General features: G+C 36.4%; 12 protein-coding genes across 12 annotated transcripts; 6 read left to right on the top strand and 6 right to left on the bottom strand.

Moving 5' to 3' along the window:
• Positions 1-1717: 1717 nt before the first annotated feature.
• LOC133334235 (cuticle protein 16.5-like) lies at positions 1718-2103 on the bottom strand. The gene is made up of 2 exons (XM_061542526.1): positions 2092-2103; positions 1718-2020 (listed from the first exon to the last, which is right to left on the bottom strand). Exons 1-2 carry the CDS (start codon positions 2101-2103, stop codon positions 1718-1720), a joined length of 315 nt encoding a protein of 104 aa, XP_061398510.1.
• Positions 2104-2761: 658 nt separating this feature from the next.
• On the top strand, positions 2762-3150 carry LOC133334234 (cuticle protein 16.5-like). Its single transcript, XM_061542525.1, has 2 exons — positions 2762-2773; positions 2848-3150. The coding sequence occupies exons 1-2, from the start codon at positions 2762-2764 to the stop codon at positions 3148-3150; spliced, it is 315 nt and encodes a 104-aa protein (XP_061398509.1).
• A 4845-nt stretch (positions 3151-7995) lies between these two features.
• On the bottom strand, positions 7996-8421 carry LOC133334233 (cuticle protein 16.5-like). Its single transcript, XM_061542522.1, has 2 exons — positions 8379-8421; positions 7996-8304 (listed from the first exon to the last, which is right to left on the bottom strand). Exons 1-2 carry the CDS (start codon positions 8388-8390, stop codon positions 7996-7998), a joined length of 321 nt encoding a protein of 106 aa, XP_061398506.1. The 5' UTR covers positions 8391-8421.
• Positions 8422-8939: 518 nt separating this feature from the next.
• On the top strand, positions 8940-9622 carry LOC133334232 (pupal cuticle protein C1B-like). The gene is made up of 2 exons (XM_061542521.1): positions 8940-8957; positions 9296-9622. The coding sequence occupies exons 1-2, from the start codon at positions 8940-8942 to the stop codon at positions 9620-9622; spliced, it is 345 nt and encodes a 114-aa protein (XP_061398505.1).
• Positions 9623-12578: 2956 nt separating this feature from the next.
• LOC133334237 (cuticle protein 16.5-like) lies at positions 12579-13015 on the top strand. The gene is made up of 2 exons (XM_061542528.1): positions 12579-12617; positions 12686-13015. Exons 1-2 carry the CDS (start codon positions 12606-12608, stop codon positions 12992-12994), a joined length of 321 nt encoding a protein of 106 aa, XP_061398512.1. The 5' UTR covers positions 12579-12605; the 3' UTR covers positions 12995-13015.
• A 15118-nt stretch (positions 13016-28133) lies between these two features.
• LOC133334236 (cuticle protein 16.5-like) lies at positions 28134-28610 on the bottom strand. The gene is made up of 2 exons (XM_061542527.1): positions 28532-28610; positions 28134-28463 (listed from the first exon to the last, which is right to left on the bottom strand). The coding sequence occupies exons 1-2, from the start codon at positions 28541-28543 to the stop codon at positions 28155-28157; spliced, it is 321 nt and encodes a 106-aa protein (XP_061398511.1). The 5' UTR covers positions 28544-28610; the 3' UTR covers positions 28134-28154.
• Positions 28611-36832: 8222 nt separating this feature from the next.
• On the top strand, positions 36833-37233 carry LOC133334231 (pupal cuticle protein C1B-like). The gene is made up of 2 exons (XM_061542520.1): positions 36833-36869; positions 36943-37233. Exons 1-2 carry the CDS (start codon positions 36858-36860, stop codon positions 37231-37233), a joined length of 303 nt encoding a protein of 100 aa, XP_061398504.1. The 5' UTR covers positions 36833-36857.
• A 13478-nt stretch (positions 37234-50711) lies between these two features.
• Positions 50712-51132, bottom strand: LOC133334229 (cuticle protein 38-like). Its single transcript, XM_061542519.1, has 2 exons — positions 51121-51132; positions 50712-51056 (listed from the first exon to the last, which is right to left on the bottom strand). Exons 1-2 carry the CDS (start codon positions 51130-51132, stop codon positions 50736-50738), a joined length of 333 nt encoding a protein of 110 aa, XP_061398503.1. The 3' UTR covers positions 50712-50735.
• A 3491-nt stretch (positions 51133-54623) lies between these two features.
• LOC133334225 (pupal cuticle protein C1B-like) lies at positions 54624-55062 on the top strand. Its single transcript, XM_061542515.1, has 2 exons — positions 54624-54659; positions 54731-55062. The coding sequence occupies exons 1-2, from the start codon at positions 54648-54650 to the stop codon at positions 55034-55036; spliced, it is 318 nt and encodes a 105-aa protein (XP_061398499.1). The 5' UTR covers positions 54624-54647; the 3' UTR covers positions 55037-55062.
• A 4261-nt stretch (positions 55063-59323) lies between these two features.
• Positions 59324-67993, top strand: LOC133334226 (cuticle protein 38-like). Its single transcript, XM_061542516.1, has 3 exons — positions 59324-59335; positions 59405-59679; positions 67728-67993. Exons 1-3 carry the CDS (start codon positions 59324-59326, stop codon positions 67975-67977), a joined length of 537 nt encoding a protein of 178 aa, XP_061398500.1. The 3' UTR covers positions 67978-67993.
• On the bottom strand, positions 64446-64921 carry LOC133334227 (cuticle protein 16.5-like). Its single transcript, XM_061542517.1, has 2 exons — positions 64845-64921; positions 64446-64770 (listed from the first exon to the last, which is right to left on the bottom strand). Exons 1-2 carry the CDS (start codon positions 64854-64856, stop codon positions 64462-64464), a joined length of 321 nt encoding a protein of 106 aa, XP_061398501.1. The 5' UTR covers positions 64857-64921; the 3' UTR covers positions 64446-64461.
• A 3161-nt stretch (positions 67994-71154) lies between the features above and the next one.
• Positions 71155-71577, bottom strand: LOC133334228 (cuticle protein 8-like). Its single transcript, XM_061542518.1, has 2 exons — positions 71557-71577; positions 71155-71482 (listed from the first exon to the last, which is right to left on the bottom strand). Exons 1-2 carry the CDS (start codon positions 71566-71568, stop codon positions 71177-71179), a joined length of 318 nt encoding a protein of 105 aa, XP_061398502.1. The 5' UTR covers positions 71569-71577; the 3' UTR covers positions 71155-71176.
• Between the last annotated feature and the right edge of the window lie 512 nt (positions 71578-72089).

Genomic DNA, 72089 nt, shown 5'->3' with positions numbered 1-72089 from the left:
AAGATTGGTTCATAACTGTGGCCTGTATCGTGTTTACAAATTATAATGGACAGACGGATGGACGGACACACATGTCTAGATCGACTCGGCTACTCAAGATATGACGATCGGTATATTTAAGGGGGATCTATGACCAATGTTTAATAAATCCGAAATAATTTTGAAAAAATCAAATAATCCAACTTTTTAGATTATAAAAAAATTAAAAAACGAGTAAGGAAAGTAGTAAAGTCAGACGGGGCCGACTATATGATATCCGTCACCACTTTGGGTATATTCAACAGATGGAATCCTAACAGACGTCGCATTTTTGAAGGACCATCAACATGAAATTAAACATGTCATTCTGCAACCTATACTAAATTTTGGTCAGATATAGAGTTTCTTCTAACAATGGGACAAAATTATGTAAATAAATTTAAAGCAAAATACGAAATCTAAACCGATTTCATCGAAACTTGTCACATGTTTGGTTACACTAATTTCAGTATGTTTTTGCATTCGGCCACATTTTGAGTTCTTCATTTACTTATAAATCCAAATTTCGTGCAAATGGAAGGATATATAGATACTTTAGTGCACCATTTACATAAAATCGGACGAAAATATATATGGGATCTATACTCACATATTTCTAGTCTTCAGTACTCTATGCCAAATTTAGTGCAAATCGAAGGACATATAGGGACTTTGGTGCACTATTTACCTAAAATCGGACTAAAATATATATGGGAGTTATATCTAAATCTGAACCGATATTCACGAAATGTAACACACATTGTTCTAGGCTTAATTCAGAATGCTATGCCAAATTTCGTGAAATTCGAAGGATATATAGGGACTTTGGTGCACTATTTACATTAAATCGGACGAAAGTATATATGGGAGCTATATCTAAATCAGAACCGATTTTCACGAAATATAACACAGATCGTTCTAGATTTAATTCAGTACGCTGTGCCAAATTTCGTGCAAATCGAAAGGTATATAGGGACTTTAGTACACCATTTACCTTACACACATCGGTGCCAAATTTCGTACGAAAATATATATGGGAGCTATATCCAAATTTGAACCGATTTTCACGAAACTTGACGCACATCATTCTAGACCTAATTCACTACGCTATACCAAATTTCGTGCAAATCGACAAATATATAGGGACCGTTTACATTAAATTGGACGAAAATATATATGGGAGCTATATTTAAATCTGAACCAATTTTTCCCAATTTCAATAGGGTTTGTACTTGGGCCAAATAAGTGACCTATGCCAAATTTCATCCAATTCGGATTATAAATGCGACCTGTACTTTGTTTACAATTTAACATCGACAGACAGACGGACGGACGGTCATGCATAAATCGACTCAGAAAGTGATTCTATGCATATTCTCAAAAGGAACCATGTGTCTATTTCGTTTCCTTTTGCCTGTTACAAACATATGCACAAAGACATAATACCCTGTACCACAGAGTGGTGTAGGGTTAAAAACCACGCTATAGATTTAAGAAGAGACTTAAAAGAAACCCATGTGTACAGTGTTTGTTAAAAAATAAACCCTTATACTTTTTGAAAAAGAATATTCTTTAAAAAATTCTAGCAATATCTTTTAATAAACTATATCTGATTCCTATCTTTTCCGTTTGAAAATAAAAAAACGGTTTGTATTTCAATTGTCAATGGAGGTCTTTATTCAAATTCACATTCTCTGATTTACTTCTTCAACAAAAGGGGGGCGGCAAAGGGAGTGGCTACTGGAGCAGCAACAGCGGCGGGTGCTACGGCATAAGTGGCAGGGAAAGCAGCAGAGTGGGCAATGGTGTGGGCATTATAGCTGGAGGCATATGGGGCAACATAGGCGGCGCTACCAACAACGGCGGGGGCAGCATGGTAAGCCAAGGGAGCAGAGTACGCCAAAGGAGCGGAGTAAGCCACTGGGGCGGTATAAGCCAAAGGAGCAACAACACCGGGTTTAGCGGCAGCCAAAGCCAAGAGGGCGAAGAAGCAAACAGCGATCTAGAAATATAAGAATAAAAAATTAAAATATTTGTTTTTTTTTTATCGCCGAAATTGTATGCGTAACTTACGAATTTGAACATTTTGAGGTTGTGTGTTTGTTGTGGTTTCTTTATCGATTGACAATAAGAAATTGATGATAAACCGATGACGAACAATGACTTTTATACTAATTGCAATTATTTGACCACAAACGACTCTAATTCATTTGCTATGCTGGTCAGGTGCGTTAAAGGTTATTGCACTGTGGCAACAGACTACAGACACACAAACATACAAGTACATAGTAAAGTATTTGGTTTATAGGAAACAAATCAAAACCAGTAGCCATAGCAGTTACTATTTTTGGTTAACATTATATAGTGCAATAAAAACAATAAAACGTTTTTTCTAAAGGTTATTAATGTTAATTTGACAATGGTATGAAAATGAACAACATTCCAAATAGGTAAAGTGTTTGTTTTGGGGAAATACTGAAAAAAAAAATCGAATTGAAGGCAACATTTATTCATATTCCCATGGTGTTATTTTGATTTTTTTTTTACAAATCACTTGAATTCAAGAACATCCAAGAACCTTGATTTTATTTTGTTTACTTCAATGAATTCTAAATTCGAAACAAAATCATAACTTTCAAATTCATGTGGAATCATTTTGAAGCAGTTTTCTTATAAAAATCCGAATTTTCTCGCTATATGTTATCAATTTCAAATTGTCCAACAAATCGAAAACTTCTACAAAATGTTCAAATTCGTAAGTTAATTGAAAATCATTCAATATTTTTGGTATGTTGTATTAATTTAAAGATTATTTTATTGTTTTTTTAGATCGCTGTTTGCTTCTTTGCCATTTTGGCTTTGGCTGCCGCTAAACCCGGTGTAGTTGCTCCATTGGCTTATACCGCCCCAGTGGCCTACTCCGCTCCTTTGGCCTACTCTGCTTCCTTGGCTTACCATGCTGCCCCCGCCGTTGTTGGTAGCGCTGCTTATGTTGCTCCCTATGCCTCCAGCTATAATGCCCACACCATTGCCCACTCTGCTGCCTTCCCTGCCACTTATGCCGTAGCTCCCGCCGCTGTTGCTGCTCCAGTAGCCACTCCCTTTGCCGCTCCTCTTTTGTTGAAGAAGTAAATCAGAGAATGTGAATTTGAATAAATGACTTGAAAAAACATCTAAAAGACATTGTTTTATTTTTATACCCTACACAACTATGTTGTCAGGGTATTATAGCTTTGTGCAGCCCCAAGAGTTTGTAACGCCGCGAAATGTTGGTCCTAGACCAACCTTTAAGTATACCGATCGTCATATCTCGACTAGCTGAGTCGATCTGGACATGTGTGTCCGTCCGTCCGTCTGTCCATCTTATTTTGTAAACACGATACAGGCCACAGTTATGGACCAATCTTCACGAAATTTTGTAGGATGGGTTTTGCCCAATGAAGACACCTATCGGTTAATATCTAGGGGATGAAATGGACCAAATACTTAATTTTTATCGTTTTTTCTGGTCGCTCTAGAGGCCGCAATTATGACCCAAACATCGCGAATTTTTACATAGAGAAGGGGTTCGGGCCAAAGAATAAGCATGCCTGCTTTGACTTTTGTGTGAAAAATTATAAAATTTGTATTCTATAGCGTAAAGATTCACACCTGAAGGACGACGGTGACGACCAGATAATTATATTGTGATGAACTGGACCGAAAACATAATTTTTTGTGTTTTTTCGAGTCGATCTATAGGCTCCAATGGGAATAAGAAGATCATAATACAAGGGATGGGAATCTGGACAAGTAATTAGAAGGGCTGTACTGAACATTAGTAATAATTGTCGTCCTCTAGTTGGTCCAGATGGATCAAATATCGCGAAATATTGCCCAAGCTCAGAATATAAATCCACAGAAAGTTAGTTTTTCGTGGAAGTTGTGTAGGGTATCATATGGTCGTCCCCGTCCGACTATACTGCTCCGCTCACTGGTTTTTATTTTAAAATGTGAGCATTTGGAGATCTCCAAATTGACAAACAATTTTGTACGATTTTCATAATTTTATGAAAAATGGAGAAATGTTCTTGAGGAATGTCTGTAAAAATCTACACCTATTCCTAAAATATGACCTTCAAAAATGTTGTTTTTAATAAATCGTGGCCTAAACTGTCACTAGCCTTGAGATATGCTCTTTAAAAATTACATTTTTCTATGTTTTTTTTTCTTAACAAATACAAACACGGTTATTTCCGCCTGGACCGAATATTTTATACCATTCACCATGATGCGGGCATTAAAAAAATAAATTTTACCTTCCAAGAAATCTGAATGCGTATTGCAGCATCATCGTAAAATGCCGAAAATCGATCGGGACAGTTATATGGGGAGGCTATATCAGACGTAAATACAGCGATCTCTATAACGATTTTAAAAAAAACCGACGGATAGAATGAAACATGTGATCATTGACCAGACCCCTTCCCCCTGTGGGTTACGTTATGATAGTGAAATGATGTTCAGCCACCAGTTGTCTAGCACCTGCTTTTACTCGGACTTATTCAGACCATTGTGCTCGTTCTGAGTACCTGCAAAAGGATAAGATATAGAAGAGTGGAAAGTGTAAGAAAAAGGTAATAGAGGATAATGTCAGATATCCGCTAACATTTAGTAGCTAAAAATTATTATTGTTATATTTTGGGCGTAAAATAAAATCTTAAAGCAGCTGCTAGGCCTTGAAATCACTTCCTAAAAATACACATGAAAAAAACCAAACCAAACAGTCACTCTTATCGACCACTCTAACAAAATTCGCATATGTATTTTTCAAATTATTTCGATATTAATGCTAAATACAATATATCAAATAAGTGTTGATACGAAAAACAAGACCAAGCGAATGTTTAACATTGTATATGATTGTTTAAATGACGCAGAGCACGAACGTGTAAGTAAATAAGAAGAAACGAGACATGATAAACCAGTAAGGGAAGTAGTAAAGTCGGACAGCGCCGACTATATGATACCCTTCACCACTATGGGTATATTAAACAGGACTATTATGATTAAATTGGATAAAATAAAATATGTGATATTTATCTAAATGTGAATCGACTTATGTCTGTACTGCTAAAAAACGCAACTACGTTATTCTATGCTCAATTTTGTACGTTGTGCAAAATTGTACGTCAATCTGTCAAACATGAGGAGTTTGATGCACAATTACTTAAAATCGGACGAAATATATATGGAAGCTGTATCCAAATATGAACCGATTTCAACGAAATTTGTCACAGGTTAGGTTATACTAATTTCAGTAGGTTTTGTTCCTATCATCCATATATTGGCCTTGGCGCGTCAATTACTTAAAATCAATCTACAATATAAGGGAGCTATATCTAAATCATTCCAGCATCAATTCAGTACGCTATGCCAAATTTCGTGCAAATCGAAAGATATTTAGCGACTTTTGGAGCACCATTTACATTAAATGAGCTGTGCCAAATTGCATCCAAATCGGATTATGAATGCGGCCTGTACTTTGTTTTCAATTTAACACAAACAGACGGCAGACGGACGGATGGATGGATAAAAATTAAAACGACAAAGAATTTCTGTGCCATAGAAACACGCCACCACCACCAAAAACATTCCATAGTTGTTTTTTCCACTCTCTATGACAAGAATTTATGGTTTAAGAATTTATTATTTAACACTAGATTGCCGAAGGCGGTCCGTTTGGCCGTTTTTCAATTTCAAGTACAAAAGCAATTGTATATATTATGACACAGCTTTTTAAAATTTGGTGATTTTTTGTTCCACATAGAACTACGTTTATTGATCATAGTAGCTGCTTCCCCCCTCTTCCATTCGCCGTATTCACATGTGCTATGCCTATAATCGGTAATTTTGACCTCTTGTGAAATATTAAATAATCAAACTACTTTTATTTACTTTATTGTACAAAGTACATTTCTTATATGACCAGATCAGTACAATAACATCGAAAACCGTTTGCTACTCTAGAAACAAAAACGAACACACATATCGGAGCAAAATTAATTTTATATTTATATAGCAGGACCCGTGGCGCTTCGCTGCCCCTGCTGAAGTTATCAAATTAAAATTTAGATATGATCAATTAGTTAGTTAGAAATTTAGAAAATATTGCAGTCTTATATAGGACTGCAATATTTTCTATTGCTGATTTTCAATATGCTGATTTTTAAAATGCAGTAAAAAGTGGATTTTCCGTTGATCCTATCATGCTCATTTTTGTATGGATGGTGTGTATTTACACCTTCGTTATTCAGGCAAATTTTGAAAACGGCATCTGTAACCGTTCCTAAGATAAACGCATATTACATGTTCAGAAATTTTGAGGTATGTTTACTGTTGATGCTATAACTCCGCATCCACGCGGAATTTTAAAACTTTATATAGCCTATGTTACTTTCAGGGCATACCCCGACATACAGTGTAAATCTCATTAAGATCTGTTCAACGGTTTTGGCGTCTATCGGTAACATACAAACAAACAAATTTTTTCTATTTATACCCTACACAACTATGTTGTCAGGGTATTATAGCTTTGTGCAGCCCCAAAAGTTTGTAACGCCGCGAAATATTGGTCCTAGACCCACCTTTAAGTATACCGATCGTCATATCTCGACTAGCTGAGTCCATCTAGACATGTGTGTCCGTCCGTCTGTCCATTATAATTTGTAAACACGATACAGGCCACAGTTATGGAGCAATCTTCACGAAATTTTGCATGTAGAATGAATTCTTGCCAATGAAGACCCCTATTGTTTTTGGGAAAGATCGGTTGGGCAAGAGGTTGAAAATATCACGAAATATTGCCCAGGCTCGGAAAAAAACATCCGTAAAAAATTTGAGGTCCGTGGTAGTTGTGTAGGGTATCGTATGGTCGGCCCCGTCCGACTATACTGCTCCGCTCACTGGTTTATATATATAGATTTTATATTCACTCTTAGAGTAAGCACTTACTATTTTTCGAACATTTTGTCCGCGCTCTTATTTTTCAAAAAGAGAAACTCGAGAGCCCTCCCACCGAAAACAAATAATAACAACATTTTGTATGATTGTAAATAATGTTAAAAATATTTAAAAATAAGTTTAAGAAATTCTTTACACAATAAAAATTCTTTCAGAATGACCTCATTTTGGCCGATTTTAGGCAATATAGGTATATACAAAATCCCAGTCTTTCTAGTGTTAAATATTTATGAATTGCATTCATAAAATGCAGAAACCCCGACATTCATACAATATACGAATTTTATTTTCTGTGTAGTCATTGAGGACAAAGATGTGTACAGTTATAATTTCTGTATTCGAATTTTACAAATTATGCCATCAGAATTATTTTTCATTCTTGTAAAAAAGAATCTAGAGAATAATTTAAAATAATTTTTCCGTCGATTTTACATTTGATTTTCTTGTTATTGGTCTTTTATTTTTCAGAAATACTATACTGCATCTTCTGAATGCAAGGATGAAGCGATGCGAAATTTTGTTCATATCATATTTAGGATAGTTACATTAAATCTGTGAACAGAACAATATTCTACGATTTTCAAAAAAAAAAAAAAAAAGAGTTAAGAAAATCCAAAATAGACCTTGAAAATATGGTGTTTAAAACACTACGCTTCCTTCTGCAACTAGCCCTTGAAAATTCATTCTGCGACAATCCCTTGAAAATATTCTTAAAAAATATACATATGTATGTCTATATGTGATCTTGGCGTTGATAAATATTGTTTTAGATGTTTAGTCCCTTATAAATTGTCTTTAAAAATCCGGATATAGTCCTTGAAAATTGTTATTTAACAATCCACGCTTGTAGCTGCTACTAGACTTTGAAAAGCTAAAATTTCCCAAATTTTCTCAAAACATTCAAAAATAATAACATTTAAATTTCAGTTTGTCATTTTGTTTGTCACAATTTTATTCAAATCCATTATCTCTGATTTACTTCTTCAACAAAACTGGAGCAGCGGCGAAAGTGGTGGCTACTGGAGCAGCAACTGCGGCGGCAGGGGCAACGGCGTAGGTGGCTGGGAAGGCAGCAGAGTGGGCAATGGTGTGGGCATTGTAGCTGGAGGCATATGGGGCAACATAGGCAGCACTGCCAACAACAGCGGGGGCAGTGTGGTAAGCCAATGGAGCAGAGTAGGCCAAAGGTGTAGAGTAAGCCAAGGGAGCGGTATAAGCCAAAGGAGCAACTACACCGGGTTTAGCGGCAGCAACAGCCAAGAGGGCGAAGAAGCAGACAGCGATCTAGATAATTGGAAAAGAAAATATTCAAATCAATAAAAAACCAAATAAAATCCTGAATATTTGTTTTAACTTACGAATTTGAACATTTTGTTGAGGTTTGGTGGTTGGTTTGTTTGTTTTGATTGACAATTAAAAATTGATACCTCCTAAATCGAAAATTGTGATTTTTATACCAAAACGACGCTACAGAGTTTACAAATGTCAGCTGTGTTTGTTATGCACGGTGGTGCGCACGAAAAACGGTTATACATAATTTACATACACACATACGAGTACAAATATAAATTATGGCTTAACTTCATAGGGTATCAGTAGCCATTAAAGACAGTTTTATTGCTGATGGTGTTGTTGGGGTAGCTAATGGGCAATCGCCGGAATTATAATTTTTGTCTAACGGATGTGATTCATGATTGGTTAGAATTAATTAATAAATATTCATTATATAGTTTCGAAAATTCTAGAAATAAAATATAGGTTGAAGGTGACAATAGGGTGTTGGCAAAGGCAGACAGTCAGACAAAAATTTATATATTGACCAATAGGGATAGAATTAAATCAATATGCGGGCGATTATATGATATCCAAAATACGTTTTTTGTCGCAGTCTAAATATTGACTGTATTTGACATGATGGAATGTCATATAGTCACATTGTGAGTGTGAAGGAATATAACACTATGCTGTATTTCTTTAGATCACACCCACGGCCATCACATATAATGGATATATAACGAATTCAAAGCACCACTATGTTTATCAAATGGTTTAACCCTTCAGCACATGCGTTTTGCATATTAAAGTGGTTTCAGAAGTGTGAAAATAATTTTAACTTTTCGTTATAAAAGTATTGGAATTCTCATCAACTAATATCAATTTTAAATTGTCAATCAAACCAAACAAACCAAACCTCAACAAAATGTTCAAATTCGTAAGTTATTTTGAATTTTCAAGAATTATATTTTAAATATATTAATTTTTATATCATTTTTAGATCGCTGTTTGCTTCTTCGCCCTCTTGGCTGTTGTTGCCGCTAAACCCGGTGTAGTTGCACCTTTGGCTTATACCGCTCCCGTGGCATACTCTACTCCCTTGGCGTACTCTACACCGTTGGCCTACTCTGCTCCTTTGGCTTACCACACTGCCTCTGCCGTCGTCGGTAGTGCTGCCTATGTTGCTCCCTATGCCAGCAGCTACAATGCCCACACCATTGCCCACTCAGCTGCCTTCCCAGCCACCTATGCTGTTGCCCCTGCCGCCGCTGTTGCTGCTCCAGTAGCCACCACTTTCGCTGCTGCTCCAGTTTTGTTGAAAAAGTAAATCAGAGATAATGAATTTGAATAAATTGATGAACCAAGTTAAAGACTGAATACCAAAAAAAATATTGTGTTAATTTGATGACTTGCATGATTTTAGTCGATTGCTCCAAAAATGGAACTTCAACGAATTTTATATCTTTAGCCCAAGTTTCTAATATTTTCGACGATGTAGAGGCCGTAGACGCCATGAGGATCTTTAAAACAAAATAGAACCGTTATATGGATTATTGGACAAAAAACTTTGTGGTATTACGGAAATCGGTATCGATGAGATCCATACAGAACTCAAATAGCAGAAAGTCTTTTATAAAAATTGGACTAGGATCTATAATTTACATTAAAACAGAAAAGTTATTGAAAAGCCTAAAACATTACATATTTCAAAACGGATGGTTCTGCTTTACAAAAACGTAGAACTGTGCCTTTTTGGAACCCGCAAGTAAAAAGTTTTGTCGGAATTCTGTATAAGATTTGCCACATAAATTCGCTTGAAAAATGTGTCTGAAATTTTCAAATATCTAAATAAAAACCAGTAAGGAAAGTAGTAAAGTCGGACAGGGCCAACTTTATGATACCCTTCACCACTTTGGGTGTATTCAACAGGACCATTGGTACGTTTCGTGTCAACCGTTGCAACATTTACCTAAACTCCAACGAACATACAAATAGGAGCTTTATGGAAATCTCGATTTCAACAAAATTATATGTTAACCGCAAAACTTTGGGTCTTTAGTGCAAACTTTACATAAAATCGAAGAAAAATATATATGGGAGCTATATCTAAATCTGAACCGGTTGTCACAAAACTAAACACACAGCATTTTAGACTCAATTCAGTCCGCTATACCAAATTTTATGCAAATCGAATGATATATAGGGACATTGGTGAACCATTTACATAAAATGGGACGACAATATATATTGGAGCTATATCTAAATCTGAACCGATTTTCGCGAAACTTCGCACAAATCATTTTAGACTCAATTCAGTCCGCTATACCAAATTTCATGCAAATCGAATGATATATACGGACATTGGTGCACCATTTACATAAAATCGGAAGAAAATATATATGGTAGCTATATCTTAATCTGAACCGATTTTCGCGAAACTTCGCCCACATCATTCTAGAGTCAATTCAGTTGGCTATACCAAATTGCATGCAAATCGTATGATATATAGGGACTTTGGTGCACTATATACCTAAAATCGGACGAAAATATATATGGGAGCTATATCTAAATCTGAACCGATTTTCACGAAACTTAATACACATCATTCTAGACCCAATTCAGTACGATATGCCAAATTTCGTGCAAATCCAATGATATATAGGGACATTGGTGCACCATTTACATAAAATCGGACGAAAATATATATGGGAGCTATATCTAAATCTGAACCGATGTTCTCCAGTTTCAATGGGGTTCGTCCTTGGGCCAATCATGTGACCTGTGCCAAATTTCATCCAAATCGGATCATAAACGCGACCTGTACTTTGTTAACAAAAATACATGGACGGACGGACAGACGGACATGCATAAGGATAATGTACAAGTTAATTTGAATTAAGGCTGTTAATGCAAATTAAGGCTGTCGTCTGTCTAAGCTATAAGGATCTTATGTACAGTATACCCAAAGTCTAATTTAATAGATTAAGGTCTCAATGGGGGCGAATAATCTCCGATCGATATTTCGGTATATAGGAATTTTTAAGTCTTACAGCCTGTTTTTGTAAAATTCCAAACGAACTAATTCGAGTGACTTAGACCAAACCTTTATTTATGTTTATAAATGTTTTCTGATTCAAAACAAAAATAAATGGCATATTTTTCAAAACCAAGGATTTTGGTCGTAAGTCACTCGAATTCATTCGTTTGGAATTTTACAAAAACAGGCTGTTAGACTCATTTTCCAATCGATGTGACTACGTTTTAGCATTACGAAGTAACAGTAATGTGGTAATTCCGGAGTTTTGAGTGTAAACAATTTCCTCACATAACATTTTGAATATAAGTCCATTGTGACCCCCTACAAAGGTCACGCGTCAATTTCGATATGTTCAAGATTTTATCCCAATTTTCGACCTGAGTGTCTCCAGGTTGGTATTTATTCTCAATGCAGTAATTTGTCATGGCATAGCTCGCTATAGATTTTCGATATTTTGAATGTCAATTTTTCGATAGAGTGAAAATATAAATCGGGCCGAGTGAACTTAATGACGTTATTGCTTGTTAATTATAGGTTTATGCTTGGAGATAGCTCCAATATAAATGTCTCCCCAGGTTTTTAGAAATGCCAAATTATGAGCTTAATTGTTAAACCCATTTGTCAGCCATTTGACATTTCGGGTTCAAGATGATAAAAATCTCTTTGCTAAAAATCTATGGCTCAACGTTTTAACATATCACATAAGTTAAGGCCAATTTTTTGAGATTCTTTGGAAATTTATTGAAATGTTAATGCTCAGCTTCAACAGGAGTATATTCTTCTTTCAAAGGTCGATGTATTTTATCAATTCACATTCCCTGTCGCTCTGATATATCCACATCTTTGAATAATATATATAGCCGTATTTTGCATTGAAGGACATTACGTGTAATTTCAGGACTTCGATCATCACCAAGAGTAATAAAGCGAACGGAAATAATCATAAATGATAGAGATAAGCTTGGCAAGATTTTCATTGGTAAAAAGTAGTAACAGCAATGGTGAGACCACCTGTGGCCTTACACTTCCATATATTATTTTTCCTGAAATACTTAAGTTGTGTTCAACGTTTACGATTCAAATTAAATTGTATTGTAATTAACTAAAAAAAAAAACACATTGACGCACCAGACACGCATACAAAGTAGTTGTGTGAGTGTGTGCCTTAACGTGTGTGTTTACACAAAATAAACGTATAAATATCATTCACATCTGGCAATACAGTATCAATTTCATATTGTCAATCAAAAGAAATAATCTAAACCTTAACAAAATGTTCAAATTCGTAAGTAATTTAGCGGATATTAAACGAATATCTGGCGGAGGTACTAATTTCTAAAATTTGTATTTCAGATCGCTGTCTGCTTCTTCGCCCTCTTGGCTGTTGCTGCTGCTAAACCCGGTGTAGTTGCTCCTTTGGCTTATACCGCTCCCGTGGCTTACTCTGCTCCCTTGGCCTACTCTGCTCCATTGGCTTATCACGCTGCCCCCGCCGTCGTCGGTAGTGCTGCCTATGTTGCCCCCTATGCCAGCAGCTACAATGCCCACACCATTGTCCACTCAGCTGCCTTCCCAACCACCTATGCTGTTGCCCCTGCCGCCGCTGTTGCTGCTCCAGTAGCCACCACCTTCGCCGCTGCTCCAGTTTTGTTGAAGAAGTAAATCAGAGATAATGGATTTGAATAAATTTTAGATGACCAAAGTGATAAACTGAAAAAAATTGTTCTTTCATTTGAAATCAATATTTTTGTACCACACTCCACAATAATGTGGTAAAGTTGGCATACAACACTATAAAATATTCATCGCAGACCCCATAAATACTCGATTTAGCCATGCCAATACTTCTCTCAATATTTAAGACCTGGCGAACCACTTGTTATAGGCGGTCAAAATTTGGCTAACATGTTTTTAATGTCGAAACTAATACTGGTATAGGAAATGGGGTCTCTGGGTCCAAGATTTGATATAGCTCTCATGTAAACGTGCTTCCTGATTTTACGTATTTTCTGTCTCTTAGACACATTTATAATCAGAAAACGAGGACAAATTCAATAAAGTTTTGCATGGATGTTTGGTACCCATAAATAAATCTTTGTTTCAAATTACTACCAATTTGATTTAAAATCTTGAGCCCAGAGACCCCATTTCTCATACCAGTATTAGTTTGGCAAAAAATTTCAATTACAAATTACAAATATCGGTCCATGATCAAGTATGGGCCCCCATATAATTTCATTACTTTGAGCATTTCAGATATGTTTTTCAGTTGACTACACAGGCCCATTATAATAGTTTATAGGTATTTCCCAACTGAATAAAATATGGTCCGATTTTAGAATTACGAAATTTGGCATATACATTGTTAAGACTCCTAGGATGTTTTGTATGTAACGGTACCCCTAATCTTCGAATTTGAAGCTTATGGATATGGCTGTAACTTGTTTACTCATTGAGTAATAATTTTCTGTACTAAAAAGTATTAACTTCATAGGATAGGCCCCATATAAGTCTACATCCCCTATTTCGATATTTTGAATCAACCTACCAAAAATTATCAACATCGGTTTACCGTTTAGTACAGCCCCCTTATAACAGCACCGATACACGTTCTGGTCCATTCATGGTTGTTGTTGTAGCAACAGAATACATGTCGTTATGTCATGCATTCAGGAATGCTGCAACTTCAGCGGGTTGCGTACAAAGTGAATTCGGCGATAGGTGAGTAGGTGGTCCTAGTTCACATGCCGGACATGTGTTAGGTATCGAGCCGTCAATTCTTGCCCAATATGAATTGAGGCGGTTGCACCATCCTGATCTTAGTTGAGCTAAGACTACTCATGTTTGCCTTGGCAGCTGCTTCTCCTCAGCTGCGATGGATGGGGGGTGGTCTCCAATTATGGTATTCACTCGATATTGCTCTACTGCCTGAGCGACTGCATCCGTGTGAATACCATTCAGACCTGCTTGATAGGCTTCTTGATCTAGAGGTTCACGCTTGTACCTTTGGACCTCTCTCTTTAGATCATGAAAATCTGATCTGACGTGCCTGGGTGGGGGAGTCCTGTCCATAAAGGCTGTCGAACGTTACTCCCAATATCTTGGGGTAGTTGGTGGTCGGAATCAATTCTCCATCGACCATTATGTTCAGTGGGAGCTTCATTTCAGCCGTCCATGTGGTGAACAGTGTGGCTGTTGATTTGGTGGTGGATATTTTCATATTCCTCAGATGGAAGTAGTTAACAATATCGGCTATGTAGACGTTTAGCCTCTCACATATATCATCAATAATGGGACCCGACGCCATGATCGTGCAATCATCCGCATACATTACGATCTCTATGCCGTCCGGTAAAGGTAGAGGTTAAACAGTTCCGGAGATATCACCCCTCCTTGGCGAACTCCCTGTTTCACTCTACGGGGTTTAGACTTCCTGTTTCTGAATTCCACATACTACTGGCGTCCACACATATAGTTGATAATCCAACGTTTCAAACACGGTCGGAGATTTGTCCTCTCTATATCCTCGAACAGCTTGGCATGGTAGACGGTATCGAAGACCTTCGATAGGTCAAGTGCCACCATAACTGTTCGGTTGCACGGCCTGTTCTGTTTGAGCCCTCTGCTAATATGTTTGGAAATGGCGTGTAATGCTGTTGTTGAACTATGTATCTTACGGAATCCATGTTGGTGTTGGGCAACTGGAAAACTGCTTCTCAACGATGGGAGGAATAGCGCCTCAAGTGTCTTCGCTACCGGCGACAGGAATGAAATCGGCCTGTACGATTCACCCCTGCTGGCATCCTTGCCTGGCTTCAACTAGCGGGACCACCCTGCATATTTTCCAGGCTTCAGGAACTATGTGGGTGGTTAACGACAAGTTGAGGGCTGATGTTAGGTACTCTACTCCAGGTTCATCCAGCTGCTTTAGCATTACCATGGAAATTCCGTCCGGGCCCAACGCTTTGGATGACTTAGCGTTATTAATGACATCTGCAACATCCTCCTTCGTAAATTGTGGTGGTTCCTCCTCAGCTCGGAGTGCCCTTATGCGACGTAGCACACTCCTTTTCGCCCTGTCACTCTCAGGGTGCTCTATGAACCGCCGGTTAAAATAACTCGCGCACCTCTTCGGGTCTGTTACAGTTACGTCGTTAAATGTAACAGCCGTCCTGTCATTTTTCCTTCCAGGATTTGAGAGTGACTTAACCGTTGCCCACAATTTACTTGTTTCGGTGGCAATGTTGCGTTGCTTCAGGTGGTCTAGCCAATTTTTCCTTTTGTGCTCGCATACTAATCTGTTGACTTCATGGGTAAGCTCTCGCACCTATGGGTCTTCAGGAGTAGTACGACGGAGCTCATCACGCTCATTAGCCAATACCGTTGCTTCTGCTGGGAAGTTAGGTCTTACATTCATGGTAGGTCCGTTTGGTATAAAAGTAGGTCCAAGTTTTGACATAGTTAGGGTAGCGCCTCATCGTCAATATCACACTCATTTTCCAACTATGGTGGCTTTAATTTGACATTCCGGGATATTAAAGGGTAGAACACATTTTTGCGGAATATTGTCGCTATATTTCTAATATTATATCATTTTATACCTTCCGCTATAGTATGGAGGGTATATTAATTTTGTTTTTCCGTTTGTAACTCATCGAAATAATCATTTCCGACTATATAAAGTATAAATATTCTTGATCAGCGTAAAATTCTATGACGATATAGCCATGTCCGTCTGTATGTTGTAAGCACTCTAGCGTCTAAACGAATTGAGATATATCGCCAAAATTTAGCATAGAGTCGTCTTTTGTCTGCAGGCAGGTCAAGTTCGATTCTGGGCTTTATCGGTCCACGTTTAGGTATAGCTCCCATATAAGAGTACTCTCCAATTTTCGGTATTTTGGTATTTCTGGAGCGCGTTTTTCAACCGAATTCGCTGAAATTTGGTACTTTGGGTTCTTATTGGGTACCAAATATCTCCACTAAAAATTATAAATATCGGTCCACTTTTTCTGGTACCTCCATATAACGGTATCTCCTAATTTTCAGTATTTTGGGGGTTTTGATCGTAAATATTCGCCGAATTGGTTGTAATTTAGTATTTTGAGTTCTTAATAGGTAAAAAATCTCTCCGCAAAAAATTATGAATGTAGGTCAATTTTTTCAAATAGCCCGCATATAAGGGGACCCCCAATTTTCGGTATTTCTTGGGGTTCTTGAGTGCGTTTTTCAAGCGAATTTGTTGCAATTTGGTATTTTGTAGACGAATATGGTAACAAATTCCCTTCCAAAAATTATTAATATTTGCCCCCTATTTGGGTTAGTCCCCATATAACCCCCTTTTTATATTAAAATAGTTAACAGATTTGTTCCGCGTTTTGAGTTTGGTTCTAAGACTCTGATGTAATCGTTTCACCTGCGGAGGACATCGAGATAAAAAAGTAGAACGTAAGGTTCAATAATAAACTATAGCCGTATTTAGATCTAGCCCCAGTGTAGAGGTTCCATAAGGTTCGATAATTAACCATATATATATATATATATTCATATATATGAACTGTAACCCGCATTTAGGCCTAGCCCCTGTGCGAGATGTACCCGAAGGAGGGGTCCGATATTCCCCATCTTCGAACTTGAACTTAGATTGGAAGAAATAATAAGATGGACAAAGTTTAGATGAAATCTAATTTTTTGGAAACGGATTTGGCCCAAAGAAACATGGGGTCTAGAACCAATTTTTTGATGAGCCACATTTTCATCGTATTAAAGGCTGAGAGTATAGTTATCCATTAAAAATTTCTGAAATTTGTATTATGGTTTACATAATCCCTTTTTAGAAATGTCGGTATAGGTCCACTGTTTGGTACGTTCCCTATATTTTCATTTCTAGTATCTGTCAGTATATGGAGGGTATCCAAAGTTCGGCCCGGCCGAACTTAACGCTTTTTCACTTGTCTAACCTAATTTTCTCTACGACGTGACTATAATTTGGCCTATCGGAAACTAGTATAATAGGTTAATTGTTTAAAATAGCATCCGTTATATAATGTTCTGTAATGTCCCGACTGATTTAAAGAGTTCTGAAAGCACATCATATGTTGGAGTGTATAAGAAGCCCTTGGTCCTTGTTTTGGCTTATTTCCAAATACAAAGATGTTGGACAATGGCAACGACAAAATCAATCTCTATTCCATACTTAAAAATGAGGATACTCTAATGTGAGAGTAGGTCCAAAATAATGGACCTAGTCTCACATTATATTATATCGATAAAATGATCTCTGTTTTTATGGAGAGTTATTAATAAAAACAACAAGAATTTGGTTAATCACTTGGGTCAGCACAGTTTATTCGAATCCAATTATCTCTAATTTACTTTTTCAACAAAACTGGAGCAGCGGCGAAGGTGGTGGCAACTGGAGCAGCAACAGTGTAGGTGGCTGGGAAGGCAGCAGAGTGGGCAATGGTGTGGGCATTGTAGCTGCTGGCATAGGGAGCAACATAGGCAGCACTGCCGACGACAGCGGGAACAGTGTGGTAAGCCAAAGGAGCAGAGTAAGCCAAAGGTGTAGAATAAGCCAAGGGAGCGGTATAAGCCAAAGGAGCAACAACACCGGGTTTAGCGGCAGCCAAAGCCACAAGGGCGAAGAAGCAAACAGCGATCTGAAAAAGTACAAAAGTTTGAAATTAGTAAATCAGGAAAATATTTGGTTTAAATATTCTCTAAAACACTTACAAATTTGAACATGTTGTTAAGTTTAGTTGGTGTTGGTTTGTTTTAATTGTCAATGCGTAATTGATGGTGTATTACCCGGGCTATATGATATTTATACGATTAAATTGTTTTCAAATTTAATTATAACACATTCCAAATAAATTCTGTACTTGATATGCGTAACTTGTGCGTAAATTAAATACAAGAAGACATAATTGAAATTATATTGTTGTTTTAATATTGTTCTTGTCATGTCGGAATTTAGAATTTTGGAAAACAAAGTAAACATGAAAGTGAAGGTTAGCTGTTTATGCCCAGGTATTTAAAATAATTACCTGTTTCAAGAATATCATTTAAAATATGTAAACAGAATATATAGAAAAATTTAGAATATCCGATTGCTGATATATACGGCTATTGACGGTATTCTAAAACATTAATCTGTATTGAATAATTTCTGGAAAGAAAATTCAAAATGTCAAATTAAAGCTAGTTCGATGAAAATCCAGTTCACTTTCATGTGGGGGTATATAAAAAACATGAAACTATATTAGGGATTTTCCGTAGAAATGTGTTTATCCTCCAATATCCGGGAATGCTAAATTGCAGGGAAAATGCGCCTAAAAATACTGACAACGTGGTGATAACCATATATGAGGGCTATGTCAAAACGTGAACATCTTCAAGAATTGTTTATACAAAATTACAGCACCCATCTCTGAGGATGCTTTCAAATATTGAAAATTTGATCGTTAACGGAGGTATACAAAATTTTAATCCAATATTGATAATTTCTGGTAGGAAGATTTGATACCCCATGAGAATCTGAATAAGTAACTTAGAGACAAATCTTTCTGTTATTAGATAGCGGTTGGACTTTTATACCTACCAATTTCATATTTAAGTTTGTTTTATTTATATACGTAAGCAACAACAAAAATCATTTTAATTCAACTTATTTTTATTTGTAATCAGCTTAAAATACGCACAGGTCTCGAATACCAACTAATGTGCGAACACAAATTAACCGTATAAATATCATCAACGGGCGGTAATCCAGTATCAATTTCGTATTGGCAATCAAAACAAACAAACCTCCCCCAAACCCTAGCAAAATGTTCAAATTCGTAAGTATTGAAGAGGATATTAATCAAATACCTTGCAGAGTTAATAATGTGTATGATTTATTCTATTTCAGATCGCTGTCTGCTTCTTCGCCCTCTTGGCTGTTGCTGCCGCCAAACCCGGTGTTGTTGCTCCTTTGGCTTATACCGCTCCCTTGGCTTATTCTACACCTTTGGCCTACTCTGCTCCTTTGGCTTACCACACTGCCCCCGCTGTCGTCGGTAGTGCTGCCTATATTGCTCCCTATGCCAGCAGCTACAATGTCCATACCATTGCCCACTCTGCTGCCTTCCCAGCCACCTACACTGTTGCTGCTCCAGTTGCCACCACCTTCGCCGCTGCTCCAGTTTTGTTGAAGAAATAAATCAGAGATAATGGATTTGAATAAATTGTGATAACCGAAGTGATTAACCAATTAGTTGTTGTTTTAATTAAGGGTCACTCCACATATTTCAAGCGAATTTGATGTACACAAGATGTTCAATATGGTTTTAAATTATTTTTTGGTCTTTTGATAGGTTTCTTCATATTGGCGGATATAAAGAAATAAGTCCGGTTGGATTTAATGTATTAGGAATTGTATGAACAGATTTGGAGAATTTAGTATATGCGGGCCTATGTTGAGACATAGACCCCAAAAAAGGTCCCGATGTACTTTTTGACGAACCACCTTAAGGTGTTTTGACATGACCCTGTATGAAGGTCCGATCTATTATAATTACTTTAAAAGCGATGGGTCTAAAATATTCTGTTCTGACGAACTTAATGACGTGTTAGCTTGTTAGACATTCCAACATTATAAAGGAGGTATTTTTACTTTTTTGAATCCTATCGAAAATATTGTATATATAGCATTTGTTTTTTAGGTCATTTTTATACCCTTTGCCACACTGTGGCACAGGTGGCAAAAGGAAACGAGATAGTCAAATTTAGGAGTTAGGATAGCCTAATGAGTGCCAAGTTCTATTGAAATCCATTGATATTTAGATATAGCTACCATATACAGTCGAATTCGGATAAGCGAATTTTCAAACACTTTACTTCGCCATTCTCGATTTTAATTTTTCAAGATTTTCAATGGGCTGGTATATCCCCTTAAGAGAAAAATATCATTTTGGTAAGGGCGACGAAATTCATTAACATTTTTATGTGCAGCCCTATGTAAATGGTGTACCAAAGATCCAATGTTATGCCGATTGACTCAAAATTTTGCACATTGTACTGAAGTAAGGATAGCCTAACGTGTGCCAAGTTTTATTGAAATCGGTTCAGATTTAGATATAGCTACCATATATAGTCTCGTTTGATTTTTAGTAAATGGTGCACCAAAGATCAAAAATATGGCCGATACGTACTAAACGCACTGAAATTAGCTAACATAACCTGTGACAAGTTTCATTGAAATCGGTTAATGTTTGGATATAGCTTCCATATATATTTTTTGCCCGATTTTAAGAAAATTGTGCACTAAACACATCATCTTTGTCAGATTAACATGAAATTTCGCACAACATGAACAAAGAATGACATATTTTACATCACATATTTTAATTCAGCCAACTTAATGTTAATAGTCCTTCCGAAATATACCCATATTGGTGAAGAGTATCATATAATGGGTCCTTTCCGACTTTACTTCTTTCCTTACTGATTACTATTGGTTCCGGAATATATGCAGTAGCTAGCGCTCGTGTGTGTCAATTTTTATGTGTAGAATCCATAACTGATAATTTTTGTCACATTCTGAAAATAAATTTGTTTCAATATGATCTTCTTTCGATTGTGTAGCGAATTCCCTTATCATGAACTATGTTATAACAAGTTTACGTATGGGGCACTCCAATTTTCGGTATTTTGAGATTTGAAGAAGATATACCATCAAATGAGATTTCAAACTGTTATTTCTGATCCCCACGATGTTAAAAATGTTCTTTAGTAAAAAAAATTGTCGGTATTTATATACGTTTGTGTTAAATAAGGGATATCTTTCTTTATATCAAACAAAACTTGTCAAAAATTGCAGAAGTCCATAACTCCTGAGATATGGGACTTAAAAATGTCGTTAGGCCTAATGTATTTCCCTATCACAAAATGTGCATCTATATGAATCGGCTGAGGATCTCGAGAAATGGAGCAAAGAAATATTTAAAATAAAAGAATTTATTCAGTTTGCCATTTCGTCTATTACAATTTATTCATATCCATTATCTCTGATTTACATCTTCAACAAAACTGGGGCAGCAGCGAAAGTGGTGGCTACTGGAGCAGCAACAGTGTAGGTGGCTGGGAAGGCAGCAGAATGGGCAATGGTATGGGCATTGTAGCTGGAGGCATAGGGAGCAACATAGGCAGCACTACCGACGACAGCGGGGGCAGCATGGTAAGCCAAAGGAGCAGAGTAGGCCAAAGGAGCGGAGTAAGCCACTGGGGCGGTATAAGCCAAAGGAGCAACTACACCGGGTTTAGCGGCAGCAACAGCCAGGAGGGCGAAGAAGCAGACAGCGATCTAGAAATAATTACACAAAAGATAACAATTAGTGTCCATTCAAATTAATTCCACAAATAACAAATAAACTTACGAATTTGAACATTTTGTTGAGGTTTGTTGGTTGTGGTGGTTTGATTGACAATTTAAAATTGATACTCAAACACTAAAATTTTATGATATATATACTAAAAAACTAGTAGCAAAAAAGTTTTAAAATTTAATCTTAATTTTGTATGCAGAACTCGAACATCAAAAAATTTAAATACAAATTACAAACATACACACAAAAAACATTATTTTGTTTAGGTGCATGGGTATTAAAGTACATTTGATTGTCGCTGGGCAAGAAATTGTTTTTGTTTGCGGAAGGTTATGATCAACTCAGAATTGTTGTTTTTAAAATTTTCATTAATATCTATTTATGGAATGTTAAAAACTGTAACTCAGTACTGGACTAAAAATTATAATTAAAGACTATAAATTCAGAACAATAGAGAAAGTAAGAGTTCATGCTATTAACTTGAATTCTTCTTCAGAAAACGTTATTTAAAATATCAAAAAGAGTAACTTTTAAATATCCATCCTTGTAGCTGTCGAAAATCCACCCTTGTAGCTGTCCAAAATATTCTTATAAAAATCCACGCTTATTGACTTGAAAGTCCTTGAGAATAATAGTCTTTATAATATATGCGTACAGCTGTGAATGTCCTTGAAAACAATATTATCTTTAAGAATCCTCTCTTTAATATCCCTTAAGAATATATTCTTTAAAAAATCCAGGCAAATTGATGCGGTAGTCTTTGATAAAATGTTCCTTAAAAATTCTCGCTTATTGATTTAAGGCTCAATGAGTGTATATTCTTCTTCCAAAGAAATTACGTTTATATTAATATATTAATTCTGGAGAAATTATTCTTAAACCAGTAAGGAAAGCAGAAAAGTCGGACGGGCCGACTATATGATACCCTTCACCACTTTGGGTATATTCAACAGATGATTCCTAACAGAATCGAAATTGGATAACAGAGATACAAATTAAATTGGATCCATAAACATGTCATTCTGCAACCGATACTAAATTTTTCATTTGGTCAGATATAGAAGCTATATCTAAATCTGAACCGATTTTCAGGAAACTTAACACACACCATTCTAGACCTAATTCATTACGCTGTGCAAAATGTCGTGCAAATCGAAAGATATATAGGGGCTTTGGTGGACCATTTACATTAAATCGGACGAAAATATATATGGGAGCTATATCTAAATCTTAACCGATTTTTCCCAATTTCAATAAGGCTCGTCCTTGGACCAAATAAATGAGCTGTGCCAAATTTCATCCAAATCGGATAATAAATGCGACCTGTATTTTGTTCACAAAATTACATGGACGGACGGACGGACATGCGTAAATCGACTCATATTCTATGCATATTCTCAAAAGGAACCATGTGTCTATCTCGTTTCATTTTGCCTGTTACAAACATAGGCCACAATTTTAAGCCGAACATCACAACACAACCCACGATGAAGGGAATCTGGACAAGTAATTAGATGAGCTGTAATGAATATTAGTAATATTTGCTGACCTCTAGTCGGTCAAGAGTGTGCAAATATCGCGAAATATTGTCCTAGCTCCTAGTTGTGTAAGGTATCATATTCGGCTTGAGAGCGTCACTGGTTTTAAAACCTTCTCAAGGAATATTAAAATTATAAGTGTGTGTGTGATTTTTTTTAATATTTTCTCAAAGGCTTTTACATCACTTTAGCTTTTTATACCCTTCACCACACTGTGGTACAGGGTATTATGTATCTGTGCATATGTTTGTAACAGGCAAAATGAAACGAGATAGACACATGGTTCCTTTTGAGAATATGAGTCGATTTACGCATGTCCGTCCGTCCATGTAATTTTGTGAACAAAATACAGGTCGCATTTATTATCAGATTTGGATGAAATTTGGCACAGCTCACTTATTTGGTCCAAGGACGAACCTTATTTAAATTGGAAAAAATCGGTATAGATCGACTCAAAAAAAAAAAAAAAAAAAAAACTCAAGTTTTCGATCCACATTATCCCAGAATTATTATCTGATCATCACCGAGAAATCCTTGGCCGTAACTGGAATCTCATGGAACATTTCAAAGCGATCATCGCTATATTTGCGCCCTCCACTGTGATAATGTGTTACTAAATAATATCTAAATACGTAAGCACCTGTAAATATTTAAGTGTAACTCCCACATCCAAGTATATACGACAATATAATTGGTATCAATTTAAATGCCAACCACTCCTCTTGGATATACTATCAACTTCTCGAGTCTATGTCCTTCAGGAGTAAATATATACGCCACAGAATACAAATTTTGTAATTTTTCACACAAAAATCAGGGTCTATTTGACCCGATAATATTGACCGATCTTTATAAAAACAGGCATGCTTATTCTTTGGCTCGACCCCCTTCTCCATGTAAAAATTCGCGAAGTTTGGGCTACAATTGCAACCTCTAGAACAACCATAAAAACCGAAAAAATTTAGTATTTGGTCCATTTCATCCCCTAAATATTAACCGATCTTTACCAAAAACAATAGGGGCCTTCATTGGCTAGAACCCATCCTACATGCAAAATTTCGTGAAGATTGGTCCATAACTGTGACCTGTATCGTGTTTACAAATTATAATGGACGGACGGACGGACGGACACACATGTCTAGATCGGCTCAGCTAGCCGGTATACTCAAACAAACTCTTGGAGCTGCACAAAGCTATAATATCGTGACAACATAGCTGTGTAGGGTATAAAAACTACGTTTATAATTATGGAAAAACAAGTATGGAAATTTTTGCGAAAATAATCTTTAAGTGACATACGTTTAAAGCTCCGAGTCTATAATAAACAGGTCATTCAAAAACATCCTCTCCCATATTTCGATAACTTTTGAGAAAAAAAATTACATAATACATTTAATAGTGGCAGTTCTTGAGATAATATTCTTTAAAAACTCTCCGCTTATAGCTGTCATAATTCTTGACTAAATACTATTATGAAATTCGACCCTTGTAGGTGTGACAATCCTTAAGAAAATATTTTTATATAAAACATTTTTGTAAAATCCACGATCGAAAATACATTCTTTAGCAATGATACTTTTAAAAAATGGGCTTGATTAAATAATCTTTTAAAAAATACGCAATTATATAGCTAAAATTGTCCTTGAGAAAATATCCCCACTAAGGTCCAAGTTTTTAACTATAACACTACAGAGAAAATATGATGAAAAAATATGAGTTTATATCTGTGATAATCACGGAGAAAAATGTTTTTAAAAATCCCAAATCTTCCGTACAAATTCTTTGTCATGCTGTGATAAACTGTGATAGTCCTTGAGGAAAAAACTCTTCAAATAATCATCGCTTATAGATTTAACATCCCCAGAAAAAATTTATTTAAAAGTCGAAGCATATTGATATGGTAGTTCTTTATTAAATATCCTTTAAAAATCTCCTCTTGAAATCCCCTAATTTATGTGTTTTGAATTATTCTTAATTCCACTTGGCAATAGACCATTCATCTACAAAATGTGGCCATCACGTCTGTTACTACATAACATAGTTCCGGGTTGACCATTGCCTACCTCAACTCAAAAGATTTTTTGGGTAATTTATCAATTAAATATAATTCAATCGTAATCACATATTAAACAAAGTTTAAACACCATACCCGTAATAGATTAGTATGTTTGTAGGTGATTCATGGTTAACCTTTTGAAGTACATGCGTACCTTGCATATCAAGTAGTGTTTACGTTGTTCAGGTTCGCTATAAAAATCGTGATTTTTAGGGAATAAAGTATCAATTTCAAATTGTCAATCAAAACAAACAAACCACTCCAACCAAACTTTAACAAAATGTTCAAATTCGTAAGTTGTCTTCAAATTCGTAAGTTGTCTAAAAACTGAAGGAATATCTTGTGAAAAGTACTAATTTTTATAATTCAAAAATATTTCTAGATCGCTGTCTGCTTCTTCGCCCTCTTGGCTGTTGCTGCCGCTAAACCCGGTGTAGTTGCTCCTTTGGCTTATACCGCCCCAGTGGCTTATTCCGCTCCTTTGGCCTACTCTGCTCCCTTGGCTTACCATGCTGCCCCCGCTGTCGTCGGCAGTGCTGCCTATGTTGCTCCCTATGCCTCCAGCTACAATGCCCACACCATTGCTCACTCTGCTGCCTTCCCAGCCGCCTACACTGTTGCTGCTCCAGTAGCCACCACCTTCGCCGCTGCTCCAGTTTTGTTGAAGAAGTAAATCAGAGATAATGGATTTGAATAAATTGTGATAACCGAAATGATGACAACCTGAAATTTATATGTTTTTCATTTAAAATTTTAGCATTGGGTTTTTAGGGAGGAAAATAAAATTCTGTGGACGATAGGATTTTGAGGTTTTATAAATTAAACCACAATTTATGATCACATTTTAATTAATAGAAGGTGTGGAAACATTGATAACAAATCTAGGAGGGAAATCTGTATATCCTTAGCCTTTAGGCTAATTACATCATATACACGACAAAAATGTGAACCATCGATGTATCGGTTTAAGACTCCAAGTGTCTTTGGACAATATCCATTTCAGACAATTTGAAGTCAAGAGAAAATATTCCTTAAAATAATATGGTTATAGGGGTGTCAGTCCTTTGGGAATTAATATTTTTTAAATATATATTTGATAGACCTTGAGAAAATTGTATTTCATAAATCCCCGTTCATTGCCACTACAGTCTTTGAGAATATTAAATATTCTTTAATCCAAGCTAATAGCTATACAAACCCTTAAGAACATATATTTTAAAAGCTCCAGGCCTATCACCATGACGTAGAAATTTCCGCCTGGCTGTCTTCCTGACGGGTGTGCGCTAGAATTATCGAATATTTCTCTGAATTTAAATAAAATTCGAAGATAGTGGCTTACTCTACTCCTTTGGCCTATTCTGCTCCTTTGGCTTACCATGCTGCCCCCGCTGTCGTCGGTAGTGCTGCCTATGTTCCTCCCCATGCCTCCTGCAACAATGCCCATACCATTGCTCACTCTGCTGCCTTCCCAGCCACCTACACTGTTGCTGCTCCAGTAGCCACCACCTTCCTTTAACCGGAAAAAAATCTATTTATTTCAGACTGGAGTAATGTAACATTTCTACATAACTTATATCTTTTTCAAAGTTCGGTTCTATTTCCCAGTTCTCATAAAGAATCAACATTTTTAAAATATGTTGATCTCAAATGAAGCAAACGGATAATACAAGTGGATGTCGACTTTTCACATCGAAACATTTCAATTAAAGTTACGTTAAGTCAGAACTTATATATACTATCAGTCCACCCACAGCATATCTCATATAGAGCTAATTGATTATCCCATTTCGTTTAATGTGCTATTGTCAGCAAACAAAGATTATATCCAAAGATGGATTAGTTCATTCCTTCTGGAATCTCCACCACACAAAATGGTCAAAATATTGATTATAATATGTGGAGAGAGAAATATTGATTATAATGTGTAATATTTGTATCCATCCTTCTGCTGTCGCACAAAGGGTTAAATAATGATATTTCAACTGAACATAGATTTAGTACAAATCTGGACTCTATTCGTCCATTGCTTCTGCTACCACCTCTACAAATGTTAACAATTTTGCAACCATAAATTTCATAAAATTTGAAATGAACCCCCAATTTCATTAAAATTTTCCAAATAATATGTTTACCAAACTAAAATAATATACAGAGATGGTCAATACAATTGGACGACCCAAACATAATAACAGACCCTTCTAAAAATTGCACCAAATACCGTACAAATATCTGGATTGGCGTATATTACACCTTTAATAGGTTAAAGGTATCTATCCGTTGGCAATACTTCTGAATACTTTCGAACTTGTTTTTATACCCTCCAAATATTTTACCATTCCGTTTTCAAATCAGTAAAATATTAATTTCCGACCACATGAAGTCCATTTTATATTATTGATCAACGTAAAATTATATTATCGATTTAGGTGAGGTTCGAACTGACATTCTGATCCACATTAAGGCGTAGCCCCCAAATACCATACGTAACTCAGAATCATGGGCATTTTTAAAGTTTGGCATCAAAAGTGACATGGCAGTGGCATCTTGTGCCATGAGTATTACAAAGTATCGTTAGTAAAAAGTCTACTCTACATATAAGCGAACAAACGACATTAATTTTTATATAAGATTTCTAAAATGTCAACATGTACATAAAATTGGCCCAAAACTTCTTCTAAAGTTAGTTGATCATCAACGTAACTTTTGTACAGCGAAGTCCTTTTGTCATTATTCAACTGATATTACTGACTATCTGCGCAAATAAAATTTCAGCTAACAATGATTTCAATTAAAAGACATATTCTTTTTTACAGTTGGTCACTTGGTCTATCACAAATTTATTCAAATTCATTATCTCTGATTTACTTCTTCAACAAAACTGGAGCAGCGGCGAAGGTGGTGGCTACTGGAGCAGCAACAGCGGCAGCAGGGGCAACAGCGTAGGTGGCTGGGAAGGCAGCGGAGTGGGCAATGGTGTGGGCATTGTAGCTGCTGGCATAGGGAGCAACATAGGCAGCACTACCGACGACAGCGGGGGCAGCATGGTAAGCCAAAGGAGCAGAGTAGGCCAATGGAGCAGAGTATGCCACTGGGGCGGTATACGCCAATGGAGCAACTACACCGGGTTTAGCGGCAGCAACAGCCAAGAGGGCGAAGAAGCAGACAGCGATCTAAATAATTGAGCAGAAAAATGATTAGTACCAGTACAAAAATAACCAGGATTTACAAATAAACTTACGAATTTGAACATTTTGTTGAGGTTTGGGGGAGGTTTGTTTGTTTTGATTGACAATTTAAAATTGATACCTAGTCATCAAAACACTGAGATTTATATACCAAACAAAAATTAAAACTGATATTTATTTTGTATGCAAAACTCGAACACTCGAAACCTTTATCCATATTACCCACACACACACACACTGACATATTATTGTTTATTTTAAACCATTAAAAATAGTTATTAAAGTACATTTTATTGGTGTTGGTCACACATTTGTTTCTCTTGTGGAAGGTAATGGTCAACTCAAACAACGGATTTAATGTATAATTATAGCTGAAATTAAAAAAAATATGCAGGGACAAAAATGAGTGTGAATCGGGCATTATTGTTGAAATAAATTAAAATCATTCTTGAAGAATATTTGGGGGAAATATGCATAATTCTTATAGTTATCCTAAAACGATTTTTATACCCTATACAACTATGTTATCAGGGTATTATAGCTTTGTGCAGCCCCAAGAGTTTATAACGCCGCGAAATATTGTTTCTAGACCCACCGTTAAGTATACCGATCGTCATATCTCGACTACCTGATTCGATCTAGATATGTGTGTCCGTCCGTATGTCCCTTATAATTTGTAAACACGATACAGGCCATAGTTATGGACCAATCTTCACGAAATTTTGCATGCAGGATGGTTTCTGGCTAATGAAGATCGGTTAATATTTAGGGGATTAAATGGACCAAATACTATTTTTTCGGTTTTTCTGGTCGCTCCAAAGTCCACAATTATGGCCCGAACATCTTGAAATTTTTCATGGAGAAGGGGATTGGGTCAAAGAATAACCATGCCTGTTTTGATAAAGATCGGCAAATATTTTGTGTGAAAAAGGACAAAAATTGTGTTTTATGTACCGGGATGTGGGAGTTACACTTAAATATTTACAGGTGCTTACGTACTGGTATATTATTTAGTACCATACTAGTGCGGAAATATAGCGCAGATTGCTTTGAAATTTTCCGTGAGATTCCAGTTGTGGTCAAGGACAATGCTTATAATTTCGGTGATGATCAGATAATAATATTGCAATGAAGTGGACAGAAAACTAATTTTTTTGTGTATTTCCGAGTCGATCTATAGGCAACATTTGAAAGCCGAACATCACAACACAACCCACGGTGAAGGAAATCTGGATAAGAATTAGAAGGGCTGTACTGAATATTAGTTATATTCGAAAAATATGTCAGTGTAAGGAAGGGGTGCTGTTGAACTTTAATCGGACAAGAGGTTGCAACTATCACGAAATATTGCCCAGGCTCGGAATAAAAATCAGCAGAAAGTTTGTTGTGTAGGGTATCGTATATTCGGCCCCGTCCGACTATACAGCTTAACCGCTCACTGGTTAAGCTTAAGTTTGTGTTTTAAAATATATGAGAGTATTTTATGTTATACTACTTCAGAAAATATTCTTTAAAAATCCTCGTTGAATAATGTGATTGTCCCCGAGTAAAATTCTTTAAAATCCACGCTTATAGTTGTGAGAGCCCTTGTTTGTCGTTGTGATTGTCTTTGGGAAAATATTAATTTATAAATCCAAATTTATGATTGCGTAGAATCTATTCTTATAGAATCCAGGAGAAAATGTTTGTTCGAAAATGTTCACACATACAGATGGGAAAGTTTTTGAAAATATGATTTTCACCCATTCTCAGCTTCAAAAAATTTAATTTTGTTTTTTGATTTGATTCGAACCTACACTAATTGAAGAATGTCCCTATAAAACAACAACTCAACAATCCTTGAAGATATAGCCGATTTATTGTGTCAGGGGGTTTCGCTTAAAGAAATATGCGCATATTCTAGAATAAATCCACGAATATGTCTGCATCGAAATCATCTTCAAAGCTCCTAAATGTCCTTAAAAATGTTTCTTAAAAAATCCACACATTTGTGATGTTTCCAGTCTAAATTGTTAAGCTAAATTTGTTTACTTATTATCATTTGGTTCCAGATTTTTCGAAATTCTCACGGTCATTATATAATTGTAATTATTAGTCATATGCGTGAATCATGACCGTAATAGATAATATTGTTCCGGTTTAGCCATTTCGATAATTTACCACTTCAATGTAATTCAATCGTTAGCCATAAAAAATATAGTCTAAATAACATATTCGATTAGTATGTCTGTAGGTAAAACGTACTTAACCGTTTGAGGTAAATACGTGTCTTGTATACCAATTAATGGTTTCACTCCGGACATTCATTATAAAAGCCATGGATTTTTGGGAATAAAGTATCAATTTTAAATTGTCAATCAAAACCGACAAACCACCCCCAATCAAACCTTAACAAAATGTTCAAATTCGTAAGTTGTTTAGAAACTAAAGGAATAACTTGTCAATGTACTAATTTTTATAATTTAAAAATATTTCTAGATCGCTGTCTGCTTCTTCGCCCTCTTGGCTGTTGCTGCCGCTAAACCCGGTGTAGTTGCTCCTTTGGCTTATACCGCTCCCTTGGCTTATTCTACACCTTTGGCCTACTCTGCTCCTTTGGCTTACCACACTGCCCCCGCTGTCGTTGGTAGTGCTGCCTATGTTGCTCCCTATGCCAGCAGCTACAATGCCCATACCATTGCCCACTCTGCTGCCTTCCCAGCCACCTATGCTGTTGCCCCTGCCGCCGCTGTTGCTGCTCCAGTAGCCACCACCTTCGCCGCTGCTCCAGTTTTGTTGAAGAAGTAAATCAGAGATAATGGATTTGAATAAATTTGTGATTGACCAAGTGACCAACTGAAAACAAATATGTCTTTTATTTAATATCATTGTTAGAAGAAATTTTATCTGCGCAGATAGTCAGCAATGTCAGTTGAATTATGGCAAAAGGACTTCGCTGTACAAAAATTATGTCGATAATCAACTAACTTTAGAAGAAGCTTTGGCCTAATTGTATGTACAAATGATGGGTTTTCATGTTGAGCTTTTAGAAATCTTATATACAAAATTAATGTCGTTTGTTCTGATTATACGCATAGTAGAATTTTGATCAAAGGATATTTTGTAAGTTTGCTCATGTTCACTATGGTCCAATACTGATATTTCTTGTTATACACCTTTGCTACCCAATGATAATTCAATAATATAGAATATCAGCCAATTTGGTTAAAAATTCATCCCAAGGCCACAAAATAATAAAAATCGAGAAGTTGTTATTTGGGGCTTATGCCTTAATTTGGATCAGTATATCAGTTCGAACCTCACACTCCCGATTCCTTCGGAAGTTAGCGTGATTACAACAGAGATAAACTAAATTAATATTATATAAAAATGCAGCTATCCTAAAACGTAGATCACGTATTGATTAATTTCGAGTAGGGAGAATTAAAACCCAATGTGTGCCCACAATATCTAATCACAGCCAATTCGATTGAAAAAATCTGAAGTATAAAAAATGAATGTGATATGGAGGCAATACCTACAAGTAAACCGACAACAGGCGAAGGGACATAACTAAATCGATAATATAATTTTACTTTGATCAATAACTTTAAATTGGACTTTATATGGTCGGAAATTAATATTTCGATGAGTTGAAAACGGAATGAGAAAATTAATATACCCTTTATTCTTATGTGTTGGGTATAAAAACAAGTTCGCAATTATTCTTCGGTGTAACCTTTAGCTTATTAAAGCTGTAATATCCGTATGTTGGTGTTAAATTGTAAACAAAGTACAGGTCGCATTTATAATCCGATTTGAATGAAATTTGGCACAGCTCATTTGTTTGGCCCAAGGACGAACCCTATTGAAATTGGGAGAAATCGTAATTGTATAATCCGTTTGCTTCTTTTAGGATTTAGATATTTTAAAAATGTTGATCCTTTCTGAAAACTGGGCCAATAGACTCGAAATTCAAAAGTAATATAGATTATGTAAAAAAATTACAATACATAATTTTGGAATAAATAGGATTTTTTTCGATTTTTGTGGAGGAGTGAAATAACGAGGAGTGAAATAATTTAACCTATCTTCGAATTTGATTTAAATTCAGAGAAACATTCGAGAATAATATTCAGTACATCCGCCCCTCTAATTAGTTGTCCAGATTCCTTTCACCGTGGGCGGTGTTGTGATGTTCGGTTTATAATTGTGACAAAAAACAAAAAAGTTTTCGGTTCACTTCATCCCGAATTGTTATTTGATCATCAAATTTTGTAATTTTTCACAAAAAAGTCAGGGTCCATTTGAACCGCTAAATATTGACCAATCTTTATCAAAACAGGTATGCTTATTCTATGACCCAATCCCCTTCTCCATGTAAAAATTCGAGATGTTTGGGCCATAATAGCGGCCTTTGGAGCGACCAGAAAAGCCGACACAAATTAAGTATTTGGTCCATTTCATCCCCTAAATGTTATCCGATCTTTACCAAAAACAATAGGGGTCTTCATTAGGCCGAACCCATCCTACATGCAAAAGTTCTTGAAGATAGGTCCATAACTGTGGCCTGCATCGTGTTTACCAAATATAATGGACAGACGCACGGACGGACACACATGTCTAGATCGACTCAGCTAGTCGAGATAAATATACCGATATGATATGATCGGCATACTTAAAGGTGAGTCTATGACCAATATTTCGCGGCGTTACAAACTCTTGGGGCTCCACAAAGATATAATACCCTGACAACATAGTTGTGTAGGGTATAAATATTAATTCCCAAAGGACTGATACCCAGTCCATATTATTTTAAGGAATATTTTCTCTTGACTTCAAATTGTCTGAAATGGATATTGTCCAAAGACACTTAGAGTCTTAAACCGATACATCGATGAGTCACATTTTTGTCGTGTATATGATGCAGTTAGCCTAAAGACTAAAGATATACAGATTTCCCACCTAGATTTGTTATCAATGTTTCCACACCTTCGATTAATTAAAATGTGATCAAAAATTGTGGTTTCTCTTATAAAACCTCAAAATCCTATCGTCCACAGAATTTTATTTTCCTCCCTAAAAACCCAATGCTAAAATTTTAAATGAAAAACATATAAATTTCAGGTTGTCATCATTTCGGTTATCACAATTTATTCAAATCCATTATCTCTGATTTACTTCTTCAACAAAACTGGGGCAGCAGCGAAGGTGGTGGCTACTGGAGCAGCAACAGTGTAGGTGGCTGGGAAGGCAGCAGAGTGGGCAATGGTATGGGCATTGTAGCTGGAGGCATAGGGAGCAACATAGGCAGCACTACCGACGACAGCGGGGGCAGCATGGTAAGCCAAAGGAGCAGAGTAGGTCAAAGGAGCGGAATAAGCCACTGGGGCGGTATAAGCCAAAGGAGCAACTACACCGGGTTTAGCGGCAGCAACAGCCAAGAGGGCGAAGAAGCAGACAGCGATCTACAAATATTTTTAAATTATAAAAAGTTAGTACTTTCACAAGATATCCATCAGTTTTTAGACAACTTACGAATTTGAACATTTTGTTAAGGTTTGTTTGGAGTGGTTTGTTTGTTTTGATTGACAATTTAAAATTGATACTGTGTTCCCTAAAAACCACGACTTTTATAGCAAACATCAACAACGTAAACAACACTTGATATGCAAGGTACGTATGTACTTCAAAAGGTTAACCATGAATCACCTACAAACGTACTAATCTAGTACGGGTATGATGTTTAAACTTAGTTTAATATGTGATTACAATTGAATTACATTTAACTGATAAATTACCCAAAAAATCATTTGAGTTGAGGTAGGCATTGGTCAACCCGGAACTATGTTATGTAGTAACAGACGTGATGGCCACATTTTATTTTGTAGATGAATGGTCAATTGCCAAGTGGAATTAAGAATAATTAAAAAAAAAATAAACAAGGGGATTTCAAGAGGGGATTTTTAAAGGATATTTAATCAACAACTAAAATATCAATATGCTTGGATTTTGAAATAAGTTTTTATTTCTGGGAATGTTAAATCTATAAGCGGTGATTATTTGAAGAGTTTTTTCCCAAGGACTATCACAGTATATCACAGCATGACAAAGAATTTGTACGGAAGATTTGGGTTTTTAAAGACTTTTTTCTCCGTGATTATCACACATATTAACGCATATTTTTTCGTCATATTTTCTCGGTAGTGTTATAGTCTAAAGCATGGACTTTATTAGGGATATTTTCTCAAGGACAATTTTAGCTATATAAAGCTTGGACTTTATTAGGGATATTTTCTCAAGGACAATTTTAGCTATATAATCGTGTATTTTTTAAAAGATTATTTAATCAAGCAGATTTTTTAAAAGCATCTTTGCTAAAGAAGGTGTTTTCGATCGTGGATTTTACAAAAATGTTTTATATAAAAATAGTTTCTTAAGGATTGTCACACCTACAAGGGTCGAATTTCATAATAGTATTTAGTCAAGAATTATCACAGTTATAAGCGGAGAGTTTTTAAAGAATATTATCTCAAGAACTGCCACTATTAAAAACTATCAAAAAACGAGGGGGAATAGGTAATTTGTTCTCAAAAGTTATCAAAATATGAGAGAGGATTTTTTTTTTTTGAATAATATGTTTAAAGACTTAGAGCTTTAAACGTGGGTCACTTAAAGATTATTTTCGCAAAAATTGTCATACTTGTAGGTATAAGCGTTATGTTGTTTCCATAATTATAAACGTAGTTTTTATACCCTACACAGCTATGTTGTCAGGATATTATAGCTTTGTGCAGCTCCAAGAGTTTGTAACGCCGCGAAATATTGGTCCTAGCCCCTCCTTTAAGTATACCGATCATTACATCTCGACTAGCTGAGTCGATCTAGACATGTGTGTCCGTCCGAAATTTTGCATGCAGGATGGGTATTGTTTTTGGTAAAGATCGGTTAATATTTAGGGGATGAAATGGACCAAATACTAAATTTTTTTTCGGTTTTTGTGGTTGCTCTAGAGGCCGCAATTGTAGTCCAAACATCGCGAATTTTTACATGGAGAAGGGGGTCGAGTCAAAGAATAAGCATGCTTGTTTTTATAAAGATCGGTCAATATTTAGCTAGTCAAATATACCCTGATTTTTGTGTGAAAAATTACAAAATTTGTATTCTATGTCGTATATATTTACTCCTGAATGACATAGACCCGAGAAGTTGATAGTATACCCAAGAGGAGTGGTTGGCCTTTAAATTGATACCAATTATATTGTCGTATGTACTAGGATGTGGGCTTACACTTAAATATTTGCACATGCTTACGTATTTAGATATTATTTAGTAACACATTACCAAAGTGGAGGGCGCAAAAATAGCGATGATCGCTTTGAAATGTTCCATGAGGTTCCAGTTACGCTCAAGGATTTTTCGGTGATGATCAGATAATAATTTTGGGATGAAGTGGACCGAAAACTTGATTTTATTTATTTTTTTTTGAGTCGATCTATAGGCCACAATTTTAGACCGATCATCACAACACAACCCACGATGAAGGGAATCTGGACAAGTAATTAGAAGACCTGTACTGAATATTAGTAATATTTGCTAACCTCTAGTCAGTCAAGAGTGTGCAAATATCGCGAAATATTGTCCTAGCTCTGAATGTAGTACCACAGAAAGTTAGATTTTTGTGGAAGTTGTGTAAGGTATCATATGGTCGGCCCCGTCCGACTATACTGCTCCGCTCACTGGTTTTAAGAATACGTTCTCAAGGAATATTAAAATTATAAGTGTGTGTGTGTTTTTTTTTTTAATATTTTCTCAACGACTTTTACATCAATAAGTGTAGTTCTTTAAGAATAATTTCTCCAGAATTAATATATTAATATAAGCGTAATTTCTTTGGAAGAAGAATATACTATGAGTGTATATAGCCTTAAATCAATAAGCGAGGATTTTTTAAGGAACATTTTATCAAAGACTACCACATCAATATGCCTGGATTTTTTAAAGAATATTTTCCAAGGGCTATGCATGTATTATAAAGACTATTATTCTCAAAGACTTTCAAGTCAACAAGCGTGGATTTCTATAAGAATATTTTCTCCAGAATTATCACAGCTCCAGGGATTCTGAGTTCACCATAACCTTCCGCAAACAAAAACAAATTCTTGTTCAGCGACAACCAAAAGTCACAATTAACAGTATTTGAACAAAAATATATATTTGTGTGTTTGTATGAAATTAGTATTACAATTTGTTGATGTGCGAGTTCTGCATACAAAATTAAGATTAATTTTTAAAACTTGTTAGGTACTAGTTTTTAGTATATAAATTATAAAATTTTTGTGTTTGGGTATCAATTTTGAATTGTCAATCAAACCACCACAACCAACAAACCTCAACAAAATGTTCAAATTCGTAAGTTTATTTCTTATTTGAGAAAATAATTTGAACTGAGCACTAACTTTTTAGTTTTTGTTTAATTATTTAGATCGCTGTTTGCTTCTTCGCCCTCTTGGCTGTTGCTGCCGCTAAACCCGGTGTAGTTGCTCCTTTGGCTTATACCGCTCCTTTGGCTTACGCTACACCATTGGCCTACTCTGCTCCTTTGGCTTACCACACTGCCCCTGCCGTTGTTGGTAGTGCTGCCTATGTTGCTCCCTATGCCTCCAGCTACAATGCCCATACCATTGCCCACTCTGCTGCCTTCCCAGCCACCTACACTGTTGCTGCTCCAGTAGCCACCACCTTCGCCGCTGCTCCAGTTTTGTTGAAGAAGTAAATCAGAGAAAATGGATTTGAATAAACAAAATGATGATTAACTGAAATATATTTGTTTTTTATTTTATTTTAAACCTTGCAAACACATAGGTATATATAGGTCTATGCAGAACAGCCCGAAATATCGTTAATAGTTTGATATTTTACAAGCATCCCTTGTATTGATTTTGAATTATGTAATTGTATTTATCTTTTTTAAATTCTTCATGAAATACCTTTGGGCGAACAATTGGTCAAATGAAAGGACCTCGGTCCATACTATGGTAGGTGGTAATGACGCACCAGTAAACCAAATATTGTCCGGTAGCTATTATAAGTATTTCCTCCGATGTCAAAACATTTTGCTCCTAATACACCAACGATTGTTCGATTGGGACGAAATTTTGCTCAGCGAACCGAAACATGTCTGTAATGGAGTTTGATAAATTTGCTTAAAATCGGTTCAGATTTAGATATAACTCCCATATATATTTTCTTCCGATTTGATCTTTTGCACGGGGCGATGTGCTGCTGCATACTGATTGACACACCTTCAAATCGATCCAGTCTGCAAATTTTGCATAGATTTCCGAATGTCATATGCATAGGTTTATTAACTTTGTTCGATTTCATGTCAATGATCCCCCAATCATGCTACATCTTCCTATCGACAGGTTAATGTACATATACCACCAAAACTATTAGAGATGAACGTATGTTAGCTTAGTTGATATCGATATATATCTTACTGCACCTTTTATGTACATACCCAAAGTGTTGAAGCGTATTATATTGTCGGGCCAGTTCGACCTTTGAACTTTTCTAATGGTTTAACATAGGTTAACATGTTTTGTCATAACTCCCATATAAAGCTCTCCACTTTATCGATATGTTGAAGGACCTAGGCGAATACACATTGTATTAGGTTGTCCCATAAGCTTTTTCCCTTTTTGCATATCCCATCTGGATCAAATGCGTATGTGCCGTTGTCATGGGAATGTTAGAGTCATCCACAGTCTTCATAAGGGTCGCATCCGTCGCTACTGGGCGGTCAGCCGCTGCGGTCTTCATCTTGCAAATCAAAATTGCCTTAATTTCTTAAACCAATTGCGGAAGGTGCTAATGGTACAAATATCGACTGCAGTGCCCTTTGCAATATTGCCTTTTTTAAAGCAAAGAAGCATAAGATATTTTTTTTTGGTTCTCCACATTGAACGGGGCAGAGAAAATGTTAAAGCCTCTTTTAACATTTTCTCTGCCCCGTTCAATGTGGAGAACAAAAAAAAAATATCTTATGCTTCTTTGCTTTAAAAAAGGCAATATTGCAAAGGGCACTGCAGTCGATATTCACAAACGAAACGTACTTTGAAAGACCTCTGGGTCGACTGAAACCGATGCCATAAACGGCTAAGGGATAAGCCTGCATGTTTATATAAGCATATCCAGTCAAACTCATTCATAATATTTTCCTGGCCACAATTTGGTACTTCGTTTGCACTGAAAAGAATATTTCATTGAATGTCAAATTTTGGAGATAATTTCAAATATAGATTTTGCAACATGAGTGAGCTGTCACAGGATAATCCGATGTTGAAGGCCCATCTTACAGTGGAGGTTATGAAATTTGATTCTCCTACCGAATTTCCAACATCGTTTTCTGCTCTAATACCATACATATATAGGTCCGAAAATATTCCTTCTATTATTCTTAAGAACATGCCGAACTTTTATAGTACGATTTTTCAAAACCAGATTCTTATCTTAATTCACTTATGGTTTGAGCTCCCTAAACCATTTCTGTAAGAAATTTATACAGTATAGTAGTATCCTACAAAATAGTTGAGGTTCCCCTTAAATAAATTAAATATTTCTTTTCAGTTTGTCATCATTTTCTGTATCACATTTTATTCAAATCCATTATCTCTAATTTACTTCTTCAACAAAACTGGAGCAGCGGCGAAGGTTGTGGCTACTGGAGCAGCAACAGTGTAGGTGGCTGGGAAGGCAGCAGAGTGGGCAATGGTGTGGGCATTGTAGCTGCTGGCATAGGGGGCAACATAGGCAGCACTACCGACGACAGCGGGGGCAGCATGGTAAGCCAGAGGAGCAGAGTAGGCCAAAGGAGTAGAGTAAGCCACTGGGGCGGTATAAGCCAAAGGAGCAACTACACCGGGTTTAGCGGCAGCAACAGCCAAGAGGGCGAAGAAGCAAACAGCGATCTAAATAATTAAACAAAAGCTAAACATTAGTATCCTGCTCAATTAATTTCACAAATAACAAATAAACTTACGAATTTGAACATTTTGTTGGGGTTTGTTGGTTGTTGTGGTTTGATTGACAATTTAAAATTGATACTTTAACACCAAAATTTAGTGATTTATATACTAAAAAAACTAGTAGCAAAAGAGTCTTAAATTATAATCTTAATATTGTATGCAGAACACGCACACTAAAAACTTTAATACAAATTACCTACCAACACACAAATATATTTTTGTTTAACTGTATCCATTATTGGTAGTTATAGAAAGCAGCTCATTTGACTGTCGACAACAATTTGTTTTTGTTTGTGGAAGGTCGTGGTCAACTCAGAATTGATGTTTTTTTAATAATGGATGGGATTCATTTTTTTAATATAATAATATTATTATTATGGAATCAGAATATTTGTTAATACTGTGTTATATGAATTTAAAAGTCTCCTTTATAGCTGTAACAGTTATTCAGAAAATGTGCTACACAACATCCATAGTCTTTATGAAAATATTATTTATTAATTCAGCTCTTTCAAAGGGAGCAGAATATCTGCAGCTCTTTCAAGAAAATAATAATATCTGCAGCTCTTTCATAGGAAGTAAAATACCTCAAGTTCTGCTATAGGAGGAACAATGCCTCCAGCTCTCCTATAAAATTACATGCATTTCCAATATAGGAAGAAGAATACCTCCAGATCTTCCATAGGAAGAAGGAGACCTCCAGCTCTTCCACAGGAAGAAGAATACCTGCAGCTCTTCCACAGGAAGAGGAATACCTGCAGCTCTTCCACAGAAAGAAGAATACCTCCAGTTCTTTCAAAGGAAGCAGAAGCAGAAGAAGATTAACTGCAGCTCTTCCACAGAAAAAAAATCCTCCAGATCTTTCAAAGGAAGCAGAATATCTGCAGCTCTGCTACAAGAGGAAGAATACCCGCAGCTCTCCTGTAGGAAGAAGAATACCTCCAGTTCTTTCAGAGTACCTTCTGCTCTTCAATAGGAATAAGAATACCTGCAGTTCTTCCACAGGAAGAAGAATACCTGCAGAAGAATAATACTTGCAGCGCTTCTGCGGGAAGAAGAATTCTTTCAGCTCTTTCCCAGGAAGAAGAATAGGAATCCAATAGTAAGAAAAATACCTCCAGCTTTCCTGTAGGAAGAAAATTACATGCAATCCCCTATAGGACGAAGAATATCTCTTGGTTTTCTATAGAAAGACCAGCAGCTCTTCCATAGGAAGAAGACTACCAGAAGTTCTTTCACAGGAAAAATTTCTCCTCTAAGAAGACCTCCAGCTCTCGTATAGGAAAGAAAGAAGAATACCTGCAGCTCTTCCACCGGAAGAAGACTCCTGTAGCTCTTCCACAGGAAGTGGAATACCTGCAGCTCTTCCATAGGAAGTAGAATACCTGCAGCTCTTTCACAGGAAGAAGACTCCTGCAGTGCTTCCGCAGAAAGAAGAATTCTTGGAGATCTTTGACAGAAAGAAGAATACCAGCAACTCTTCCACAAGAAAAAGAATACTTACAGCTCTCCAATAAAATCCACGCTTATTGATGCAAGAGTCCTTGAGAAAATATTCTTTAAAAATCCACGCTTGTTGTTGCAAGAGTCCTTGAGAAAATATTCTTTAAAAATCCACGCTTATTGATTCAGGAGTCCTGCATGAAATATTCTTTAAAAATCCACGCTACTTGATGTGATGGTCCATGAGAAAATATTCTTTAAAAATCCGGCCTTATTGATGTGATCGTCCTCGAGAAAATATTTTTTTACAAATATTCATTGACCTTGAGAAAAAAAATAATTAATATTTATAGCTGTAATGGTCCTTAAGAGAATTGCATTTCATCTGCGATGAAAGCCTTGCTTTATATACGTATGTATATATATATATATATATATATATAAAAATAATCTGAAAAAATTACACCTCCTCTCAATTTTTCTGAAAAAAAAAAATAAATTTCTAGAATTTTCTTAAATAGTTCCGGGTTGACCATAGCCTACCTCAACTCAAATGTCTAGTGGTAATTCAACAATTATTTTAAGTATGGTAGTATATTTGTAGTTGGTTCGTTGGTTGGTTGGTTCGTAACCTTATGATGTAGAGACGTGTTTTGCATATCAATCAATGTTTTCACTGCTGAGGTTCACTATAAAAGTCATGAGATTTTGGGAATAAAGTATCAATTTTAAATTGTCAATCAAAACAAACAAACCTCCCCAACCAAACCTTTACAAAATGTTCAAATTCGTAAGTTGTTAAGAATCTAAAGTTTTAATTTGTAAAGGTACTAAATTTTTATTATTTAAAAATATTTCTAGATTGCTGTTTGCTTCTTCGCCCTTTTGGCTGTTGCTGCCGCTAAACCCGGTGTAGTTGCTCCTTTGGCTTATACCGCCCCAGTGGCCTACTCTGCTCCTTTGGCCTACTCTGCTCCTTTGGCTTACCATGCTGCCCCCGCTGTCGTCGGTAGTGCTGCCTATGTTGCTCCATATGCCTCCAGCTACAATGCCCACACCATTGCCCACTCTGCTGCCTTCCCTGCCACCTACACTGTTGCTGCTCCTGTAGCCACCACCTTCGCCGCTGCTCCAGTTTTGTTGAAGAAGTAAATCAGAGATAATGGATTTGAATAAAATGTGATAAGCAAAATTACCAACTGAAACAAAAAATATTTTTTATTTCCATGGGTAGTAATTAAGAGGGATCATTTGTATATCCAAACTTTTAGAGGATATTTTGATATGGAATATCTTGTGATAACATTTATATAAAGATACTAGAGAAATATACCCTATTTCTGCGAAGTGAGTTACAATATCTTCGTAACGCCTATCACTATCAATATAAATCAAATCGACGGTACTGATATATGGAAGTTATGTTAGGACATAGTTCTAATTTGGTTATTGGTATTGGGAATTGTAGCCTTTGAAAAATAACAGGAAGTTTACTTCACTTGGAAAGTGCATAGCGTATGAATATACGAAAAATTCTGGCAGTTACATTTTATTATATCGGCTGGACCGAATTTTTTATACCCAACGCCATAATGGTTCTATTTAAATTCGTGACATCTATGTAGGGGCTTGTCTTTGTAAATAATCTGCAAGGAGGTTATTAATCTTGTGATAAAATTAAATATTACATTACAGATCATACTGCTTATGAGTCGAGTCCTTAATATGCTGACTATGTTAAAATAGTAGCTGATGTTAAATATTTACTCTCAAGAGATTTTTAATCATCTGAAACAAAAATCAAATCGTTTGAAAAACAGGGCTAAAACATTAAAAACATTTATGATAGGATGGAACCATTATAAGGGGGCTTGATTCTTAATTGAACTTTTGTTGAGCATTTTCTATGGAATATTTTTTAGTCCGGATTTTTGTGGTATATAATAAAATAAAATAAACAAGGTGGATACCCTCCACCATAGAAATAATTACAGTTACGTGAAATGATAATGACAATTCTACCAAACCATAATGTAAACCATATATTCGACCACATATTCGATTTTTGCATGTCCGTCCGTCTGTCTGCCCATGTTAAATTGTAAACAAAGTACCGGTCGCATTTATGATCCATATTGTATAAATTTGGCACTGCTCATTTTTTTGGCCTTAGAACAATCGATTCAGATTTAGATATAGCCCCCAAATATAGTTTCGTCCGATTTTAGCTAACTAGTGCGTCAAATTTAAGCTGATTGGTTTTTTATAAGGGCTATGTCCAAATCCAGCCGATATAGTCATTCTCAAACCTGACCTACTAGTTTTTTATCTCGTTATCCTCCAAGGGAAGTATGATTACAACAGATGGAAAAATCGACTCAATCGTCTTACAATTCCACACTATGTAGGGTATAAACGGTCAATTTCGAGTAAAGCATATTCCCCTTACTATGATGGAATACGGGTATATGTAGGTAACCCCAAAAACCGGAACCCCAAAAACCGGAACAAATATTAAAAATTTTTGGTAGGGAGATTTGCTACCATATCCGACTACAAAATACCAAATTACAGCGAATTCGGTTGAAAACCGCGCTCAAGAACCCCAAAATACCGAAAATTTGGGGTACCCTTATATGGGAGCTATGCCTAAACGTGGACCAATATAGCCCATCTCCGAACATGACCTGCCTGCAGATAAAAGACGACTCTATGCAAAATTTTGGCGATCTATCTCATTTCGTTTATAGGCTAGTGTGATTACAACAGACAGATGGACGTCAGACGAACATGACTAAATATACTCGGAAAAAAAGCTGTAGAACACATTATTTGATATTTTGGAGGCTTGGGCTCGTTTTAAACCGAATTCACTGTAGTTTTATATTTTGGGTTTTCATGGGTATTTAAATCTTCTAACTAAAAAAATTAATTCGGTACACGTTTGGTGTACCAAATTACTTTACCACCCCATATCATGCCATTTTCGGTATTTTGAAGGTTCTAACCACATTTAAAACCAGTGAGCGGAGTAGTATAGTCGGACGGTGCCGACCATATTATACCCTACACAACTGGGCAATATTGCTTGATAATTGCTCTATTTAACCCGATTAGAGGTCAATAGCGCCTCTTCCTTACACTGACATATTTTCCGAATATTACCAATATTCAGTACAGCCCTTTTAATTAATTGTCCAGATTCCCTTCACCGTGCGTTGTGTTGTGTGTTCGGCCTATTATTGGCAACGACTCGAAAATACACAAAAAAATAAGTATTCGGTCCACTTCATCGTATAATTATAATCTGATCATCACCGGAAGTTATAGGCTTTGTCCTTGACCATAACTGGAACCTCATGGAACATTTTACAGCAATCAGCGCTATATTTCCGCCCTGTAGTGTTGTTAAGGGGTTACTAAATAATATCTGTACGTGTGTGTGTGTATATATTTGGTATCAATTTAAAGGCCAACCACTCCTCTTGGTTATACTATCTTTATGGCTCTATGTCCTTCAGGAGTAAATATATACGGCATAGAATACAAATTTTGTCATTTTCACACAAAAGTCGGGGTCCATTTGACCCGCTAAATATTGACCGATCTTTATCAAAACATGCATGCTTAATCTTTGCCCCGGTCTCCTTCTCCTTATAAAATTTCACGATGTTCGGGCCATAATTGCGGCTTCTGGAGCGACCAGAAAAACCGACAAAAATTTAGTATTTGGTCCATTTCATCCCCTAAATATTAACCGATCTTTAGCAGAAACAATAGGGGTCTTCATCAGGCCGAACCCATCCTACATGCAAAAGTTCTTGAAGATAGGTCCATAACTGTGGCCTGTATCGTGTTTACAAATTATAATGGACAGGCGGACGGACGGACGGACACACATGTCTAGATCGACTCAGCTAGTCGAGATATGACGATCGGTATACTTAAAGGTGGGTCTAGGACCAATATTTCGCGGCGTTACAAACTCTTGGGGCTGCACAAAGCTATAATACCCTGACAACATAGTTGTGTAGGGTATAAAAATTTCTATGTAGTTTGATGTTTGGATATAGCTCCAAAAGTTAGTGACGAAAACGGCGAACCGCAGCCAAAGACTTTCCGGAACTAAAAAAGCTTCCAGGTCACACAGGGTAGATTCTCCAAGTCCTCTAGGCGCTTTCAAGGCTGCTGAAGATAGGAAATAAATAGAAAAAGTGGTCAAAAAGGGGGAGTGGGGAAAAACTTCAAAAATTACTGATCCAAAAAGGTTAAAAACTTAAACTAATATCACAGATTGTATCACAGGTTGGGATGGGATAGGGATCAGGATCACAGATGAATTTTCGCCTCTTTGATGAAGCGAATTAATAACTTAAATAGCTCTTCCTCAGTGGATTTCAGGATTGTCATAAGGTTGTTGTGTTGGGAAAAAGGTTGGGATAAGCGGTTCTTAATTGATTATGTCTAGGGCAAGTAAAAATGCTGTGCTCCACGTCTTCAGGAACATTGCCAGGAATCACTGTCACCTATGTGATGTAGATCGACTTGGCAGTACGAGTGTCCTGTCATGAGTCTGTTAATTAATTGTGTGTCCTCCGGGCTTAACTTGATTTTGCAATACCATGGTTTGCTATACACATCAGGGCAGAATTGGAAAAAGAATCTGCTTTCATTTTCCGAAATAAACAACTGACAGAGTCACCATATGAAGTTCCTGACAGGTATAATTTTTTGTCCAAAGAATTTCTGCCCGATAATAACCCTATTCGATTGGAAAACGTGTTCATAATGTCAATTTACTAAAAATCCAATTAGAAGTATCGTTATACGAGGGCAGTTTGGAAATTTCTTAGCCTATCAATGAAAGAGAATAGTTAGTTTTTCAAAAAAATATTTTCTTTTTTAATATAGTAGAACAACGCTTTGCTATCAATTCTATGCTACCCTGGCTATGTCGCTGACTTGACCTATGACGACAAAGTCCTTATGGTCCACTTGCCAGTACGGTTAATAGACACCATAACGAGTACGTCGATGCACTCGTTAGATGACGTCTTAAGTTGAATGTAGGAAAACATAGCGCAGCGGTCTTTCTTGGTAGGCTAGGCGTTGTTTATTCTAATTTTAGGAGGTTACATCCGGTTCTTAAGATAGGTTCGGAGCAGGTTTCGGTCTCTGTAAAGCTGAAATACTTGAGCGTAGTATTTCAGGTAAGGTTTGATTTTATCTGTCATGTAGACTACATCCTTAATAGGGCGAAATGTCTTTATTTTGGATCAGACCTATAATCGCCTAGGCTTTTGCTGTATGGCCTTTCCTCACACCAGATATAAATGTTAAGGCTCTGGGAAAGGAAAATACTATGGTCTTGTCTGGGGTTGCGCAGCCTTTTCTAGAATGAGCTATGTTTGCTCTACGGAGAGGAAGACCTTTTGTTCTATCACAGAAGATTTTACTCTTTGGACTGGAGCAATTTGGTACACAGTAACACCCAGCCCACCTAATTTAGTATTTTTAAGTATTGTAAATTAGTTTTAAGATTTAAATTTAGTAATAACCTTTCCATCGACCTTTTATAATTATTCTATTTTTCGGGGCATAGTTTATAGTTATAGTCATAGAGCATAATTATAATTGGGTTGGTTGTGTCCTCAGCTGTTACAGTCATCGTTAAGGGTAAAGTAGGCGTTGAATAAGTTAGTTACTGAAGTAAGTTATGTTTAAGCCGTTTCATCTATTTTGAATTAATAAAATGGCTGTAGGCTAAAAATGTAAATGGTGGCTACTCAGAATCATAGGTCAATATTTAGTTAAATTCTCCTAAATACCGAAAATTGGGATGCAGATTTATTTATAGGGGAGTTACCATAAAAGTGGGGGCAATATTAGCTTTATAAACATACTAAAAATCTTTCAAATACCGAATATTGTGGTGGATATTGTTATATTTGGGGCTAACCTAAAACGTGGAGCAATATCAATGACTATGCAAAATTTCAGAGCTCTATTCCAAATATCCATCTTGTGGAGGGTATATAGGTACCTAAAACATTTTTGACCACCTACCAACATATTTCGCTTTGAGCCTTTTAGCTCTAAGAATATCAATTGAATTACTTACCACAATTTTATTTTCAAATTTTACTTCCACTTTAAAATGCGTGACAGTGTCGACGTTTATGTTAAATATAATGCAAGGTCATGGTCAGTGAATTTCCAAGTTGACGTCTAAACATAATGACTAAGTTAACACTGTTTGGTTTTACACATGTTTTCCCCCTCGCATCTAAGTGTTCGAAAATGCGTACAATAAAACATAAATAAATAAAATTGGTTTAAAAAGCAGCGAAACCATAAATAATAAAACATGGAATGCATTAAAATGTCTGGAATGTGGTCACATTCGGCGTCGGTGTCAGTGTCGCTGTTGAGTTGGAGGATTTCTAGACACGTTGTTGTTGATTGTTCATTAATGGATCACACGTTGGTTATAAAATATTGCCGAGCGGTGGTGGTGTAGTTACATTTACCATTCCCGACATGTTTGTCGCTGTACAATGGCGCACAGCAACAACAACAATAACAAGAAATGAATACCAGTATTTAAAATGCTTCTGGTATTGTTTTGTAAAAACTCGAAAATAAAAACCTTAAAAAAGTGACCAATTGTTATTTTTATGAATATGTTCTTGAAGAAGTGATCTTGAATTGAAAACCAACCAGAACATCAATGCCAGTTGACTTATTCCAAAATTTGAAAGTGAAAAATGCCAGTAAAAGACAGCTATGTATGTGTGAGTAATTTACGGAATGAACGACAGCATATGCTACAATAAAATTATTATGAAAGGTCATTAAATTGAGTGTAGGGAATATGATAACGAATATTTTTAAATTTTCTCTGTCATCAGATTGAAGTTGTTGATTAAGCGTTCTGTGTTCTTCTGTTTCTTATTTTCTAAAGTGTAGAGGCAGTAGGCACACATTCTATACCCAAGTGCCTGTTGTCTGCAAGTTTGAAGATAGAGTATATCGATCCACTTCTATATCCGCAATATAACGAAACTTCCAGTATTTTCATTTGAGATATTCGGATACGTTTTCAACTGAATTGATATTAAATATCTTCAATATTAGTCCGAGACTATCCTGAAGCTCACATAATGTAAAACACTTTTAATACTTGAACCACACTGTGTGTGATATAGTATTAGGCTTTTGTGTTGGTAATATGCAAAAGGAAGTACTAACCAGTGAGCGGAGCAGTATAGTCGGACGGGGCCGACCATACGATATCCTACACAACTACCACGGGACTCTAACTTTCTGCGGATTTTTATTCCGAGCGTGGGCAATATTTCGTAATATTTGCTAATATTCTCTATGGGGGCTTTCCCGAAATATAGGTCAATATTCATTATTTTTCCTACTCAAAGACAATCCAAAATATCAATATCAAAATATCGCATTTAAATGTGTCTAAAATCCCCAAAATGCCGAATACTCCGAAGCATAGCAAGGAAGATTTGATAAGAAGATTGCCTACCCAATAGAAATCCAAACACGTACCCAAAGTCGCCAATATATCGAATAATGCGTGGTACAGCTAACTGGAGGCTACCCCGAAACATGGACACATATTGAAACCAGTAAGGAAAGTAGCAAAGTCGGACGGGGCCGACTATATGATACCCTTCACCACTATGGGTGAACTGTGAACCTACCTAGATCTATCCATAAACATATCATTCGTTTGTTATAATGGGACAAAAGTATGTAAATGGACTTCAAACAAATAAAGGTAGGTCATCCGTTGGACTATGCCTGTACTTCTAGAAAACGCAACAATTCTATGCTCAATTTTGTTCGTTGTTCAATGTCAATTTGACTAACATGAGGAGTTTGATGCCCAATTTACTTAAAATCGGGCGAAAATATATATGGAAGCTATATCCAAATATGAAGCGATTTCAACGAAACTTGTCACAGGTTAGGTTATACTAATTTTAGTACGTTTTGTTCCTACCAGCCTATTTGTTCCTTGGTGCGTCAATTACTTAAAATCAGTCTATAATAAAATGTAGCTATATCTAAAGCAAATCGAAAGATTTATAGGGATTTTGGTGCACCATTTACATGAAATCGGGCGAAACTATATATGGGAGCTATATATAAATCTGGACCGATTTTCACGAAACGTGACCAACATCACTGTAAGCTCGATTCAGTACGTTCGTGCAAATCAAAGGATATATAGGGACTTTGGTGCACCATTTACATGAAATCGGACGAAACTATATGGGAGCTATATCTAAATCTAGACCGAAACTTGGCAGACATCAAAATAGGCTCAATTTAGTACGTTATACCAAATTTGCAAATCGAATGATATATAGGGACTTTGGTGCACCATTTACATTAAATCGGACGAAACTATATATGGGAGCTATATCTAAATGTGGACCGATTTTCACGATACTTGGCAGACATCATTCTAGGCTCAATTCAGTACGTTATACTAAATTTCGTGCAAATCGACAGAAATATAGGGTATTTGGTGCACAATTTACCTTAAATCCGACGAATATATATATATATATATATATATATTGGAGCTATATCTAAATCTGAACCGATTTTTCCCAATTTCAATAAGGTTCGTCCTTGGGCCAAACAAATGAGCTGTGCCAAATTTCATCCAAATTGGATTATAAATGCGACCTGTACTTTGTTTACAATTTAACATCAACAGACGGACAGAAGGACGGACGGACATGCATAAATCGACTCAGGAAGTGATTCTATGCATATTCTCAAAAGGACCTATGGGTCTATCTCGTTTCCTTTTGCCTGTTACAAACATATGCACAAAGACATAATACACTGTACCACAGTGTGGTGAAGGGTATAAAAAGAGTTTCCAAAGGAGAATCCAAAATATCAAATTGCCCCCAATTCGGTTAAAAAACGTGACCAAAATTACCTAAATATCGAGATTTTTAGATGCCGTTATATAGGCGCTACGCCGTAACATGTTCCAGCATTGATAATTTTTGGCAGGAAGATATGCCACCCTATAAAAATCCAAAATATAAAATTGGTTATAAAGTCTTACAAAATGCTGAATAATGAGGGGTAAGCTGTATAAAGTCTATCCCGAAACATGGTCTAATATTAAAGCCCAAATATGGACCAATATTAAAGAAAGGTATGGTAGTAAGATGAAATGAAAATCAAATTGGTGCCAATTCGGTTAAATAAAACGTGTTTTGGAAAAAGGTTCCCAATATTGATCATGTTTTGGAAAAAGGTTCCCAACCCAATGATAATTCAAAATATCAAAATGGAGCCAATTAACGTGATCAAAAGTCCCCAAAATATCGACATTTTCAGATACCTTTCTATGGGCGCTATTTATGGTCTGAGACTACTCAAAATTAGAATCAGTAAGGTGGAGAAACTTCCTACAATATCGAATATTGGGGGATTTATCCCATTTGCAATACCAAACATTAGTAGTAATAGAATTTTCAAAGGTCTTACAAACTGAATGATTTTCTCATCTTTGAACTGACATAAGATGAACATATGTCATTAACCTCAATATGAAAAGACCGCCATTAAAGATTAATATGCCCGAAAGTCGTTGTTTCTTCACCATTTCTTATAATGAGGATCATATGTATAGAGATTAATATTAAACAAAATACAAATGGCATCCCAAATTAATATTAAACACAGTTTTTTTTTTCAATTGTCCATTGTCATCACTGTTTTATTTCCATTCAAATTCACATTCTCTAATTTACTTCTTCAACAAAAGGGGAGCGGCAAAGGGAGTGGCTACTGGAGCAGCAACAGCGGCGGGAGCTACAGCATAGGTGGCAGGGAAGGCAGCAGAGTGGGCAATTGTGTGGGCATTGTAGCTGGAGGCATAGGGAGCAACATAGGCAGCACTACCAACAACAGCAGCAGCTGGGGCAGCGTGGTAAGCCAAAGGAGCGGAGTAGGCCAAGGGAGTGGAGTATGCTACGGGAGCGGTATAAGCCAATGGGGCAACAACACCGGGCTTAGCAGCAGCCAAAGCCAAGAGGGCGAAGAAGCAAACAGTGATCTGGAAAAATTGAAAAAGGATATACAGTCAATATAATAGAACAAACTATACATTTTTCTTCAAAAATTTGACTTACGAATTTGAACATGTTGTTGGGGTTGGTTTGTTGTGTTTTGTTTTAGTGACAATTAGAAATTGATACTGAATTCGGAAATACACCGGTCTTTTATACTAACGGTTTAAAATGTGCGCTGACCATACATGTATGTGATACACATTTCAAAAATATTTGGCGTAAACACATTCCTCGCTTTGTTATTTGAGTACTAAACAAATGAGATACATACAAACGTTGGTTTTATAGTTAAGGTTCAAAATACTTAATATTTAGTGACTTAATGAAGCAGAGGAAATAATCACCAGTGAGTGGAGCACAATAGTCGGACAGGACCGACCATATGATACCCTGTGCAACTATCACTCAACTATAACTTTCGGCGTGTCTATATTCTGATCCTTTTTCTTACCTTGGTATATTTTTGAATCATATTCGGAATAATCGTAGATACCATTCGATTTAGATGTTGTTATTATACATACAAAGGCTTTGTTTATTTTATCCTCTAAATATTGATCATCAGATAATTACAAAAAACTATAGGTATCATCCTTGGTCATAATCGTAACTTCATGTACAATTTCAAAGTTATCCGCCTTCACATTCCGCCATCTATTGTGGGCACCTGAAAATATTTTAGTAAAACTCCCACATCAGGGTACATACATCACGATAATTGGTGGCAATTTAAAGGCCATTATTGTTTGACATAGTGAAACCTGCTTGTTGGACGAAGCATATTTAGGACGAATGCGACAGTTCTTACTTACTTAGCTGGCTTGTGACAGAACTTTCGTTCCATAATCCGAGCTTAGAAAAGATTTCCAGGCGCGTCGGTCTTTTGTGCAGTTTTTCCAATTTGAAAGACCATTTTCGGCGATGTTGTTTTCAACTTGATCTTTCCAACGTATTCTTGGCCTCCCCTTCTGCGTAAACCAACAGCTGGTTCGCTTTAAATATGCCTTCTGGGTTGGGGCATTTTCATCCATTCTTACAACATGACTTAGCCAACGTAGTCGCTGCAGCTCAATACGTCTAACAATGTCGATGTCCGAGAATAGCTGGTACAACTCATGGTTCATTCGACGGCGATGTTCCATGTCAACGCAGATCGACCCACAGATCATTCGGAGACTTTTTTTCTCAAATACTCCAAGAGTTGCCTCATCTGCTTGCGCAAGTACCCATGCTTCAGATCCATAAAACAGCACGAGTAGTATCAGCGTCTTGTAGAATGTGAGTTTGGTCTGGCGAGAGGTGGCCTTGCCTTTGAGTTGTTTGCTCAGACCATAGTAGCATCTGTTGGCCATCACTATTCTTCTCCGAATTTCAAAACTGATGTCATTCGTGTTGTTTATCGCGGTACCAAGGTATATAAAATATTTGACTACCTTGAAGCTGTAGTTCTCAAGTTCCACAGCTTTCCGAGTCTACTGGACGTCTTGCTCGTTGATACCATCATCTTGGTCTTCTCGCAGTTTACTGCCAGACCCATTTTGGCAGACTCCTTCTCAATTTGTTCAAAGGTGGCTGTACCGCTTGCAACGTTCGACCCATTATGTCGATGTCCTCGGCGTAGGCGAGTAACATGTGTGGTGTATAGAGTGCCATTTCTGTTCACTTGCCTCTCGTATGACATTTTCCAGCAGGATGTTAAAAAGGTCACACGACAAACTGTCACCTTGTCTGAATCCTCGTTCGGTATTAAAGGGCTCCGAGAGCTCCTTTCCGACTTTAACTGCTGATCTTGTGCCAGTTAAAGTTATCCTGCATAGCCGAATTAATTTTGCAGGATTGTCAAACGCAGACATGGCTTTATACACCTCTGAACGGATAGGGCTGTCGAATGCGGCTTTATAGTCGACGAATAGGTGGAATGTGCCGATGTGTTTATCGTGGGTTTTTTCCAGGATTTGGCGCAGAGTGAAAATCTGGTCAATGGTGGATTTGCCAGGTCTAAAGCCACATTGGTATGGTCCAATAAAGTCATTGACCATTGGCTTCAGTCGTTCACACAGTACGCTGGATAGCACTTTATATGCGATGGGAAGGAGACTTATTCCTCTATAGTTGGCATATATTGTCTTGTCATGGGCATGCATTCTTCTAGCCAAATTAAACTAATCAACTGGTGCATGCTCCTTACCAGCATATGACCACCAGTCTTGAATAATTCGGCTTGTAACCCATCGACACCTGCTGCTTTATTATTCTTCAGCCGAATGATTGTTATTCTTACTTCATCTTGGCTAGGTGGTATACACTCTAACCGTCATCTATTATTGGTTCTGGGGTATCCACTTCACTGATACTATTTGATACCAGAAGTGTTTTCAAAATGCTCCTTCCAGATCCTCAGGACGCTGTATGTATCTGTCACCAGGTTTCCATCTTTATCTCTACAGGAGGATATGCCTGCACCAAAGCCTTCGGTTTGGTGTTTTACCCTTTGGTAGAATTTTTGGACATCATTCTGAGTCCTGTACATCTCGATTTGCTCTCGCTCACGTTTTTCTTGCTCTTTCTTTTTTTCTGAAAATACGTTTCTCCTCTCTCCTTTTCTCCCGATAGTTCTCCATCGCATTACGTGTTGCTGCTGTCCGCAGGGTTGCCCTATACGCCGCGTTTTTCATATCAGTAGCATTACGGCACTCCTGATCGTACCAAGGATTTCTTAATGGTGGTCATTGGTACCCAAGTGTTGCTTTTGCTGCAGTTTGTAGAGAGTGGGAAATTCTCTGCCACACACATTTACGCACAATCATCCCCCACGCCACCCGCGACTGTTCTTTACAATCTAAAATTTAATTTCTCAGCAAGGGTCGGGTACAAGTGGAAAATGACGATGAATACAAAGATTATTAATTTCTCGTCCTTAGGGGTCCTATTCAAAATCTTATGAGTAACATTCTTGTGGAATATTTGAATGTCAAAAAAATCTCGTCTTGTAGTAAGTAGTTTCAAAAAATAAGGATGAAAAGGTGCACAACGACTCAAAATATTATGATATGTATTTTGATATATTAAATATAAACTGCAATAGCCACAAACAAATATGTATATAAATATTTTTTCATGAACTATAGGATCACCATCAAAATATTTAACATGCTACAACTCAAAAACTTAACTTATTTTTAATTTATCCTTATGGGTTCTTAAAAAAAAAACTCTCCAATGGGAGAGTGCTCCTTATAAGGAGCACTTCACCCACCCCCAAAAATCTTTTTGCACAGTATAATCACTTCAAATCTTTAAAAATTAATACATTGGAAGAATTGTACTATTCATCAAATTTTTGGAAAATCCGATTATCAGATTGTAACAATAATGAATTAAAATCTATGTATATCGCCTTCATGTTTGTGTTACCTATTCGATAATGAAGAAGTTCAGTGAATATTATATTATTCATGTACCGCATACATATGCATTGACCAAAACAAACATTTACAGTTGAGAGTATAAAAGGCTTGCGCACTTGAACATTCATTATCAATTTTATATTGTCACTCAAAAACAAAACACAACAAACCCTCAACAAAATGTTCAAATTCGTAAGTTTTTTTTCGAAACAATTTTTAAATAGTTATATATTATTTAATTTGTATTCTACCGCCACTTTTAGATCGCTGTTTGCTTCTTCGCCCTCTTGGCTTTGGCTGCTGCTAAACCCGGTGTTGTTGCTCCTTTGGCTTATACCGCTCCCTTGGCATACTCTACCCCACTGGCCTACTCTGCTCCTTTGGCTTACCACACAGCCTCTGCCGTCGTCGGTAGTGCTGCCTATGTTGCTCCCTATGCCTCCAGCTACAATGCCCACACCATTGCCCACTCTGCTGCCTTCCCAGCCACCTACGCCGTTGCCCCTGCCGCCGCTGTTGCTGCTCCAGTAGCCACTCCCTTCGCCGCTCCCCTTTTGTTGAAAAAGTAAATCAGAGAATGTGAATTTGAATCGAAATAAATGTGTGTTGACAATGACAAAGTGAAATGAAAATTTAGTTTTGATGGGATGTTGCCCTGCATTTCTAAATCCTAATGAGCTTGGGAATGATATATAAATAGTGATAATGCTGTAGTGTAGTACTACAATTTTATAGATGACATGTACAATAATATCCGATCTGAACGAATTTGTTATACCTTCCAGCACGATGCTAAACTTGAAATGTGAAACACACGATTATTGATGAGATTATTTACACTCTTTGAAAATCAAATATAGTTTAATATATGTAGGCTGGAACATTAGACTAAGATCATAAACATATCGAAAATGAACGATCGTCTATGTCAAAACATTGATCTATATTGATAACATTTCATCAAGAATCAAGAGGTCTCTTTGCGTGCGAAAATCCGAAAATCAAAATGGCTATATTCCATTCCATTTTTCTTGGAATACAATCGAAACAATCGAAATGCCGAATAATTAACGGTAATAAAACATTGATGTTCAAAAAAGCATAGCTCTATCTGCGAGGAAAAATTTATGAATATTTAAATATTAAGTAATGTACCACATCGCAATAAATATGCGAAGCCGAAATATTAAATTACAGCCACATCGTTTGCGTCTAACACATTCGTAATACCTAAATATTTGGGAGGAGTTTTGTTACCCTCTTCTGAACCCTTAATGGCAAATTTCAAGAACTTTGTGGGAACATTACTGCATACCGATATCTAGAGAAAATTCCAATACTTAGACTTCTATTTTACAGAAACTGCGAATGGATAATAAATAAAGCTGAAACTATACGTTTATATATGATAAGTAAATCAAATTACCTCTAAATAAGTAGGAATAGTAAAATAACGGTTATTTCAAAGCATTTGCAGAAATTTAGGTTGCGAAATGAAGAGTGAATTTTAATTGAAATCCTCCTGACAAAAGTTGATTAACTAACTACAACTACTTCCGTCGGAAAAATGACTAGAATTTTCAGGACACCGAAAATTGGATACCCTTTTTTTTGGGTATGGGTATTTTAGGTAGGGCATATCCTTAACCTCACTGTAATACGGGTAATATATATTTATTTCCCAAGGACGAACTCTATTGAAATTGGAAAAATCTGTTCAGATTAAGATATAGCTCCCATATATATTTTCGTCCCTATATATCTGTCGATTTGCACTAAATTTGGCACAGCGTACTTAATTAATTCTAGAGTGATGTGTGTTAAGTTTCGTGAAAATCGGTTCAGATTTAGATATAAACCTCCCATATATATTTTCGTCCGATTTTAGGTAAATGGTGCACCAAAGTCCCTTTATATCCTTCGATTTACACGAAATTTGGCATAGCGTACTGAATTAAGTCTAGAAACGTGTGTGTTAAATTTTATTAAAATCGGTTCAGATTTAGATTTATATATTTTCTTCCGATTTTAGATAAATGGTGCACCAAAGTCCCAACAAATGCTTCGATTTGCACGAAATTTGGCATAGCGTACTGGATTGGGTCTAGAATGATGAGTGGTAAGTTTCGGGAAAATCCTTTCAGATTTCGATACAGCTCCCATATATATTCGTCAGATTTTATATAAATTGAGCACTAAAGCCTGTACTGTAATTAATATAAACCAACCTGTGATAAGATTCGTTGAGTTCAGTTAATATTTGTATATAGCTTCCATATATATGTTCGTCCGATTTTATGTAAATGGTGCACAAAACTCCTCATGTGTCAGATTGACATGAAATTTTGCACAACGTACAAAATTGAGCATTTAGCATTGGTTTTGTACAAGTAGAGACATAGCCCAACGGATGTCCGATTGATATTTACTTGAAATCGATTTACATAATTTTGTCCCATTGTAACAAACAAATGACATGTGTATGGATTGATCTAAGTCGGTTCACATTGAGATAAAGATCACATATTTTAGTTCATCCAATTTCATGTTAATGGTCCTTCAAAAATGCGACGTCGTTTAGAATGCAGCTGTTTAATATACCCATAGTGGTGAAGAGTATAATATAGTCGGCCCCTACTACTACTTTCCTTACTGGTTTTCGTCCGATTTGAAATAAATCTCCAAAGTTATGTCTGAAATTTCAATGGCGGTGTAAAAGAATGAGTCATATTTCATTCACGGTCATCCAGTGCCCGTCCAACATTAACATGCTAGCATAATACTGCTAAACTGTCATTATTTTATATATTGGGATCAAAATGTGTTTATTTTGGACCTTTAACCCTTTATATGTGAAATATAAACGATAATATTAAAAACAAATCATTTCATTCTAATTTTCCATAGTCATCACAGTTTTATTTCCATTCAAATTGGCTTTCTCTGATTTACTTCTTCAAGAAAAGGGGAGTGGCTACTGGGGCAGCAACAGCAGCGGGAGCTACAGCATAAGCGGCAGGGAAGGCAGCAGAGTGAGCAATGGTGTGGGCATTGTAGCTGGAGGCATAATGAGCAACATAGGCAGCACTACCGGCGACAGCGGGGGCAGCATGGTAAGCCAAAGGAGCAACAACACCGGGTTTAGCAGCAGCCAAAGCCAAGAGGGCGAAGAAGCAGACAGCGATCTACATAAAGATAAAGGATATACGATTAAAAATATTTTTCAAGTTATAACAAATGTTTCAAAATAAACTTACGAATTTGAACATTTTGTTGAGGGTTTGTTGGGTTTTGTTGTGTTCAGTGACAATATGAAATTGATAATGAATGACGGTGTGCGCAAATCTTTTATACCATCAGCTTTAAATTTGGGTGGTGATGTATGTTTCGGTTAAACACATAATTATCGATTAATTAAACAAGAACATTAAGAGTTGTTTTGCCTAATAACTTTAAAGAAATTATTTAAAAGAGATATCATGTCTTTTTTTTCAAATTTATCTTTTTCATGAATTCGAACCATTATTTTCTATAATAAGGGCGATTTTCCGAATGTTAGGTGTACTATACAAATTGTTATCAATTATGATAGATTTTACAGATTGTTTTTAATTAGTTATCTGTACATGATTTTAATTGTGCTTAGTTTTCAAAAAAGGTGGTTTTTAAAAATATTTTGAATTTTTGTATGCCATAGAGACCAAAATGACGTGTCAATAGGATTAGTTCAAACCATGGAATCAGAAATTGTCCTCATAGTATTTCTTCTGGTAACCCAGCAATAGATTATTACTTGTACCCCTTTTGGCATATTATAAAAACTACATCAGTCATTCTGCCGATGGGATCTTAAGTGATCAGACGGGGCCGACTATATGATACCCTTCACCACATTGGGTATGGAACAGATGGAATCCTAACAGACGTCGCATTTTTGAAGTACCAACAACATGAAATTAAACATGTAATTCTGCAATCTATACCAAAATTTTGGTCAGCTATGTCTAAATTTGAACTGATTTTCACTAAATTTAACACACATCTTTCTAGACTTAATTCAGTACGCTATGCCAAATTTCGTGCAAATCGAAGGATATATAGGAACTTTGGTGCACCATTTACATAAAATCGGGCGAAAATATATGGGAGCTATATCTAAATCTGAACCGATTTTCACGAAATTTAACACACTTATTTCTAGACTTAATTCAGTACGCTATGCCAAATTTCGTGCAAATCGAAGGATATATAGGGACTTTGGTGCACCATTTTCCTTAAAATCGGATGAATATTTATATGGGAGCTATATCTACATCTGAACCGATTTTTTACGAAATTTAACACACATCATTCTAGACCTAATTCAGTACGCTATGACAAATTTCGTGGAAATCGAAGGATATATATATATATATATACGGACATGCATAAATGGACTTAAAAAGTGATTCGATGCATATTCTCAAAAGGAACCATTTGTCTATCTCGTTTCCTTTTGCCTGTTACAAACATATGCACAGTGTGGTGAAGGGTATAATTACGAAGATCTCAGCCCAATAAATATAAATCCATTTTAATTTTTTTGTAAAGAATGTAACAGCTGAATTCTAAAACACAAATACACATGCACACATACATGCTAATTATGCCCTTCATATATCTATGATGTTTTTACTACTAAAGTGGAATGTGCGTACGTAATGCGTAATGCGGTTTTCTGAAAATATGTATCGCATACATATTCATTGGCCAACACACATTTTGTTGGCTTAGTATAAAAGTCTGGTGTGTGTCGATATTCATCATCAATTGTTAATTGTCACTCAAAAACAAACCAGAACCAAATATCCAACAAAATGTTCAAATTCGTAAGTTAACTTAAAAAGTGGAATAAACTGGAATCGATTATTAACTGAATATTCATCATTATTTTATAGATCGCTGTTTGCTTCTTCGCCCTCTTGGCTTTGGCTGCTGCTAAACCTGGTGTTGTTGCCCAATTGGCTTATACCGCTCCCGTGGCTTACTCTGCCCCATTGACCTATTCCGCACCTTTGGCTTACCATGCTGCCCCCGCTGCTGCTGTTGTTGGTAGTGCTGCCTATGTTGCTCCCTATGCCTCCAGCTACAATGCCCATACCATTGCCCACTCTGCTGCCTTCCCTGCCACTTATGCTGTAGCTCCCGCCGCTGTTGCTGCCCCAGTAGCAACTCCCTTCGCCGCTCCTCTTTTGTTGAAAAAGTAAATCAGAGAATGTGAAATTTGAATAAAAAAGGAACTGTGATGACAATTGAAAAACAAAAGTAAAATAATATGTGTTTTTATACCCTACACAACTATGTTGTCAGGGTATTATAGCTTTGTGCAGCCCCAAAAGTTTGTAACGCCGCGAAATATTGGTCCTAGACCCACCTTTAAGTATACCGATCGTCATATCTCGACTAGCTGAGTCGATCTACACATGTGTGTCCGTCCGTCCGTCCGTCCGTCTGTCCATTATAATTTGTAAACACGATACAGGCCACAGTTATGGACCAATCTTCACGAAATTTTGCATGTAGGATGGGTTCTGGCCAATGAAGACCCCTATTGTTTTTGGGAAAGATCGGTTAATATTTAGGGGATGAAATGGACCAAATACTAAATTTTTGTCGGTTTTTCTGGTCGCTCCACAGGCCGCAATAATGGCCCGAACATCGTGAAATTTTGTATGGAGAAGGGGGTCGGGCCAAAGAATAAGCATGCCTGTTTTGATAAAGATCGGTCAATATTTAGCGGGTCAAATGGACCCTGATTTTTGTGTGAAAAATGACAAAATTTTTATTCTTTAGCATATATATTTACCACTGAAGGACATACACCCGGGAAGTTGATATTATATCCAAGAGGAGTGGTTGACCTTTAAATTAAGACCAATTATATTATTGTATGTGCTCGGATGTGAGAGTTACACCTAAATATTTACAAGTATCTCCGTATTCGTATATTATTTAGTAACCCATTATCACTCTAGAGAGCGGATATCGGGCAAGAGGGTGCAAATATCACGAAATATTGCCCAGGCTCGGAATAAACATCCGCAGAAAATTTGAGTTCCATGGTAGTTGTGTAGGGTATCGTATGGTCGGCCCCGTCCGACTATACTGCTCCGCTCACTGGTTTTAATTAAATTTTGATTGTTTTATGACGAAAGCTGGACCATAGTTGCAGTAACTTTGTTACTTTTGAGGATGTAGTTGGAATTATTATATTAGTAAAGTTTGGCATATCCAATTGGTGATATATTTCTTACAATTATAAATTTTAAATCGATGGGAAATGGTTCTGAATGAGATATAGCTTCCATATACGACATCCGATAAAAATAATTGTAATTTAAAATTTTTTAAAACAAGTTTTTATTTTTTCATCAATTATCTTGTCACCATTGAAAGTAATCCAGTAATCCCCCTCAGAATCGTACAATTATGTGTTGTTCTGACGAATGTGTTTCGCCCAGATGGCACATAACTTCAACGTAGTATTCCTAATTGCATGTATTAATAATGTCCCACGCCATTGCAGTCAACGAATATAGTGGACAGAACTTCCAAATTTTATCTAATATGATTTATTTTGTGTCCTTGGATATTCTGGACGAGTCCATTGTTACAATACAATTCCATTCCATGTCATAGTTATACACCCATGATTTGTCACCCGTTATAAACTTTTTTAAGGTAATCTGGATTGCCGTTCACCAGTTCCTCGATACTGCCCATGTGACGTTGTTTTTGCTAAAAAAAAATTAGAGACAATTTTGAAACAATGTTCTCAGAAGCATGTTTCAAGCCTAAAACATTCATAACAAATTGATTGGCATAAGCCGAACGATATGCCCGTTCTATATTTGAACTGTCTGATACTCATCATATTCTTCACTTCTTCAATATTCTCCTCGGTTTTTGAGGTCCCCGGCGACGAGGACAAACATCATCATTGACATCTTCTAGGCCTTCACATGCCACAATAAACTTGTGTCCTACTCATAGTGGATAGAATCATATCAATATACAGTAAACGACCGCTATAAGGCCCATTCGTTATAGCGAATAATTCAATATGTCGCGATGTCTTTTAAGGTACAATTTTATTTAAAAGATCAAATCTTCAATCGATATCTAACAAAACAAGAGAAAAAGCGTTAAGTTCGGCCGGGCCGAACTTTGGATACCCGCCATAGATATACTGGCAGGTACTTGAAATGAATATATAGGGAACATACCAAAAAATGGACCTATACCGACATTTCTTCAAACCGATTATGTAAACAATAATTTTTAATAGAAAATTATACCCTCAGCCGTATGGCTAATTAGTGTGTATACATTTCCACACGGTGAAAATGTGCCTCATCGAAATATTGGTTCTAGACGCCATGTTTCTTTGGACCAAATCCGTTTTAGAAAAATTTGATTTCATCCCATCTTATTATGTCTTTCAAACTTAGTTCAAGTCCGAATTTGGGGAATATCGGCCCATGCCTTCTGGAGCCTCCCACACAGGGGCTACGGCTAAGCCTAAATGCGGGCTATAGTTCTCATATAGTTCATTATCGAACCGTACGTTCTAGTTTTTTATATCGATATCCTTCGCAGGTGAAATGATTACAACAAACCCAAAACGCGGAAAAATCAGATAATTATATTAATATGAAAAATGTAGGGAGATTTTTGGTAGGGAGATTTGTTTCCATATAGGACTACAAAATACCAAATTTCAGTGATTTCGGTTGAAAAACGCCCTCAAGAACCTCAAAATGCCGAAATTTGGGGGTACATTTATATTGGGGCTACCAGAAAAAATGGACTTATATTAATAATTTTTTGTGGGCACATTTAGTACCCAATAAGAACCCAATGTAGCAAACTTCAGCGAATTCCGTTGAAAAATGCGTGCAAGAACCCCAAAATACCGAAAATTGGGGGTACCCTTATATGGGAGCTATGCCTAAACGTGGACCGATATATCCCATATTCGAACTTGACCTGCCTGCAGACAAAAGACAACTTTATGCAAAATTTCACCCTATCTCAATTCCTTCTTTTATCCTGATCAAGAATGACAAACGGAATGACAAAATTAATATACCCTCCATACTATGGTGGAGGGTATAAAAATATATTTATTAACGTAATAACAACGTGTTTACATATTTTTTATAATGCTAGCCCATTATTTTTTTGCGCCATTCGTTATACCCAGTATATAAATTTGGCCAAAAGGTTCAGGCCAAATAAACTTCCTATATATATTTGTGTACCATTTTACATATCTCCAACACCTTTAAATATTTTCGCATATTTTTATCATCCTACACTCCAACGTTTATTTTAATTCCAAATTTTAGAACTCTCACAAAACGAATTGTACCATATTTAGTACCATTTAGTGTTTCTCGTTTCCATAAGTATAAAATTACATTAATACCATAACCCTGTAATTTGAATCCTACACTCCAACAGTAATTTTAATTCAAGAATTCTGGAGTCCAGCTCTATCCGTTCACACATAATCAAGTTGTACCAAATATAGTACCATTTAGTACACACAAGTACTATGCTTCTATATCTCAATTTTATATTCCAACAGTAACCATTATTCCAAATTTTAGGGTTCCAGCTCTCTCCGCTCACCTAAATTCAAATTGTACCAAATCTAGTACCGTTTATTATTTTGCGTACACATAAATACGAATTTCCAAAGATGTGTCTATACCTCAATCTTCAACAGCAATCTTAATTCCAAATTTCAGATTTTCAGCTCTATCCGTTCTCCCAAAATCCAAATTGTACTAAATTTAGTACCATTTAGTACTTTTCGCACCAATAAGTAAGAATTTCCTAAACTACCTCAATCCTACACTCCAACAGCCATTTTAATTCACAATTTAAAGACATAAGCTCTATATGTTCACCTAAATCCAACTTGCACCAAATTTAGTACCATTTAGTACTTTTCCTACGCATAAGTACGATTTTTTAAAGCTGCCTTAATCCTGTACTCCAATAGTAGTTCTAATTCCGATTTTCAGGCTTCCATCTCATTTAAACGCAAATAGTACTAAATTTAGTACCATTTTGTACTTTTTATATAAATATGTGCTAATTTCATAGACCATTTCCATAAAGAAATTTCCATAAAATTTCAAGATTCTTGCTATATAGGCCGAATTTCCAAAAATTCTTTTGTACATCTTCCTAACATTCTATTAGGGACCCACATTCCAAATTTCAGAATTCTAGCTCTTCCCGTTAGCCTAATACAAAGGGTACCATATTTGTACACTTTAGTACTTTTCGTACCCTCCCAGTTCGAATTTCCAAAAACCCAGCCTTATATCACGCCTACACACCAACAACAACCCACACTCAAAATTTCAAGCTTCCAGCTTTAGCCGTTTCGTCTGGACGATGATCTGTCAGTCAGTCAGTCACTCACTCACTTAACACTAAGCTCTTTTATATATATAGATAATCCACCATTCAAGAAAGAGATAATTACAAAACGAAAAAAGAAACTATAAGGAAAGGGAATAAATCTAAGTCGAATGGTACCGAGCGACCATAATTCGACTAAATCCAAGATATGTTTTTAGCAATTTATATCTGAAATGATTCGAACCAAACTTTCTTAACTAAATACTTCCACTACGTATCGATCCCATTAATAGCACGTATCGATCACGATGAATTATTGACAAAAAATTGGACAAAATTATTTGTGGGAGACGTATCTAACTAATAATAGTAAATATGACAAATGGTCTTGGATTAGCTAGCCTCTTAAAAAAATCATGTTGATTGGTCAAAGTTATATACAATTTTAGACTCGGTGATGATGGATCATATTTTTTCCAAAATTAATACACAAGTATTTGTTTTTGTTTCAGATTTTCATTGTCATCACAGTTTTATTTCCATTCAAATTCCATTCAAATTCACATTCTCTGATTTACTTTTTCAACAAAAGGGGAGCGGCGAAGGGGGTGGCTACTGGGGCAGCAACAGCGGCGGGAGCTACAGCATAAGCGGCAGGGAAGGCAGCAGAGTGGGCAATGGTGTGAGCATTGTAGCTGGAGGCATAGGGAGCAACATAGGCAGCACTACCAACAACAGCAGCAGCTGGGGCAGCGTGGTAAGCCAAAGGAGCGGAGTAGGCCAATGGGGCAGAGTAAGCCACGGGAGCGGTATAAGCCAAAGGAGCAACAACACCGGGTTTAGCAGCAGCCAAAGCCAAGAGGGCGAAGAAGCAAACAGCGATCTGAAAAAATGAATAAGGATTTACAGTTATTAATCTACTCCGAGGTATAAACATTTCAATTCTAATCAACTTACGAATTTGAACATTTTGTTGGAGGTTTGGTTGTGGTTTGTTTTTGAGTGACAATTTAAAATTGATACTGAATGTCTGAATATGCTGGTCTTTTATACTAACAAGTTAAGCGGTGAGTAGGCCAATAAATATGTATGCCAGACACACATTCACATGACGAATTTACATTCATCGGTTACTTGCCGTAGTATTAATGAACTTGAAGGGTATAATTTTTATTTAAGGTTGCATGTTTACAAATTGAAATTTGAGAATTTTGAAAACGTTATGATTGGATTATTACTACTACGGTACTGTATATATGTCATTCTCGATATTTTGACGATCTCAGCAGAGTCTTCCTTCCGAAGTGGCTGCCATTTAGTATTTTGGATTCTCCGAGGGTTAAACATCTCCTGGCAGATATTTTTCCATTTTTGAAGTAGATCTAATATAACCCTTCCGGACCATTGAAAATATTTTATAATTTAATGTATTTTTACTTTCTGGGTCCTTTTTTTAATTTTTCAATATATATGCGTGGGAACTTATATCCACAAAATGTTCCATAACATATTGTAGGTTTTGACCGCATGTTCGATAAGAGAAAAATATGTAAGCAGATCCAATGTTCATCTTTTGTCATTGGCCCCATATGAAGTATTTGCCACAAACATATTTGCAGAACATTTTCGATGATCAGACATATTCTTCATATTACGGTCTTACGCAATTTTCTGAACATTGATGGTTGTTTTGCAAGTGTAATTTGGCTTCCGTGATCTTGAAGAGTGAACAACATTTTAGCGAACAATTTCGTTATTGGTCCATGTTCTGAAAGGTACGGTATTGTTGAAGGTTTTAATAACATTATTCCACCGAATAAGCTGTCGTTCGATATTCCTTGTCCATTGAGGATGATAAACATATTTGCAGAACATTTTCAATATAAGTTCGTGTTTTGATATATCATTCACATTAAGACCCCGTTCCATCTTCGGAACATTGAAGATTGTAGCAGCATTTTCAAACTGAAAACGTTGTTTTTGGACATTCCGGGTTAATGGAAAGTGAAAAACATTTTTGCAGAAAATTTTCAATATTGGTCCATGTTTTGACGTATCCATATTACGGTTCCGCTCTATTTTCGGCTCTTCAGAGGTTTTAGCGGTATTTTTCCACCGAACTGGGTATAATTTGGCATTCGGTGATATGAAGGGATGCACAATTATTTGCAGAAAATTTTCGCTGTTGGCCCATTTTTTGACATAATCCCAACATAAAGGACTCTCTCCATTTTCAATATTTTTGTATGTTTTTTTTTTGTCCAATATGAAGGACTAGGTCATTGGGATATATATTCCTCATATATTGATATACATATATGAAGAACATTTTCGATATGGGTTCATGTTCTGACGGCCCACTCCATTTTCGGAGCTATGAAGGGTTTTTGCCGGATTTCCCTCTGAAACAATGGTTATTAGACATTCCGAGTTCATGGAGACTTAAAATACATATTTACAGACCATTTACGATAGATTAGGGCCCCGCTCTGTTTTCGGTACTTCAACATTTTACATGTTGTGCTTTTAAAATTTGAAAAACCTACTTTCAAAATCGGACCATTTCTTGACATAAATTCTTATAAGTCCAGCCTATTTCTGATATTCTAAAATTTATTAACACATTTTACCGCCGAAACATTTTTGTAGAAAATATTCGAAATACGAAAACGGCATATCCTCTTATAAAGGTCTTGCACGATCTTCTATATTTTAAAGATATAAACTGCATTCTTCAAATACAGTGGCACCGAATCGGCATGCGGCAAGCGTGCTGAATAAAAAAATATTCTCAGCTACTTTTTTGTATAAGTCCATGTTTGTAAGGATACCGAATACAAACATTCCTCTTACTTTTCCTAGCCCAGTTTGGTCTCAGAGCATAAATGACCTGCTAGAGGGCAATTTACAATGGCCCCACAACGATCCCTACCAATTTAAGGAATCTTGAATTCACGCCACAAGGTAAAAGGTGTAAATTTTTAAATTTTATTTTACAACTAAAAATATTTTTTTTAATTATTGAATTTTAGTCAGTAATAATTGATTATGAATCCCTGAGATATATTAAATTTCAAATACTTTTAATGGACATTTTTCGTTAATTATACAAATCCTCAAAATATCGAAAAACATGGGCCACTTGGCATAAAAATTCGGTAGCCGATCAGGACCCAAATTGGCTTGAAAACTGACTATTTGATTGATTACATTTGATTTGACTACCTTATTAAAATATAAAAATAAAATTGGAGGATATCAAAATCGGTTGAAACCGTTATATGTAAGATATATCAAAACATTGATCACTGTAGACCATTTTCGATGATGACCCACTTGGAGAAAATCGCTAATTAAAATAATAAATAATTGAACTCAATTGAAATACATTTTACTGATGCACTGATAAAATCCAGGTTATAATTTATAAATTATTTTAGGCGAAGCTGACATCTATTAACGGCAACAACTATACACAGACACACATCCCACTTGGCTGTATTATGTGTAGCACACACGTACATACATAAGTATGTGCATGAATGTGACTGGGAAGTACGTCGACCTTTTGAAATGTGTGCTTGGCATATTTATAGGCTAATGGACATTTTAAGTTTTTTTAGTATAAAAGACTTGGGTATTTTGGCATTCAATATCAATTTTAAATTGTCACTCAAAAACAAACCACAACCAAACCACCAACAAAATGTTCAAATTCGTAAGTTGACTTAAATTGAAATTATTTTATATTGGAATGGATTACTAACCCGCTTTTTTAATTTTTTAGATCGCTGTTTGCTTCTTCGCTCTCTTGGCTTTGGCCGCTGCTAAACCCGGTGTTGTTGCTCCTTTGGCTTATACCGCTCCCCTGGCTTACTCTGCCCCATTGGCCTACTCTGCTCCATTGGCTTACCATGCTGCTCCCGCTGTCGTCGGTAGTGCTGCCTATGTTGCTCCCTATGCCTCCAGCTACAATGCCCACACCATTGCCCACTCTGCTGCCTTCCCTGCCACTTATGCTGTAGCTCCCGCCGCTGTTGCTGCCCCAGTAGCCACCCCCTTCGCCGCTCCCCTTTTGTTGAAAAAGTAAATCAGAGAATGTGAATTTGAATGGAAATAAAACTGTGATGACAATGAAAATCTGAAACGAAAACAAATACTTGTGTATTAATTTTGAAATGACAATTTTTTTTTATTTTGGGGACGTATGTATGTAATACTGGGAGATACATACGGGCCCCCTGGGCCGTCCCACTTACATATAGTAACTCTGAATAGAAAATTCGTCCAGTACCTTCAATTCACCGAAATCCTTTGCAACCATTATAATCGCCCTAAAAATGGACCCGCATTGAAATTTTTCTGCGAAGAAGATTTTTTACACTCCAAAAATCCCGAATATGGAATTACAGTTGCTTTAGTTAGAAAATACGTTTATGACCAACTAAATAGCGAAATTGGGCGGATCCTTCTTGTGGAGGTTATGTCAAAACATTGTACATTTTGTGCAAATATCAAACCAGTGAGCGGAGCAGTATAGTCGGACGGGGCCGACCATATAATACCCTACACAACTTCCACGAAAGTCTAACTTTGCGTTATTTGCAACCTCTTGATACCCGACTAAAAGTCAACAAATATTAGCAATATTCAGTAGACGAGGGCTGTACTTGTCCAGATTCTCTTTACCGTGGGTTATGTTGTGATGTTGGGCTTTCAATTGTGGCCTATAGATTGAGTAAAAAAAAACACACACAAAAAGTTAAGTTTTCGGTCGACTTCATCCCAAAATTATTATTTGATCATCACCGAAAATTATAGGCGTTGTCCTTGACCATAACTGGAATCTCATGGAAATTTTCAAAGCGATCAGCGCTATATTTCCGCCCTCTAGTGTGGTATTGGGTTACTAAATAATGTCTGAATACGTAAGCACCTGTCAATATTTAAGTGTAACTCCCACATCTGAGTACATACGACCATATAGTTGGTATCAATTTAAAGGTCAACCACTCCTCTTGAACACACTATAAATTTCTCGGGTCTTGGTCCTTCAGGGGCAAATATATACGACATAGAATACAAATTTTGTCATTTTTCACACAAAAGTCAGGGTTCATTTGACCCGCTAAATATTGACCGATGCTTATTCTTTGGCCCGATCCCCTTCTCCATGCAAAAATTCGCGGTGTTTGGGCCAAAATCAAAAATAAAGTTTTTGATCCATTTCATCCCCTAAATATTAACAAATCTTTTCCAAAAACAATAGGGGTCTTCATTGGCCAGAACCCATCCTACATGCAAAATTTCGTGAAGATTGGTCCATAACTGTTGCCTGTATCGTGTTTACAAATTATAATGGACAGACGGACAGATGGACACACATGTCTAGAACGACTCAGCTAGTCGAGATATGACGATCGGTATACTTAAAGGTGGATCTAGGGCCAATATTTTACAATACAAACTTTTGGAGCTGCACAAAGCTATAATACCCTGACCATAGTTGTGTAGGGTATACAAATTGACAGACACTAAAAAGGGTACCCATATATAAAATATCCTACAAGTAGTAGCAATGCATGTGCAAATTTATAAAGTTCTATCTTAAATATTATGAGAAAATAGACGGACATGGTTAAATCGACAGTGAATTGAGGAACCTCAAATTGGGAAATAACTTTGTCCGATCAACATTAAATTGTTCAGAGGCTACCTAATCCACGACCATTTGTCATATTTGTTATTATTTAGATACGGCTCCCACACAAAATTTCGTATGATTTTTTGGTCAATAATTCATCGTGATCGATTCTTGCAATCAATGAGAGAATTAGTTCATAAAGTTTGGTTCAAATCATTTCAGAGATAAGAGCATATCTTGAATTTAATCAAATTATGGTAGGGTATTGTATAGGATCATTTCTTATATGCTTATTATTCATTATTAATTTTTGTTTATTTTCTATATAACATTTTATATATTCCGATTTATATATACATTAGAGCTTTGAATTAATATCTTGTATATTTACGTATATTTCCGGCAGGATATCTTCGACCACAACTTAGAAAACTAAATTCCCAATTACAGATGGTATCCAGAAGTCCCGAAAAAGTTTTGCCTTTTATGTGATATCGCTTGCAATGAGTACTGCTTATAGCGGCCAATTTCGCCAATCCCTCGGCCGTCGTTATAAACGATTTCGACTGTACTTCTGCTTCTTCTTCTGGGAAAATCTCGACTATTTCGCCGGTACCTCGACCATCGGTATAAACGATGGTCGAGGTACACCTATTTCTGAAGAAATGTCAACTAAATCTCTCTAATACAGCATTCCTTATAAAACAAATATAAACCTTCGTTGGATTGTATTTTGTCATCTGATGGGTTGGGAACCGTATGACAAGACATCGAGTCAAATAGGAAAGTACTGAGTGGGTTCTTATCCTTCCAGAAAGCGCAATACCAAATTACGATCACTTCGGATGTAAAATGTGGCAAAGACCTTCGAAGTACGTAACATGGTTTTTAACATTAACCTTCATAGAAACTATGTCGCCAAGACATATTTTGTCCTCTGAAAATCCGAAATGTGTAATTGTAGTCATATATGTTAGCCAGAAATCGAGCGTTGCTGTTATATGAAGGCTATAACAAAACTTATGTCGATATATTTCATTGGCATTAACAAACATGCTAGCATATGTGTATTAAAATTAAAATAATTGTATGTTATGGCGTAAATATATCAGGGCATGAAAGAGGAGCTGTTGAACACTAATTGGTCAAGAGATTGTCAATAAGGCGAAATATTGTCCAGTGTCGGAATATATTTCCGCACAAAGTTCGAGTTCTGTGGTAGTTGTGTAGGGGATCATATGGTCATCCGCGTCCGACTAAACTACTAGACTTTTGACTTGACACTAGACTTTTGATAAGACGTCGTAGCTTTATCCAAATCAGTACGTATATTCTGTAACTTTTAAACAACATTCGACATTGTTTATTTTACAACAATTTCATTTGTTTGCTTTGTTTTGTTTACATTAACAAAAGAAAATTAAACAATATCAAATGTTGTTAAAAGTTACAGAATAGGCCTACAGAAACAATAATAATTCCAACTACATCAACAGTTTATACACTAACTTAATACATAAACTACAGTGCAGCTTATGTCATAAAGCAATCAAAATTTAAAACAATAAAATTTTCTTTTCAGTTAATTTTTCCATTGTCATCACAGTTTGGGTTAGTGTTTTATTCAAAATTCACATTCTCTGATTTACTTTTTCAACAAAAGGGGAGCGGCAAAGGGGGTGGCTACTGGGGCAGCAACAGCGGCGGGAGCTACAGCATAAGCGGCAGGGAAGGCAGCAGAGTGGGCAATGGTGTGGGCATTGTAGCTGGAGGCATAGGGAGCAACATAGGCAGCGCTACCAACAACAGCTGCAGCGGGAGCGGTATAGGCCAAAGGAGCGGAGTAGGCCAAAGGAGCAGAGTAAGCCACAGGGGCGGTATAAGCCAGAGGAGCAACAACACCGGGTTTAGCAGCAGCCAAAGCCAAGAGAGCGAAGAAGCAAACAGCGATCTGAAAAAATGAATAAGGATTTACAGTTACAAAACCATTCCGAGGTATAGTAATTTCGATTCAATTCAACTTACGAATTTGAACATTTTGTTGGTGGTTTGGTTGTGTTTTGTTTTTGAGTGACAATTTAAAACTGATAATGAATGCCAAACTAAGCAAGTCTTTTATACTAAATGCTTAAAATGTCCGTTGGCCAATAAATATGCAAAACACAGTGCACACCATTTACATTGCCAATATACATAAAAGTGTGTGTGTAGGTATGTATGTTTGCGTAGAAGGTTCTTCTTCTTCTATGTTATGTGGAGGTAATATAATTTATTATGCCAAGCGTACCGGTAGCCAATTCCAATTAAAATGGTTGTTATTTCATGCTTAACTTTCGATTATTATAACGAAATAAAAATATAGATGAACACATACACATACTTGCATAACATGCAATAACATCGATGGGTACCATCATTCAATTATAGCGAAATATTTTGAAGAAATATTATACTTTGAGAAAATCGTAGACTCGTTTAATATTTAAGAGCTTTATGATTTTTCAAAACTTTGAATTTTATAGCTGATTTTTGCACCAACACGATATTAGAAAAAAACC

This window comes from Musca vetustissima, unplaced genomic scaffold (genome assembly GCF_032173495.1).
Source record: "Musca vetustissima isolate MV318-11 ecotype Yass unplaced genomic scaffold, APGP_CSIRO_Mvet_v1 utg143117, whole genome shotgun sequence".
Taxonomy (NCBI): Eukaryota; Metazoa; Arthropoda; class Insecta; order Diptera; family Muscidae; genus Musca; species Musca vetustissima.
The sequence above is the reverse complement of the archived record's forward strand: the minus strand, read 5'-3'. Positions and strand labels throughout refer to the sequence as shown.

Bases quoted from the DNA above. Each gene is read 5' to 3' on its own strand.
- LOC133334226 (XM_061542516.1), top strand. The intron at 59,680-67,727 runs TCCCTTCGCCGC...TAAACCCGGTGT, and splicing joins GTTGCTGCCCCAGTAGCAAC to TGTTGCTCCTTTGGCTTATA.